Source organism: Trachurus trachurus (assembly GCF_905171665.1).
Source record: "Trachurus trachurus genome assembly, chromosome: 21".
Taxonomy (NCBI): domain Eukaryota; kingdom Metazoa; phylum Chordata; class Actinopteri; order Carangiformes; family Carangidae; genus Trachurus; species Trachurus trachurus.
The window spans coordinates 20,989,526-21,046,353 of record NC_139899.1 but is presented as its reverse complement, the minus strand read 5'-3'; the positions used below and the strand labels follow the sequence as shown (position 1 = coordinate 21,046,353).

The 56,828-nt window shown below is 43.1% G+C and overlaps 2 protein-coding genes across 5 annotated transcripts; one reads left to right on the top strand and one right to left on the bottom strand.

Annotated features, from left to right (window-relative positions):
* Positions 1 to 8,551: 8,551 nt before the first annotated feature.
* klf12b (Kruppel like factor 12b) lies at positions 8,552 to 49,991 on the top strand. 4 transcript variants are annotated; one of them, XR_014596327.1, is made up of 7 exons: positions 8,552 to 8,708; positions 23,971 to 24,053; positions 30,849 to 31,410; positions 34,998 to 35,133; positions 41,563 to 41,720; positions 45,523 to 46,353; positions 46,516 to 49,991. XR_014596327.1 is itself a non-coding variant. In XM_083997302.1 (6 exons), exons 1-6 carry the CDS (start codon positions 8,615 to 8,617, stop codon positions 45,702 to 45,704), a joined length of 1,215 nt encoding a protein of 404 aa, XP_083853428.1. In that variant the 5' UTR covers positions 8,552 to 8,614; the 3' UTR covers positions 45,705 to 49,991. The 4 variants fall into 4 exon arrangements, 3 of the variants coding, with proteins under 3 accessions (XP_083853428.1, XP_083853429.1, XP_083853430.1); XM_083997302.1 differs by having other exon boundaries at positions 45,523 to 49,991; XM_083997303.1 differs by lacking the exon at positions 8,552 to 8,708 and adding an exon at positions 8,742 to 9,041 and having other exon boundaries at positions 45,523 to 49,991.
* Positions 49,992 to 51,468: 1,477 nt separating this feature from the next.
* On the bottom strand, positions 51,469 to 56,496 carry klf5b (Kruppel like factor 5b). The gene is made up of 4 exons (XM_083996344.1): positions 56,091 to 56,496; positions 54,021 to 54,933; positions 53,854 to 53,913; positions 51,469 to 53,525 (listed from the first exon to the last, which is right to left on the bottom strand). Exons 1-4 carry the CDS (start codon positions 56,265 to 56,267, stop codon positions 53,347 to 53,349), a joined length of 1,329 nt encoding a protein of 442 aa, XP_083852470.1. The 5' UTR covers positions 56,268 to 56,496; the 3' UTR covers positions 51,469 to 53,346.
* Positions 56,497 to 56,828: the final 332 nt, after the last annotated feature.

Genomic DNA, 56,828 nt, shown 5'->3' with positions numbered 1-56,828 from the left:
GAAGAGTCCAACCACCCCCCCACCCCCTTAACACACACATACACATACACACATACACACACACACACGCTCTACTCCTCACCCTCTCACTCCTACCCCCACCCAACCCCACCCCCCTGGCAGGAGGCTGACCTTGGCAGGGCCTGACAGAGAGCTGGCCTGGAGGGGGATCCACGGAGCTCCACGCCAGCCCACTGAGCCAACCCACTCAGTCTGTGCAGGTGTACTGACGCCTGGACAAACACATGCACACACACACACACACACACACACACATGCACATACACACACGCTTGCATGCATATCCACTAGACCAGAGGAGGCCCCTTGAGCAAGCAGATGTCCTAACGCTCCGTTTTTCTCAGTTACCTTTTCTCCTGGATTTCTCATGGTTATTCTTTTTTTTTGTATTTTTGACCATTTTCCTTTGCTAGCTCTAATTTTCAAATTCTTCCTTCTTTTTACTATTTGATTTGATTTGATTTGATCTGACTATATTTTTGGTCTTTATTGCACTAGTAGACCCCTCTTCACTGTTACTCCCTGGATATAACGTGCATGAGATCCAATCTAACATCACCATATAACCATCACCAGTGTAGTATATTGATGTGTTAATGGAAAAGAGTGACCACCTCAGACACATCTTCACTTGTATTTAAAAATACTTTATTACAAGAAAGAACAGTGTAAAAAAACAAAACAAAAAACACTGAATCTGGGAGAATCTCTGGTGCCAAATAAGTTACGTTAGTTGCATTAGCATTTTCTCAACCAGCTGTTGGACCCATCCAATACAGTGATGTAAGACAAACTGTAGTCTTCAGGTTTCTGAGGAGCTGTTTTGAAGCTCGGAGTGGGCTGCTCCACCATCGCTATCTTGGCAGTGCCTCTCTGACTCTGCCTGCTTAACTCCTGGCTAAGACTAGGAGGGGTATGCATATTATAGCCAAGACTTTGGTACTTGCAACTTTATGAGTACACCATCCTGTTAACATCATTAGCACCCAAGGCCAATTCATGTGTTGGGTTATTAGCTTGTTCAAGTGCTAAGCTAACAAGTTGGATGGTGAGTACAGACAGTGATACCTGCTAATATATAAAAAAGTGTTGGTAGAAATTCACTCAACTCAACGAAACAGGAGCATAGACTTCCTTGTGGCACTGACTAGTCAGCTAGTAGACCGTGAGGCACCCACTTGACACTCAAAGTGGCCACAACATCAATTATGCATGACTTGAAGCTTCAATAAAATTTTTACAGTGTGTAGTATAAATATTGACCTCCCAGTAAAGCTGGGTGTTTTAACAGTCTATGGTCTATGGGGAGTCTACAGTCTCAAATATTGTTTACTCAAACTATAAGAGTGTAACTTTACTTACCTCTTCTATCTACATGATAGCAGTCAATCATGTTCACTCTCACGTATATGATTTCAGTGGTTTGGCTGATGTCCAGGATACTCACTAGAGCCCAACAACAGAAGTGTGATTTCAGTTCACTGTCAATCTTAACAAATCATTCTTAATAGTTTCATGAACCAACCACTATTTCAGATAATCTACTGTGGCATGTTTGAAGGTGCATGTGGATATAGATCTATAAATGCATATAAGATTAGAATGAATAATTTACTCCCTATAGCTCTCCTCATAGTGATCTTTATTACAACATCCATACAGCAGAATATTGTATGACTTGAGAAATTCTTGTGGGAACTAGGATACATCTGACGTGGAGGTCCCAGTGGAGGTATAAACCTAAGATAAACCCTAAGATGAACCACATACTGATGTGGTAGAGTGCACACTGTTCAGTTTTACACACTGCAACCACCTCCTTGTCCAGTGTCTCAGCATGGCATCTTTTACTAAGGAAATTTACCAGTCTGGTGAAACAAGTCATCAAAATAACATTTGAATGACTCCAAAGTCACTGGTGTTGCATCATGGAAGAAGTGGTCCGTCTGAAACAGCTGCAGCACCAAATAAAACACAGCAGAGCACTAGTCCTACCTCTGTTTCTTATTCACTAGGTAGATGTGATGACACCAAGTTATGAATTTATAAGGCAAGCAAATAAAGGTATGTTAGAAATACCTTTCTAACATACCTTCAACGATGTGGTCTTTTTACAGACATTTAAATATTTTTTATCCAACAAACGAATTAAAGTATAGTTATATGAAATGATTAAGACATTATCTGAAGCCAAAAAAAAGTAATTCCCTAGTAAATTTGATTTGTTAAATTGCCCATGGGCTCAGAAATATATTTTGCTTATAGTAACCTGCTAGGATGAGTTTGACACAAAATGTTTTACCATTCATTATCTGAAGAAGGAAAGAAGACACTTTACATCTTAAGTTTTAAATCCATGATGGCTTGTTGCAACATTACAACTCATTTAGAAGCCAGTCAAAGACAGAATAGGCAACTTTCACACGTGTTATGTTTAAAGTGAAATGAACTTTTGCCTTCATAGGTTCTAAGTAGTTTGTGGTGCCTTAATAGAATGATTTACTTTTTTTTTCTTTCTTTTTTTAAATCTTTAAAGATGATGACATGAAAAGAAACACTGACACGTGGCAATCATATGGGATGAATATCCCTGACTGTTGCATGTGTTTTTGAGTGAGTTTTTTTTTTTAATGTTCCTGTGCTGTGCTGCAAGTGAAGAGTGACAGTAAACATGTTACTTCCTGTTTGGATAAGGCAGCAACAAACACGAAACTTTGCTTTGAAATGAAATTACAGAAGAACTGTGAATAGGATCGTTTATAGATGTGAGCTGCCAAGTTTTACTTGGCTTTTGTCAAAGTTCAGTGAACAATGAGATACAGATTTTAGCAAAATTAAGTAAATATGCTGCAGGAATGTTTTCAGAGAGTCACAACATGCATCGTGCCCAATGTTTTGTTGAAACTGTCAAAGATATTTGCGCATGACAGGCAGACAGTTCGACGAAGAGGCTGAGGCCAATCCATCCATTGTACTTCATTTTGGAGGACAGAAAACCCTGACTTGTGAAGCTGAGCACAAGCATTTCTCATTTCATGTATGCAGCCCCATTGTGTTGGGCATTCACAGAGAGAATAGAGTGCGATAAAGAGAAGCTCCAGAGGTGAGCACTTTATCGCCTACAAACTAGGGCTGTCTGAGAGTATGAATATATATATTCTTGTCCATCCTGTTTTCAAGGTTTCAAGTTGATTCTCCGCTCTTGGGTTTTCTTCACAGCCACTTTCCTCTCTCTATTTTATTCTTTTAGTCCACCCTGTCAGTTTGATCACCCTTTTATTATCGTTTTATTCAAAGCCCCATGAAATATGTGAGAGTGAGCCAAAAATTATCTTCCACATCGTGTTGCCTCTTTAAAGAGGAATGGGAAATATGCTGATCGCAAGGTTGATGGTTCAATTCCCACCTCCTCTCCATGTTTTATAGGGAGGCCCTGAAGTTGCATCACTTTGGATAAAAGCACATGAGTTAATGGAAAACAAGGATATAAGACGTGTTTTTTTAATTTATTGAATAGCCCATTTATAGTAACTCAGCAACTGCCTACAATAACAGAACATGCACCATTTCTTTAATGTTTTTTTCTCCCCCTGTTTTCACGCTCTCCCTCCCTCCCTCCCTTCCCTCCTTACTGTGCAGTAACAGGTTGTGTTTAGCTTTTCTGCTCCCTACTTCCTCGTCTGGCATGTCTGTTCTCTCAGTCCAGAGTCTAAAGTTCAGCCAGAGACAACAGGAGGGGACCATCACATCGCTCACTCGTAGCATTTCACAACAACACACACACGCACACACTCACCCACAGGTTTTTCATTTTTGCTAAGTCAAATACAGGCTCCTTCAGCACAGTAAGAACGCTCGCCCCCTCAGTGTAGACATTTTGTAGTGTGTGACTAAATGATGAATGGTGTTACAATAATTTGATGAGATTGGGTCAGATGATGCAAGGCAGAAGTGTGTAATGATAATGCTCTTCTTGATGTCTTACAGCTTATTATGCCGCACCACAAATGATCCCCCTAGACACCCACGCCGTCTTTGAACTGCTCCCACCCCAGGGTGATGCATTAGCAACCTGTCTGGAGTCGGCGTAGCCGTAGGAGAGGTGCTTGTGTCTCAGGTGTTTAATAAGCCCTACTGGGGGCAACGGGATGAGGCTGGGAGCCCCGAGTCGAGCACCCGACCCACTTCAGATACCTCCCTTCACACGCCCGATACCATCCCTTCTGTGACCCCCCCCCCCCCCCCCCCCCTCCCTCTCCGCCCCCATGTCCCTCGGACCATCTCCCATCATGCTCTCTCATTCGTCCTCCTCTTCAAACTCTCCTCGACAGATATCTCTGTAGCCCCCCCCCCCCTTCCCTTTTTCCATCAGCACTCCTCCCTCTCCCACCTCCCTGAAAGCGCTTGTTTGCGCTCCACTCTGCCTGCCTTCCTTCAACGCATGCCAGGACTCCTCGGGCACCAGTTACACAGTGAGGATTTCATTTGAAAGAGCTCCTCAGGACGTCATTACAAGGATCATCACCGGGCCTCACGGCTGATGTTACATTAGTGTTCCATCACACACACAGAGCCTTCAAAGCGCCTATTAACTAGCCGGCCCACTCATCACGCAAATCACAATTTTTCCTGTCAGATTGGTAATATCACATTAATCTGTAATTGACCATTCTCATGTATTACACTCAAGAGCAAAGGATGAATAACTATACATGAAGTGTGCCTGTGATTTTCGTGGTAATTGTGCAGCACTGTGCAGATTCTGATACAACAGGTGATGGGATGGCAGATACGACGTCAAATGATGCTGAGAGGAGACTGACAGTGGAGGAAGTGGGAGAGTGTTTTGCAACCAAATCATGCTGCAATGTTTTGAAATGCCCCGGACTTGTTCTCACACAGCTTCAATTGCACGGCGACCCCTTCTCTCTTAGTCAATAACGTGTCACATTGTTGAGTATTTAAAGTGCATGCATCTTTCTTTCTTTGTGTCTAAGGTTTTATATATATATAGACTGAACAAAAATATAATATATTTTTTTATTTTTCATGAGCTGAACTCAAAGATCTAAAATGTTTTCTATGAACACAAAAGAACTATTTCTCTCAAATATTGTTCACAAATCTGTCTAAATCTGTCTTAGTGAGCACTTCTCCTTTGCCGAGATAATCCATCCACCTCACAGGTGTGGCGATAGCATATCAAGATGCTGATTAGACAGCATGATTATTGCACAGGTGTGCATTAGGCTGGCCACAATAAAAGGCCACCCTAAAATATGCAGTTTTAACATACAGCACAATGCCACAGACGTTGCAAGTTTTGAGGGAGCGTGCAGTTGGCATGCTGACTGCAGGAATGTCCACCAGAGCTGTTGCCCGTGAACTGAGTGTTCATTTATCTACCTTAAACCGTCACCAGAGGCGCTTCAGATAATTTTTTTGCAGTACATCCAACCGGCCTCATAACCGCAAACCACGTGTAACCACACCAGCTCATTTTGGATGCACAGAGATCCTGAGACCCATTGTTGTGCCATTCATCCACGACCCTCACCTCATGTTGCAGCATGATAATGCACGGCCCATACATGCTGCAAGGATCGGTACACAATTCTTGGAAGCTGAAAACATCCCAGTTCTTGCATGGCCATAGCATACTCACCGGACATGTCACCCATTGAGCATGTTTGGGATGCTCTGGATCGGCGTATACAGCAGCGTGTTCCAGTTCCTATATCCAGTAACTTCGCACAGCCATTGAAGAGGAGTGGACCAACACTCCACAGGCCACGATCAACAACCTGATCAACTCGCGAAGGAGATGTGTTGCACTGCGTGAGGCAAATGGTGGTCACACCAGATACTGACTGGTTTTCTGAGCACCCCCCAATACAGTCAAACTGCACATTTTAGAGTGACCTTTTATTGTGGCCAGCCTAATGCACACCTGTGCAATATTCATCCTGTCGAATCAGCAGCTTGATATGCCATTGCCACACCTGTGAGGTGAAGGGATTATCTCGGCAAAGAAGAAGTGCTCACTAAGACAGATTTAGACAGATTTGTGAACAATATTTGAGAGAAATAGTTCTTTTGTGTTCATAGAAAACGTTTTAGATCTTTGAGTTCAGCTCATGAAAAATGGGAGCAAAAACAAAAGTGTTGCATTTATATTTTTATTCAGTGTATATATATTTAAATATATTTGTGTTTTTATGCTTCACATCTTTGCTCTCATTTTAAGTGTGGCCTTGTTTTGAAAGCATTTGTCTGTGTTGACCATTGAGATACTCCAACTACACTCACATAAAAAAAAAAAAAATGCAGTGAGCATTCAGCTGGATGTTAAACAGCACTTCAGTTTTGGTCCAGCTCAGTTGTGTGTGTTGGTTTCAAACCCTAAGAACTGCTCTTGTCATAATTTTGTTTGGTTGGTGGCTGTGCTTGTTGTAGATGATCTTGTGAACCAAAAGAAAAACAAAACAAAACCTGAAAACAGCCCAGAGGTTTGATGGACATTGTATAACAAGATTTTTTTTAAAAACAGGAGTGTAACTGATCTGAAACTCTTGGTAATCCCAGTATAGGCTGTTGTATAGTTACAAATATATATACAGTAATTTAATATCAATATAATTATGTCTAAAATCATTAGCTGTCATAAAGAAAAACACCATTACAACTTTGTTAACCTGCTGATGATGAGATATGTATTTTGTCATTGTGTACCATTAAAATTTTCATCACAGCCAAATCACCTTCCATCCTTCATCCTTCCATTCATCCATTCACTCAACTAGCCCCTCTTCCCATTGGACACTGAGAGTCCCTCCTATCTCCACAGCCAGAAAATACTTCTTAATTCACCCGTATTCAATCACCCACCTCCACCTTTCTATCCAGCATATGCAGCAATATTAATCTAGTCTCTCTTTCCCTCCATCCCTTTTGTTCCATCCTTTCGTCTCCACCCAACCATTTCATCCTCCATTCACTGCAAACACAAGACGTACAGTACTATCTGGCGCGAACCAGAATGAATATTAAGTGTGTAGCAGTTGGATCAGCCTGACACTACTACTGTAAATAGTCTTCTATTCCTCTTTCTCTCTAACTCTCTCCCTCTCCCTCTCTCCACCATCCCTGGCTCTTTCCAGCGCCACGATGAAGCCTGCGCCATGTAAAGTGGTATGAGCTCCATCAGCCATGCAGATGAGTCCTGCTTCCTTTACCTTAATTAGAGCTCCCAAAGGACCGACTGTGGGCGCTCAGCAGCATCAGCATCAGCATCAGCATCAGCCTCTCATACCACAGAGATACCTTTCATCAAGCCCGAGAACACCAGGAGGAAAAACTGACATGGGTACAAGTGGCTCAGGCACTATACAGAGGAAAATTTAAAAGCAGTCCTTATGTGGAAATGTTCCAGCATGTTATTCAAGGCTAGTCACTCAAACAGCAGGCAGAAATGACATTTCATTGTAGGAGCAGAGACTGAAAATCCTACCGAATAGCAGCTCTCTGTTGTCTTCACAAACTTCACAAAATGTGTTGGAAATTTAGGGACTCAGCCACTTAGAGCTCAAATGACTTCTTAATTAATTAATCAACAGAAAATGAATTCGTGACCATTTGGATACTGTATTAATCTTTTTTTTTCCAGCAGCAAAATCTCCAGTTGTCACTGCTTTCAGCTTCTCCAACGTGGATATTTTCTGTTTTTCCCTTAGACTTCCACCTGAATAACTCAACCAGACAAGTCAACACAAGCCATCTGAATACATAAAGTAAACCATGATATAGGCTACTTTTTGATTTGATTTTTGATTTTGATTGAATTTCTGTCATTGTATTTAAGCTATCAATCAATGAACAGCAAAATAATAATAATAATAATAAAAAAAAAGATTAAATAAAACAAACACTCTGGTTTCCTTTCCTAAAATACAGGTCTATTTACAGTAGCCTACAGTAATCTGCTAGGTTTGTTTACATCTTTCATTATTACAGGTGTGGATAAATAATAATAATAAAATAATAAATAATAATTATTTGTCTTGCACAATTTACCCAGCTTAGCTATGAAAACCTGCTGTTGTAACTGTGCAATATGACACCTTTAACCGGGTAAATTATTTTTTCACTACTTTGTAGATTAATTGACTATCATAAGATCTCTTTGATTTTCTTACCTGCTCATCAATTAATCAACTTGTTTTAGCTTCCGGTGACAATAAATGATATGTTTCAGTTCAAATATTTTAAACAGTTTGAAATAATATTTACAGTAACTTCCAAACGGAAACATTTGACACGTGTGAAGATTTAGCCATCGGTCTATTAATCCTCTGTAAATATAAACAAATAGCCCACCACGCTATAAATCAAACTGAGTTGAAATGATTAACCCCCACCCCCCCTCTCCGTGTACACCTTCCTCTCCGGCCCCTTTAAACGGGGAGGTGCTCCGGTGCTCTCCCCCAGACCGGGGCTCTCCGCTGTTCTCCGGGAGGGGTAGAGTCGGAGTTCGGGCTGGCTGAGAGCGGACGCGTCGGAAACCTCCCCGGAGGGGCCCCGTGTAATTCGATGCATGCTGTTAAAGCTTAGAGTATATTGTCTTCCCTTTGCTTATGAAGCCTCCACCCACCGGCCCACCCTACATTTAGCGGATCATGTGACTCGGGGTAAGTCATTTGCAAGTACAACAGTTCTCTGTGCGCTCCCATTCATTTCCTGAGAACTGCCTAAGCTGAGCAGCTGAGAGGCAGAAGGGGAGGGAGCTGCTCACTTACATACACTCACTCACTCACTCATACACACACACACATACACACATACACACACGCACACACACACACACACACACTTATCACACACACATACACACACACACATACATACAGCAGAGTAAGAGGAGAGAGAAGAGGAGAGGAGAGGGAGAGGAGGAGAGGAGACAGAGAGGACTGTAGAAAGGAAAACAGTGTCCCAGTCTCCACGGCTCTGCAGCTTCTGACAAGGTCTGTGCATTTTTCTCGTCCTGTTCCTCTGCTGCTGCTGCTGTGTGCTTCATTTGTCACGTTGCTGGGCTTTGTGCTTGTGTTCAGTGCGTCTCGTTCAGCTGTCATTGCTCTGTCAAAGCAGATGACAACTCAGATCACCTATGGCATTGTGTCTGGTGTGTGTCAGTGGGGGAAAATGAGGGACCCAGCGTGGTGCTGACTGGACATGGAACACTTATTCCCCCCCTACACACACGTCAATTCATAAGCTGTCATGGCAAGAGAGAGAGAAAGAGAGGGAGAGAGGGGAAAAAAGTGATTATCTACTGAATGACTGTGGGCACAGGCAGCATCCTTTACTTTACACTGCCAGCACCGGTTGTGAAATCTCTTATGTGTCACTTATTTACTTGTAAAAGCAACTTCAAAACATCTCAGCTGAGCGCGGTGCGGCGGGGTTGTTGGGAGAATAATACTGACTGGATGTGTTGGTGGGGAATATGAGAGTGTGAGAGTGAGACAAGCACCACACCAAACTCTTCTCAGCACTTCTCCATGGGAAAAAAAAAGTTTGCTGCTTGTCAGAGTTTTGTGACCGACTTGTGTTTGCGTTCGTGTGTATGTGCACTTTGCATTGTGGTGTGTGTGTGTGTGTGTGTGTATGTGTGAGAAAGGCTTGTTTGCCTACCGTATAGCCTACTGTTGCAGCTTAGAGACAGAGAGAGAAGGCTGTTAGCAACGGGTTAAACATTAGGAGGCTCGGGTAGCGGAGGAAGGACACTGGGGGGGAGGTGTGTGTCTGTGTGTGTGTGTGTGTGGGAGTGTTGCAGGGGTGGTGTCTTGGATGTCATCGGCAGTGCTCTCACTTCCAGGGTAATAGTCATTGGTATTGATGGGTGGCTGTCAGAGAGGCAGAGAGCCACCAGGCTGGAGAGAGTGGCCGGGGGCTGGCCCTTGGCTGTTATTTTCAATTACAGGGGACCGGGGCAGAGCTGACAGCAAAGGCATTTGTACATCCAGCAAGGGGGAGGAGGAGGAGGAGGAGGAGGGTGTGTGTGTATGTGTGTGTGGAGGTGGGGGTGGGTTGGGGTGGGGGGGAGTGGTGGCAAGAGAAGAGGGGAGGGAGAGTGCAAGAGAGAGCAGGAGAGAGGGAGGGAGGGAGTGAGAAAGGTGGGAGGGGGGATGAGACTCTGGCCTCTGCTTCTGGGTTTGATGTGGAAACTGAGCACTGACCTCTGTGACTTTACCCCCGCGTTGTCGAGAGGCCCTGCTTTGCCTTTAACTGTGTAACAGCCGTAGGGTATGTGTGAGTGTATGTTTAAGTAGGGGTGCCATCAACACAAAAAAAAGAAGAAAAAAAAGAAAAGATGAGGGCGGGTGGGGGGGTGGAGGGATACGAGACCCCCTGCAGCTCACGGATGTTCAGCGAGTGAGATTAGTGCCCGTTTAAACTCTCACTTAAATCCATTTACAAAGGAGGCCTTCTGCATGTGCGTGAATAAGCAAGCTGATATTACCACACATGTAGAGTCGACTCTACAGCACGCTGCAATTCAACAGTGGTGAAGAAGAAGAAGAAGAAGAAGAAGAAGAATCGCACTGGAGCGCTGAAGCAGGCAACATAAAAATATTTTCTGGCACTGACAAACAAATCAGTGACGGTTGCTCTAAGGCGAAGGTGATAATAATATCATCATTCTGCAGGGTGTTTTTGCGATAATGAAACTATTCATGACGGTGGGATAAAATGCTGGAGAATACTTGAATGCTAATTGCTGCGACATTCGTTTGGTACATGTACTGACAAGTCTTTAACGCTGAACCTTTAAAGCCGCACTGACTGAGACCGTAATAGAAAAAGTCAGAGATAAACTGAATAGGCTGCTGCGCTAGTCGCCGTAGCTGCTAGTTTTGTACCGTAACGGCTTGAACAGGCAACAGATTGAATGTACGCACTGAGCATTGTGGCATTTTCAATGACGATGTGTTCGCTTACAGGCGTACAAAATCAAGTACATTTGAACGCTGAAGCATTTGACAGTATTCATTGCTTTTCCCCATGTAGCTGAATGTCTCGTATGTAAATATCGTTTCACCAACATATGACCTGACAGCAAAAAAACAGTTTGGTTCGGTTTGTAAGGTTTGGGTTGAAATTTCTTGTCAGTTAAGGTTAAGGGAATCTCTTTTATATTTACAATAACACCCACCAGGTTGAGGCCATTGAGCAGTCATGGTGATGGTCGTTGGTTCTCAATGGCTTGTTAAAGTCTTGGGACTTGTTGACCCATGCATCCACTCTGACTTCCTCCCTCTTGTTTTTTGGCTCTATGATAACATCACAATACATTAACCCTCGCTCCGATTGGACAAAAGCCCTAATTGCTGCAAACATATGTTGTTTCCAGCTATTTGAAATGGCCGATACCGTCGTTTTTCTTGGATCGACGTGCGCCGATGTAAATTGGCTGCTTAATTGTCAAGACTGCATATGAGCTGTTGTTCTCCTTGGCTCACTTTGTGCTCTACCAGGTGTTCCAAAATGGTTTGTTGTGTGTCTTTTGTAGTGTTATGATGTAACATTTGCAATATTAATTTCTCATCACATTAAAAGCCATGCTGGTAATTATCATGAACAGTATCTAGTGGCGTTATCTGCACTTGTTTTCCAGTCTACAACGGCCTCAAACTGCTGCTGCCACTGTGATTCTGTCAATGGCTCAACACCCCCACCCCCAAGACATGGTCCAAGGGCTTATGATAGAGATCAGTGCAGGTGGGGGGACTCAATTAAAAAGCCAATCACCCACGGATAGACTTTATCTGTCCATCAACACCGCTCTGCCCAGCACATTTAATTGCTCGGCAGGATTCCCCCACTAAAGGCATCATCTGTCTGCCACAGATCACAACACACAAATTGGGCGCGTGTTGACAGATTGAATCTTTCAGGACGAAGTGCAGCAACGCTCTTGGATGTGCTTTCCAACAACACGCAGGCTGACTGTCTTATTCAGGGAGATGTGAAATTCCCTGTATTACCCCCTAATCAGTTGGGTTAACTGCTGCCATATTGACTGACTGCTGTATCATTGATCCAGGTAGGTGTTATGGAGTGTATCGTCATTGATTGCAGATAGACTGCAGTGCATGATGTGGTGTGGAGTCGTTTGGGTCTCTGACTGTAAGCCAAAGCAATTTAAATGGGGGGAATGCTCAGCTCAAGATGCATCGTGGGATATCTTATACCCATTGGTTACAGAGGTGCTGTCGCATTTTCCGGTGCTGTCAAACCCGGACCTTTTAGCCACAGGAGAACTGCTGTATGCAAAGACCCTGAACCTTACACACAGGTTCTTACAATAGATTAGTGTGTCAAGGTCATGCGGGTGTAATGTGTGAAACGGACAGCAGCCAAATGGATGAGTTTGCATGTTGATAGATGTGCCTGGCATAAGGCGAACTAAAAAGAGGTCACGGATCGAGAGGGTTAAACATCCAAAACATCTGCAGATACTTCATCTGCTGCTGTTTCTTTCTCAGTAGTAAGAGACATGTGCTGGTGGTTATGTCGAAGTTGCAGCACGTGAAAAAATAAAAGACTAATATTTGTAGGTGATAGCTGCAAACTGAACTCCCCGTGCTGTTGTTTCATCATCATGTCAGAGGATGACAAAATGTTCTTTTCCCTTTGCGTTTTCTCTTGTGGATTCAACCTTTGACCCCAGTGTCCAGCCCGCGTTTGTTTACCAAAATTGAGTTAAAGGGTGTACACAGAGTGCTAGAGCATGTGTGTTTTGTGACTGTGTGTATGACAGAGAGAGAGAGAGAGAGAGGGAGAGAGAGAGAGCGCATGGAAAGTATTGTGCAAAAGCAGTAACTCTGAGGTTGATAATCTAAATACTGAACACAAATAGAAAGGACTACAGGATAACATGGATGATTACAACTTGTCAAACACTAGTGTGAGTATTTTGAATTGTTGCTGCATTCCTCTGTTGAATACTTAAAAAGAGCCACTCAAGAGAAACCAAGCTTATCTTTTGATAGGCCGAGAGGGGTGGAGGAGGGGGGGCCGGCATCAAACAACAAACAGATGTAAGGGGAGGTAGATTTTTAGATGATGTTGTCTGGCCAGTGCATTGCTCCAAGTTTTCTCCTCGTAATGACACCATCATCTCTAGAGCTGCACACTCACCGCTTACTGGAAATGACTCATATGTGCAGAGCTTGCCCCCAGACTCTGATTTAAAGTTGCTTGACATGTTTCCATGGCTAGGATGGAAAGGTATGTCAATCGGTCTCTCTGCGGTGACGTTTCCTCTTTCAACACAGTGTCTTGTTTTGCTTCGGCCAAATATGGCGGGTTAACAGAAGGAGGGGAGAAAAGGAAGGAAGCCAAGAAAAGAGGATGGAAGAGCATTCAAAGTCAGCATTTTCAGATTGTTTTGGACCATTTCTGAGCTTGTTTTCTACGGGACGAGTTTCCCTTTTAACAGAATCTTTTTTGGTTTGCTGCATCTCTTCTGGCCTAGGCGCAGATGGTTTCAGCAGACCTGCGCAAGGATGCTGCACGGATCACTGTGAACTTCGTTTCCAGTTGTACTCTAGGTCAACTGTTGGGAGAGGAAATTATGCAAACAACATGTGGAATCCATTTGGGGGGGTTTGTGGGGGTGCCTGTGGCATTCCACAGGCTCTTTGGCTTTAACACGACCGAATGTCGGTTCGTGCAATGCGCCATGGCTCCTCTCGATTAGCTGCTTCAACCAGGTATCACCGCGGCACAGCATCAGTCAGAGGGGAGGAAAAAAAAGAGGAAAAATAATCGAAGTGAAGGCATGAGTAGATGAGTAATAGAGGTAAACACAGCTGCTGGCTTTTATTGAGTGGTGTTGGAGAGCTGGAATGGGTCAAACCAAGGGGAAAAACTCAGCGAGCGAAAATAACTGTGCATACATTTGATGTAATAAGTGTCAGTGTGTAGGAATGTTTTGGTTGGTCCATTGTTGTCTGTTTCCATATGTGCTGCGTGTCGGGGTGGATTCGGTTGTGTCAGCACAAAGTGAGGTTAGATAGGGTAGGCTTCTTCGTGATGCTGCATCAAGAGGACTCCGCAAGACTATTAAACACCAAGGCAAATGCATGTGCGCTCGTATGCGCCTGCACGCATGCAGTTTTGTTTGAATCACAAGAGACGGCGAGTGAGAAGAAAGGGTAGAAGGAGAGAGCTGGAGAAAAAAAGAGTGTGTGTTTAAGTGTTTGAGTTGTTTTATTTCTACGTGAGTTGTTTACAGCAGATACTGGAGATGAGTCAGTGTATTGGTGCCTGTGCATGCTTGCATTGTGTGCAATTATTGTAAAACATCTAGGTCGATCCTTAAGAGTGCATGTGAGTGCACATGTGCTGTGATGCATTCAGTAGACAAGCTATTGTGAGTAGTATGTACACAGTGCATATGCTGGGGGCAGGGTGGGGGATCGCTCACACACACAAACACTAACACCCACACACACACACATTGAGACATATATGTTAGAACACAAGCACACACTCACTCACACACATACCCTATCAGAGCCTAGGGGGATAAAAGGCAGTAGCCTACTCAAAGAATCCCCCCCATTAGAGCAGTAGTGTACTGTCATCCCTTGGGGAGGGGAGGAGGAAGAAGAGAGGGAGAGTATGTGGGTGGCTGGCGGTGATGGTGGGGGTGGTGGTGGTGGTGGGAAGGAGGATGCAGGTTATTGTGAGGATGCTAATCTAATGCATCCCACCTCTCTATAAGGGCAGCCGATGAGAGCAAGGCTTCACTCTGACCCTCAGTTTCAGTAAGCAGAGAGCAGCTATAACCTCTGCATGAGAGCGGCAGCGACTGAATGCTGTGATTCACTTGCTTATACCTTCACATACACTATAGTCTCACAGGCTTTTATTCTAAACACACTGGCTGTAATATTTGATATTTCTCTGTTTTTTTTTCTCTCTTCTTCTTCCCTTATTTTTGTTCCTCTCACTGAAGCTGTTAAAACATTCTGATAAAATATTCACCGAGGTTCCAGTGTTTTATTTACTGTGAATTCAGTGCAGGACTGTGCCCACGATGCACCTCTGTCAGTTTGAGATAATTATTAAGTGCTGCAGCGCGGTCACCTCAGCCCAGGACCTGTGCACCGAGAGTAAATAAGAGACGAGAGCAGAGTCACTTAGTGCATTTTTTATTGATCCGCTGGAGCTAACCTCTTTCTCTTTATCTCCCTGGCTCTCATGCACAGCTTACAGTACGGACCCACAGTGTGCAAACCGCGCCGTAAACCTGCAAAGAATATCGCAGTGTCTTCCTAAGAGGCTGTGCCAATTGCTCCATGTGTTTGTCCAAGTTTGCTCAGCTCCACCCCCCCACCCCCACTCCCATCCCACCACCACCACTACCACCACCACCACAACACACACCCCCTCCTTTGGTACAAGTGAGGTTTTTGTGTCAGAGGCTATTTTAGATGCACAGCCACTGACCCTACTGCATTTGCTGAGGTGAGTGCGCGTGTGTGTGCGTGTGTGAAGGGTGTTCTGGAGAGGTCACCCGATTATGTTGAAACAAGACGACATCACAGTGCGTTGGGGCGCTGCAGGAGCAGTTTTGTGGCGTCTGTTTGTGGGTTTTTTTTCTTTTTCTTCAGAGCGGAACTGGATCCAGCCCCTCGTGGAGAATATTTAACTTATTATTTCTCGTGATTACATCAAAATGATTTTCAATTGGGATATAAACTGCTTAGAATGGTGTCACAAATTGCTTTGACTTCTGAGTCAAAGCTCACTTGAGTAATGCCACCTCACTTTAGAGCTGTCACGGTCACAGCTTGTTTAGCTGTTTCTCTGCTGCATTTGAGGCACATGATGCAAGAGGATGTCAGACTCTTCTGTTTACCTCTCTCCGGAGCGCTGTGGAGGAGTCTGCCTCTGTGTGTGTGTGTGTATGTGTATGTGTATAACTGTGCATGTTTTATGTGCATGCATGTTCGTGTGTGTGCACACTGTAGGTGTGTGTGGGAGGCTGTTTGTGTTGAATGGGCATCTATATTCTTCTTTCATGAGCGGAGCTGCAATATTGAGAGACAGAATTTTGTCTGTGTTTGTGTGTGTATGTGTGTGTGTGTGTGTGTGTGTCGGAGATAAATTTGGTTCATTGTGGGTGCAGGCAAAGGTCACAAGGTTTGTACTGTGTGTGTATGTGTGTGTGTGTGTGTGTGTGTGTGTGTGTGTGTGTGTGTGGTAGCCAGATTGTAGAGCAGAGCAGGGGCTCAGGAAGTCGTCTTTATAAGAAGTGCATTTGACACACAGACAGAGACACAGACAAACCAGACGGCGACCGACTCTTCTTTTCGCTTTGAGTGTTTCCTCTTAGAATAAATAGCTTCTTCATTTCCCACAGTTTCACAAGACCATAGACGTCTGAGGTGGTATCGGCGGAGGTGGGGATCTTCCTCAAAGTAAAAGTCACAGTAAAAAAAAAAAGAAGAAAAAAGAAAATTGAAAAGATTTCCTCCCCTTTGTCATATTGAGAGCTGATATTTAAAAAAAAAATGTTTATAGGTACTGAGTTTTCTTCCCAACATTTGACGCCGTAAAGAGACACTAGAGACGCATCTGATTGTAGTGTTGTGACTGGAACAGCTTTTATTGGACAACTGAATGTGCTTGGGCAGATTTAATGTGTGTGATCGTGATGATGGCTGTGTGTAAGATTAAAAAGGAAAAGAGTATGTCTGGCTGTGTCTCTGCTGACTTTTATGAAGAACTGTTTATGTAAACATATTGTTGTAGTTCTGGTGCTGTATGTAGTGTCCACTCAGCAAACAAATTATTTTCATGTGTTTGTGTGTGTGTGTGTGCGCGCGTGTATGTGTGTTGGGGAAGGCAGTGGGGCTTCGAGCTGCATCCGGCAACCTCATCCCCCTCATCCCGACAGGATTACTGACATAGGATCCCCCTGCCCCTGGCAGAAATAGCAAGGACCCAAGGGCAATCCACCAGAATATGGGAACTTCCGTGGACCTTGCTTGTTGAGTGTGAGTGTGTGTGGTTTCTGTTTATGTGAGTGTGTACGTGTTGTCTGTGTATTTACATGGGTATCAACTTTATAAATGGAGGTGGTTTCCTCACATGCAGGTGCTGAACTCCCCGGAGTTTATTGCTCTCTCTCTCACACACAAATTATCAACTAACTATTCCTATGTGTTCTGTATACTAGACTGTATATGGTGTATACAAAGGGACATGTTTGTGTTTAATCTATACAGGAACTTGCATAATGAGAAGTGCCCGAGTAAACAACAATGACACACCACATTGTTACGGAGCTGAATCCGATTCCCACCTACTACTGTATATTAAAGCTCACACAAGGCACTGCTTTTACAAAATATACAATTTAAAACACTGAATACAAAGCTGTGTTATATAAGCGATATGGAAAGTGACCCGCATCGTGTCTGTTTTTCATCACTGGGTCTGGGTTTCACCACACTGGAGCTTGATTTGTATTCTGAAGTACCGATCAATCAAATCAATACTCACCCTTTGCCACCTCCATTCAGTCTGTGCAAATGGTTTTCCGTGTCCATCTCTGGAGCTGTCTCGGCCTATTCTCCTCAGCGCCTTCGGTTCCATAAATGCCTAGTTTTTCCCTATATGTGGCATTTTATTGACAAGCATTTTGTCGATAATAACCTCCCTCACGAAACCTAGCGCTAAGTGCGGTCATGCGAGGCTCTCATTAAGTCGTGACTCAGTCTGTGAGCGTCAGCACCATATTTTGTCGCTGGTGACAGGTTCTTAAAATAAAATGATCCTTTATTATGAGTGTATCGGGCTTCAGACCTCTGTGACGTCAAGAGACACGATCATTAGGTGGGTTTTTGAACCGCCAGCTACTTGACTTGCTGCAGTGGGCAGAGGACGGTCTCTCATGGCTGCCGCATCAAATTCACCAACAGGTGACGCTCGGATAGAAGCAGACAGATGCAGTGTGACGTTCAGTTTAAATTGATGGGACCTGATAACCCCCCCGCCCCCCACCCAAGTTTGTCTGTACGTCCCAGAGATGAAAACATCCAACACATGAGAAGTGTATTCTGTCTAAGAATAGCTGTGAAGAACGCTGTGTTGTCCCTCTGCACAACTGATTTATTCCCAGAGGAAAAGGACAGGGCGTTTTAAGTGCATCAGTTGAGTGCATCTCTAAGGGGATTTTAACCCTAAAGGGGAAACTTTTTTTTCTCCAAATACACAAACTGGTTAGATGCTATTGTACTTGTTAGGGGGTGGGGTGGGGTGGGGGGGTCGGTTAGAGAAGTCCATGCTCCTATGAGCAGTGAGGTAGCAGCTCTCTGCTCTCTTGAGCCCCGTTCAAAAATGTCCCAGAAGCATCCGAAAGACTTCGCTCGCTGCTCCTGCCAAGGAAAATACGGCTTATGAAATGGAAATTCTGAGACCATTCACAGAGAGCCAGGAATGATTTGAAAAAAAAGAGAGAAAGACTATGTCCATCTCAGTACACCCAGGAGTCCAGTCCCAGGGAAAACATGCATCTCCACCTTTCACATATAAGACACACACAGAACAAACAGCAGCAGCACTGTTTACCTGCCTGTGTGCTGGTCGGACTCAGAGAGTCGTTAAAGGATATCTCCACCAATTTTATATACAAAGCTCTGTTACTGTAAGTTGTGCTGTTGCGTGTCTTCTGACCTCTACAGGTTGTAATTTGTCACGTCTGACACACGACATGCTGATGATGCAATAAAATACCTTATGACAAGAGAGTACTGGTTGCATTATGGGAAATGGAGGATCCAGTTTTGTTTGAGTGTGAGTTTGAAGTCAAAATATCCCATCTTCTGTTCTACAACTTTATGATAGTTTAAGTTTTTGTCTGTACAGAGGAAGAAAAACCCACAGTGAGGAGGCTTAAGTCGGCCATTTTTTTTTTTTTCAAGTTTAATGTCTGATCCTCTTAAAGAGTAACTCCTCGTCAGATCCTGCGTGGACAAGATGAAGGCAAACATCAGAGAGGGCCAACTGTGAAATTTAAAAAAGGGGGTTTGATGTTTGAAGGCTGCTTATAGCTACACACTGTGTAAAACTTTATCGATTTTGAAGATGAGGACCCCCCCTGTGATTAGACAAGCCAAAAGATTTCTAAGTTAAGTAGCTTTTAAAGGAACCAGTTCACCTATTCCTACTCACTAAGTGATTTTTTCATTTTCAGGAAACAGGCTTCATACGTTGGTTTACCAGCTTAATAAGACACATAACAAAATTAGATACGTCTTGTCGTGTGTTTTGTCTCAGCGTTCACCTCTGTGGGTTGAAGGGTTTTCCGTCGGTTGAACCTTTGACCACACCAGGCGCTGTTATTTGGCTGGGTGCAGTTACTCTTTAAGTAGTAACTCTGCAGGGAAGCATTTGAATGGCTCTCTAGACCGGAGTGAAGCCAGCACGATGAGGTCACAAACAGACACAGCTTAACATGAAGCAGACTGAGAGTGAGATTGAAATCAGCTGTGATTCAATTGTGGCACTATTGTGTCTGCGCTGCAAGCAAACAAGATAAATATGTTTTCTAAAAAAAAAAAAAAAAAGTACTCGATCTTTATTTTCCTGGGTCTTGAGAAGCGTCATTCACCCTCTTCCCCTTTTTTCTAGTGTTTTCTTTGTCACCTGTCTAATGAGCATGCTCGCAGCGTCCTCGGCTTTCACTAGTTTTCTAAAAGTTTCTGCGCTGAGTGCCTCAAAAGAGAGGAAGTGGAGGAGTTTGCTCCGTGAGCTAGTAGTTGTCGGCTTGTTATCAGGCCAGTGTGTCACGTTGGGGTGTCCAGGGGCACAGCAGAGGGAAGTGAGCTGTGGCAAAGAGGCCAGCGGCGCACAATGCAGGCGAAAACACAGGAAACGCTCATCTCACATCACCTACAGTGCTGTCCTTTTCACGCATTTGCACTCGTAGCGCTGGTTAGCCATTTGTTTTTGATTTTTTACAACGTCGAAAATGTTTTTTTTCCTCGCAGTTTCCCCTCTCTTGCTCCCTCCCACCCCCCACCCCCCCTTTCTTTCTCGCTTCTCTTTGGTAGAGGACCGGGGTGGGAGGGGGCTGCTGGCATTCTTGCACCGTGCTTTGCGCTCGACCGGGCCTTGGCTCGGGTCCATATCCCCTCTCTACCCTCTCTCGCTTCTCTGACTACTGCCCCTCCTCCTCCTCCCCAGCTAAACACCCCACCCCACCCCACCCCACCCCGCCCCAACCCCCACCCAACCTCTTTAACTCCCCTCGGTTGCTTCCCCAACTGCGGCTCCTGCCAGCAGCTCTGTGCTCTTCAGCGAGCCCCCCCACCCCCCCCACCCCCTCCTCACTCACTCACTCGCTTCTCTTACTATCACCTTCCATAATCCTTCCTCATGTGTCGGCCATAATTCATTGCCCCCCCCCTCACCCTCCCCACCCCCTCACTCCCCCAGCCCTTTCCATCTCTCTTCCATCCCAGACTGTGGCAGCAGGTCCAGCCTCTGTGACACAGATGCACCCAGTTGCTCTGGGCGCTCAACATGGGAACAAAGCATTGGCGGGGCCCGTCTGTTGTAGTGCATTTTCAGGGTGCGTGGTGTTTCTGTGTGTGTGTGTGTGTGTGTGTGTCTCTGCAAGTATGAGAGATGGAGAGAGTGTGTCAGAGAGAGTGTGAGAGAGAGAGAGATGAGAGGACGGCGAGTAGAGTACACACAGCCAGATACTAAAAGTGCTTTCATGAGTTTGTTTAAGCTTAAACTTTCGCCTTAATAAAAACGTGTTTGGTTTGTGTTTGATGGAACATCCAGCGATGGCATTAAGCAGGATCTGTCTTCACGCTTGCGTGCGAGGGGAGAACATGAACTAACGGTGATTTACACCACCCACTCAACCAACACACACCTTTGAGCTTTTGTCCAATAAAAGTGCTTCCTGTTAAAAGCTCCGCAATTAACAATGAATAATTATTTAAAGAGAATCCATCTTCATTTAATCCACATTCGTGTTGCATGCGTGTGTCTGCGTCTGTGTGTGTGTGTGTGTCTGCGTCTGTGTGTGTGTGTGTGTGTGTGTGTGTGTGTGTGTGTGTGTGTGTGTGTGTGTGAGAAAACAGCCGCTCATGTGTGTACGAGTGGGTGATGTCATCAGCATATGAGGTCAGCATCTGTACTCAGAAGGTCAGAGGTTGTCAGGGGAAGTTCGTCACCTCTAATTGATCCAGTGAGTCTGTTCAGGGTCGGTTTGACTGAGCTTTAGCCTTTCACTCCGTCTAGCTGCTATCGCCTCAGTCAGCACGGAGCCGATAGCCATCGGCGAGCTGGGAGATAGTGGACCTGAGGTCATCGATGCGAATATGTGGTGGGAGTTTCATTTCGTACTTGCATTAACAGGGACACAAATGAGCATAAACAGAGAAGCAAAGAGAGCTGCAGACACTGAAATTTTTTTGCTGCCAGAACTGGCCTCAATCTTCACCTGCTCCCTTTACCTCTTTTTTTTTTTTTTTTTTTAGTGGGGGGGTTACAGGAGGGCGGGTGGGAGGGAGAAATGAGATGCCTCAACACTCCACTGCCCTCCTCTCCATCCAACTCCCCCACACACCTGGGATGGCCATTTCATTTCAGAGTGCAGCAAATGGAAAGGTGATCTTAATCTACCCTGTTTCCCTCTAATCCCCCTCCCTCTCTCCATCTCCCACACACAGAGCCTCATACCGCTGATGGACAGCACACTGCTGGTTGCCTCAGCCTGCCTCCAGCACACCAAATTTAGTGATAGGAGAAGAAGAAGTGGATACACATTGGTTTATTACCTTGAACAAATTCTCTTCATTTTGAACTCATCTTTGTTCTTGTTTCTAATCTTTCCGGCTCGTGATCCTCAAGTTCTCAACGGCAGACATGATCCCTTTTTTTTTTTTTTTTCATGGGAGCCGAGGCAGCTGACCGTCAGCTTCAGTCAAAGTATTTCGACACAAACTCCTCGATACACGGCGCCCCTCTGTTAGCTCATTACTCAGCGTTAGGTCTCCCTCATCGCTGTTAGCCCTTTGGTCGTTACAGTCACAAGTAGAGGTGCCTTGCCATTGATTTCCTATGAATAGCTCGCTGCAGGCCAGTTCATTAGGAACACCACTGGATTAGCTGGACTCTAGGCACATGGGGAAAAGGTTGTTGCTTGTGCAATTCTGGCTGTGGCATGCCAGTACAAAATCTCAAAGGTGTTTCAACTGTTATTTTCCAGTGAGAAGAGTTCAGAACGAGGGGAATAGATAAGTTTGATTGATGTTTTTTTTTTTTTCGAGGCTCAAAAAAAGAAGCTCCTTCTGAAAAGAAAGATTTTATCTTATTCTGATTTTTTTTTTCTTCTCTCAGTGGAAGTGAAAATGCCTCCACCTGAATGATGGTCATCTGGAGTAAAACAAACCTCACTTTCAGCCTCTTCTGTGCACTCGTCTCTCTTCTTCTCCTCAACACATGGCTTGAGGCTGGACTGAGGCTGCAGCTCCACCCGCTCCAGCCGTTTCTATGGCAACGCTATCTGGGCCTACCAAGACCTGAAGCCGAAGGACATCCTGGACAACAATACAATAGCAGCACAGCCAGGGTACCTGAGGGACTTAGACCTGAGAGGCGAGATCTGGGGGGGGCGGCGGTGGTGGGGGTTGCAGACTGAGTAAATCCTCCTTCTTTTTCTACCTCCCTCGCACACAAACACAGTCAGGATTAGCTTTTCCCTGAGTATCCAAGAGGTAGAGGAACAATACTTGGCATTTATTGATTCTGTTGTGGCAATTTGAATCAAATCACTGAGAAAAACAGTTTTTTTGGTAACTATGTTTTGAGAGGATTTTCCACTGTGAACCGTACAAAAACTTGATTCTTGGACAAGGACGGATGTTGTGTGAGATCTTCGGTACTTTGATGCAGTGACATGGTCAGGAAACCAGCAGTCTAGAGAGAATATATGTCATTCATGATTGTCCAAGCTGTTTTTTTTCTGTTTGTTTGTGGTGGTCACGATGCTGCGGCAAGGTCCAGCTGCTGGTGCCAACGGTGGAGAGTAACGGAGATGTTTAGAGTCTTATTTGCCGTGCTTGCATTCCTCCATGTACTGCTGCTAAAATAATAAGAGGAAGGGTTACCTCAGGTCGGCCCCAGCTGAGGGATACGGAACATGCATTGTTGTCATTGGCTCCATCTGAGTATCCCTCTTAAAGCCACAGCACGGAGCTGGGGAGCCGGGCACTGCTGCCCACTTCACAGAGGAGCTGTGCTCAGAGACAGCACGGGGAATATACTTGAATATGGAGATGTGCTTAGAAGTGTGTGTATGTGTGTCATAACGTGGTGTTAATGTTACATATATCATGCGTAATCGTCTGTAAAATGTCAAATATTTCTCTCAATTATTGTATTTATTTTTTTATTTCCATATCACTGGTTTGAGATGAAACTGTGCGTCTGTGCTGTTGCCTTTCGCTGTTGAGTAACTGCATATCAAAGCAAGTGTTTGTATTCCATTGAAAGCCTTAAGAGGATTTTATTCGGTGTTATGAAGTGTTATTAGCCCCACAGCAGCCCACCAGGCAATTGAAAATCTTTATTATGGAGAAGAGGGAGTCATGCTGTGCAACGACTACTAGAGTTTGTACAGTTTGCGCTCATCTCTTGTCCTGCAGCTTCTGATGGGTTTTTTTTTGTTAAAAAACATTAATTTGTGTCTATTTAAAAATGTGTTTATTTCTCTGTGTTTTTTTTTGTGCAAAAACACAACATTGTGAAGATGTCCATGTGTGTGAATATAGCTGTGCAGAGTGTGGGACCTTGCTTAGTCATGCTAAAAAACACCCCGTCTTACACCTCCTCTGTGTGTCCCCTTCACAGGCAGCCTCAGAAACAGGATGTTAATGCTTGACGGAATGCCTGCAGTCCGAGTCAAAGCTGAGCCCCTGGAATCGGAACAAGGGGTAAGAGAGCAGTTGTTTTCCAGACAATTCCCTTTTTTCCTCCTCTTGCTTTCCTTCCCTTCTTTCTTTCCTCCTCCCGGTGAAAAAAGAGGGGTGGGGGGTGGTGGTGGGAGGTGGTGGTGGTGGTGGTGGTGGTGGTAGGGGGGGGGGCTGATAATCACTCCCAGGCTCGAGCAAGTGAGTGAGCAAAAGAGAGAGCAAGTGAGTGAGCGTGGGGGCTAAGAGGAGTGGTCGGAGAGCATGGTAGTGAAGCAGGAAGAGGAGAAGAAGTCGAATAGAAGAAGAGGGAAAGGAAAGGAAAGGAAAGGAGGAGAGCCACAGCTGGAGCAGGAATGCATTGGGGGAGTTTCGGGGAGGTGACTGGGGCCAGCAGCGGAGAGTCTGTGCTGGCTGGGGGTGATTGTGCAGATGTAGTCACTGCTCCAGGGAGGAGGGAGGGAAGGGGGGAGTGGGGGGAGTGTGGGGGGATCACATGGGAACCTCAAAATCTTATCTATCTCTGTCTGTTCCTGCTCCTTTATGTCTCTCAATTTCCCTTCATCCTCCCTTGCCCTTCTTTCTCACAAACACACACGATCCATCTCTCATCAGGATACTTCATATGCCAACACACACACACACACACACACACACACACACAGACACACACAAAAACACAACACGACACGGTATACTCCGTCTCTATAAACACTATCACTGTCATTATTTTTTGGGTTTATTGTTCAATTAAACAGTGTGTACTGACCATGTTGGGTATAATTACCTCATGCAGGATTTTCATGGCCCACATACAGTATTGGCGCTCTTCTGGTCCGACATACCTAGAAATAAAGTGGTCTTGTTATGGTGAAGCTGTTGCTAGGTTACCGGGGCTTTGTGTTGCTGCCACAGCTGTGTGTGCAGTGGGTGCAGGCCACTTAATATTTGTAATCATGCTGAATTAGTGTTCTGTTATTATTGATTTCCATTCATAACATATCAATAATGTCTTGTCTCGTAATATATCACCAAGAGCACTTGGTTGGAGAGGAGCAAAGTAGTTTCTGTTGAGACAAACCTGAGAGCATTAGGGCCCGTGATGGATGAGAAAATTACAGCGCTCTGATAACCCATCAGGTTATCTCAGGTCTTGTAGAGAATTGTTTGGCTGTGGAGGTGCTCTGTGTTGATAAGAGCCAACTCTGTCTCTCCATATCTTAGGACTTGACAGGGAGGCAGCAGGTGGTTACTTTCTGGGTGTCCTGTTCTCATCTGTGGCTCCAGGGTTTTGAGCGTTTGCACTCTTGCACTGCTTCCTAATACCTGGGGTTTTGAAGTCATTCTCCATACGTGCAGTGATGTCAGTCACAGACAGGATGTGAGCGCTGCAGCCCACACAGCTTTGAAGTGCACCGAGATCCAAATCTTGCCCTAACAGACCGAGCTTCCCTTTAGATGGCAGATGCAGACAGACAGTTTAGGCTGCTGCAGAAATGTGGTCTTCATTTGGGTGGCGGGGGGCCAAGGGCTTGCTGGAAATGGTCTGCCTCGTTAGACAATTCGCCCGCAAGGGCCTGGAAAATCTGCCCTGCTAACCAGTATCCCCTAATAAAGACAATGGCATGAGGACAGAGGCAGGCAAGGCAGGCAGGCGGGTCGAGCATATCTTTATATGTGTGTCACTGTGTGTGAGCATGTGTAGGTTTGAGTGCATATGTGTGTTTGTATCTGTCAAAATGAAAGTGGGGGTGGCTTCAGTTTTCCATTTGTGCGGGTTGAGATCTGTTTGACAAACTAACCCCAAGATGCAAATGGGTTTCTGTTTTGACTTTTGTGTAACATCCTTCTCTGTTGTTTTGACCTTCCCACACAAGTGTTCCCTTACTTTTTTTTTTTTTTTTTTTTTTTTAACACATTGGCACAGAGGATTGATCAGTTTGAAAAAAGTTCCTAGTAACAGGCTATCTGTATCCGTAACTGTCATGATCATGGTGCTACCATGAAAGTGAGTGCAACACTTGTGAATAAAGACATGCATTCTTTGCAGCACATTCTGCACATTCTTTTTTTATACAGATGAAACGTGGAAAATGTTTCCTCACATTACCTCTCAAATAGTTGGATGTCTCAGTGCAGGACATGCAATGGGGTCAGAGACACCTGGAGCGGAGTAAGATGAATTTTTGTTTTGAACCATGTTATTACAGGTCAGATATAAAATGTATTCCCACTTTTTGATTGTAGCTTAAACACGACTGCTCTCTTGGGTAAGACTGGCGGCTAAAGCTAACTTGATTTAGCTGTTAAGCAGACATTATAGGACTGGTTTGCTAACTGAGAAGTCCTCCTGTGCTGTTTAATCAAGTCACAGATACACATTTTAGTAGTTTATCGCATGAGTAACGGTGCGTTACTACAGGATGTGTTGACATCTTCTGCTTCACTAACTATCAAAAAACTTTGTTCAAAGTAGCTATTTTCAGAAAAGAAATGATGAATGCTGGTAACTTTTTCACTATGTCCTTCCCTCCAAAGAGCCGCTAGAGGACATACAGTATCATGCATTTTGTTACACTGATCACACCATAACGGCAGAGGTCAGGTGCAGTACAAAAGCTAACAATGACTGTCCTTTGTAGCCATTAGCCTCAGTATAATCACATGGCACATGTAACATTTCCTCAAGAGGCTTTTATCAAAAGCAGCTCCCAGTAATGAATAAATCACAGATTTTCAAAATGTCTACTAATCTGTACATTGGTATTTTACTACTTACCAAATGCAGAATATAGCTGATGCAGATGTTGACGCAAATGCCAACACACTCACAGAGGAAGCCAAGATTTCCCAAAGACTGATATCAGCCTCTATGGATCTAGCGGCTTCAAAGCCTTCAGGCAGCATAGCTCCAGGCAGTCTGTGACACTCACATCCTATACGCACTAGCATGTAAACACAGGGAGATCACATGCAAAGGCAGCTGGAGGATTGCTCGAGGCTCTGTCAAGAAAGGCTACATCAGCAGTTGATGCAAGAGAAGCGCAGAGGACATTTGATATGTCAAACATGCTTTGACAGTTCAGTAATATTTCTTTGAAATGTTCTTAAGGTAGCCATTAAGTGACCAGGGGCAAAATTAGTTGAGAGCCTATAGTCCAATCAACCAACCAATCTTTAGGTTAAATTGAAAATCTTCAAACAAGAGGGTCGGCGGTGATTCACCCCGAGGCTGCATTTCGTCGTCAGTAGAGAAAGTATTTTAACAGCATTTTTTAGTTATCAGTCTCATATACGTACGTCTGATGGACCAGATAAGGGTCTTTGTTTTAATCAATCCAGCTGTGTACACAGGCTGGGTGATTATGGTAACAACTCAGGTTTCTCGTGCTTGATGCACTAAGTCTATTTTCATCAGTTTTACGTGCGTTCAGACAGTGATTGTGTGTGATTGCGTGCCATGCACTCCACTACTGAGCCTGAGCGCATGCTGTGTAGGTACAGATGGAGCGGCGAAGTTGCTGTGCTGACCTGCTGTTCACACTGCGCCTCCTGTGTAGACCTGGTGTTAGCTTTACAAGTGGAGAGCCTCAAAAACGCAGCATTGCGTTGGTTCAAGCACCAGCAATAAAGTAGAGCCAGTGTCAGCTGATTGGTATCAGCTGGTTTATTCATGCCGTAGCATCAGTGGCTTATTGGTTAGCGGTCTGGCCACCAGCTGACCCTCATATTCATACAGGTACAAATAGGGATGGGAATTGATACGATTTTTTTTTACACAAATGCCATCATTGTTTCTGTTAATTCGGATGATTGTTTATCAATTCGTGCAACGATTCCTGATTTTGGAAAAAAAACTGACAACCCAGTGCAGTTCACTCCATCTGTCAGTCTAAAACTACGTAGACCTTCACAGGACAGAATGAGGTATAAAAATGTAATAACCTATTCACTGGATTGAATACTTTGTATTGAACCACAAGAGAAGTGAACATAACATCAACATAAATAAGATGTTCATAAAATAGCATGCAGTTAGCCTTGGCTATACAATGTAAACATGAGGCTGTGGCTGTAGCTGTATTATTACTTAGTCGGTAATCAGCTCCATCACACCCATTGAAGTGGCCACCGCCAGATTTCCTTTATAAATTTTCAAATGTAAAATACTGTTTACAGTGGCTGAAAAATGATTTAGTTTTATTATTTTGCAGAGAATGACCTGCTGATCAGCAACCAAGAGATTAGATAGTTATTGTATTTTCTTTTCTTTTTTAAATTAATTTAATCATAGATTGTTCTGGACTGGTCTTGTGCACATACTTGCTGTAATGTGTCGATGCGCAACACGAATAACCTGCATTTTATAAACATGCCAGTTGGTATTTTTTTTGACGTCACAGACATAAAGTCAAAGAACACAGACAGACCGAAGGACACCAACTCAGATAAGGACAGAGACAGATACACTATGAGTTAGCACTTATGGTCAGCCCACTGTTGCTGACATGATCAAACCTTCCACGGAAAAGGAAAGAACAAGTTTACCTGATTGCTGTTCTCACACATCTCTCTTGTGGTGTTTGTTCCTTATCTTTTCGTGACCACAGAACTGCTCTGCAGAGGAGGCGGGGTCCTTGTGTAATTTACAGATCCCTACGTAATCTCACTGCATCAATAAAAGAAATTGATAAGCTCGGGGGCATTCGAGTCTGATGGTTCCAGATAATTTGGACCTGGCTCTCAATTTTCACTTCCTGCGTACAAAGGCAGCCTTTATAACCTGACAACTCCCACTAAAGTCTAGTTAAATCGATCAACCATAACTGGTTTTAAAGTTGCATCTGATTGGTGTTCCTAACAACCGTGTATGTGGTAGATACACCGTGTGTGTTTATTAAGGTGGATTAGTTCACCCAGCAGAACCGTTATCACTGCTCTGATTCTTGGAGAGCCCCCTTAAAAAGGCAGTGTCTTTTCCGCCAAATATAACTGTATAACTATTTGCTATAAATGGTCAATTCCTTGAGGGAAGTGTCTCTGACTGAACTGTTCTACTATGAGTTTCCATGAAGGAGGTGTGATGATTTCTACATCACAGGACAACCTTAGGGATCATCTTACCCAGTCCTCACAAAGACTGCGGTAAAGTGTATTACAGATGTGTTAAGGCTGCTTTTATTCTCGTTAGATAGAAAAAAAAAACATGCATAAAAACAATTAAGAAAACAAATAGTACATAAATTCCTGTAGAGACTCTACTGCGAGTGTTTGGTGGGTGGTATTATGAAGCGGACCGTAATGTGCTGTGATCCCTGACCTGACACAACTGACCCAGAGCTGAACCCCACTGAGGTTCAGAGGTCATCAGAGGGCATTTTTCATGGGGTAGGGTTTGTTTTCCAACTGAGGAGGAGTTACACAGTGAGAAGCACTTTTTGATTCATGGGGTCGTAACATTTCCTGTAGGCTGAAAACGAGTATACAAGTCTGGAGTAAAAATAGCAGGCTACTACATAAAAGAACGCACACACTCAAGCACACACAGAGAGACACACACACACACGCACATACACACCACTCAGAAAAATTGGTAATACACCACAGATCCACTCTCAGCCAGCATTACATAAGGGGAAAGAAATGTGAGTCTGAAAAACAAAAGTGAGGACGAAAATCCACAGTACAGAACATTTTTCATTTCTGCTGCTGCAGCCGAGTTTTTCCTTTAACTTTAATGAGCTTTTCCTGTATGATTAGTAAGAATCCTGGAAGTGCTCACTTGCTGATGGCCTTAACTGTGAGTCAGCCTGTGAAAGACTCCACTGGGAGGATCAACACCACTTGCCACACACTCCGGCACCCCTCCCACATCAAACATAGTGGCTCTAGATCCGCCGCATCACATGTAATGTGCTTGATTTTTAACCATTTAAAACAAAAGACTGGGGTATCAAAGTGTGTTCAAAGTTTGGGGGAGTCAGGAGGAACAAATAGTAGCAGGGGTGAGTGTCGTTTCTCTTGCTTTGTATGTTCTCCATTATCTTTTCCAAGTAAACAGGTTCCTGAAACTCTCGCAGACAGATGGAGCGGTTGTGTTACAGTCTGCTTGGTGTTAAGTGAAAGATATGTTGAGGGATACTCGGAGCCACCAGCGTTGGCCTTAGGAGGCCCATCGCTGAGAGACGGAGAGAGAGAGAGAGAGAGACGGTCAGGAAATTGAGCCCATATGATGTTTTTCCACCGTCACAAAGGAGATTTAGGAGAGATACAAGAGGAGCCAAGAGAGCTGCGTTTCTGTGGGAGTGATGGAAAACAGGAGGAAAAGAGAGAGAGAGCAACCCACGCCAAGAAAAAGAGAGACGAGAGGGAGAGAGAGTGAAAGGAGGCGAGAGTGAGAGACACTATCTTTACTCCTGTATTTCATCTGCGAATGACATCATGCTAACCATGGGGACTACACGGGAGAAGCTGAATGCTTGAATGAACATGAGGAAATTAACTGGTCCCTTCTCTATAAATGTCACTGCATAGAAGTTTCTGACATCACTCTATCATCTGTACCGTTGTGTCAGAAGCTGTTTGTTTCATACAAGAACAATTATCCTTGACCTTTATGTATCAATGAATCACTGTTTGGTTAATGAGACAGTTCGTTTTATTGCAGAACATTAGTGGAAAATAAGCAAATTGTGTATCTTATCTCTTTCTTCCCAGTTGTGAGTGGCAGGTTTGTGTTTTTGTAAGAGATCCAAATGATAAAAATGAATCAGCTGAAGGAAAATCTAACATCATTGTTTTTTTCTTTTCCTCCCACAGTCGCCTAAAGTGCGCCCTTATTCTGCGATGGACGGCGTCCCCTTTTTCCTGAGTAGAGTTAAACCCGAACCTCCAGAAGACCTGCTCGCTCACGACCTGCACTTCCACACGCAGACCGAGCCCGTCGACCTGTCAATCAACAAGCCCCGCCCCTCCTCTTCATCCACCATCCTCACCACCACCATGACCTCATCGTCATCCCCCCTCAGATCCGCCTTCTCCCCGTCATCCCTATCGTCGTCCTCCTCCTCCTCTTCCTCCTCCTCCTCCTCTCCATCAGTTATCACCTCAGCCTCATCGGTGCTCACGCCAGGCCCTCTGGTCGCCCCCGGCGCCGGGGTGAGAGGTCAGCCGTATTTGCACATCCTGCACTCTGTGCCGCCGCCTCCTTCCAGCCCTCTGAGCCTGCCGGGAGCGGGGAAGCTGGCCAGCCATGTTCACCGCATCCCGGTTGTGGTACAGTCACTGCCCCTCATGTACACCACTGCCGTTCGATCACCCTCCAGCCTCAACAACGCCATCATGCTACCTCTGCTGGATGAGGTCAAAAGCCATGGCAAAGGTGAGACCACGCTCTCCATATTCATACATCTGGCTTTGGTTCTTTGGGATTACTATTAAAGCTCATTCACAGTTAGAAACACTGTAATCCCACACTAATTATTGAACGCCGTTAAGTTGGTATAAATGATGATGCATTATAATGCAGACTTTGTCCTACTGCTTCATGAATACATTCATTTTTACTTTGCATCAAAACCAGACTGATGTGTCTCTGAAGAAACTCTACCCTCCAGGTTAAATGGACACTGTCTCAATCTCAAAAGGAACATCAATTAAAAATCAAATGTCCCATATAAATTATTCACCTAAATCGAACAGTTAAATATTTTTAATCATCAGCTGTCGGCTATGACACTACTATTGAGTAATATTCTTGTGTTTAGGGTGATGAAACACCCAGAGACTTTCAGAAAGTAGAATAAAATAAAATGAGCCCATAATAAGGGCTGATACAGTCAGGTCCAGGGTGTCGTTTGGTGATGTAGATGTGTGGTGTAGGACGAGATATCCCATTGACAAGCTGTGTATAGTGGGATATTTGTCTGGCCAGATGTCCTGTGCTGAGACAGCCCCTGAGGCAACAACGTTTCCTCCTTCAGAGAGAAGATGAGCTTTACAGGCTCCCCTCTTTTTACTCAAAGAGATGTTTTGAAAAGCCTCTGATACAGGTAACCAGTTGTTACCTTTCCCTCTATACGTAGAGACTTGAAAAACATCTGGGGCAGTGTAAGTATTAGACCTCTCCAGCCCCAACCTAGACAGTGTTATTCGTTTTTCTCACTGGGTGTGGTTTTATTGCCAACCACAGCGAGTGAGCCTACAGTAGGTGTTTCTCTGAGCTGCACACAGGGCAACTGTTGGTCGTAAAAAGAGGTTGCTCCTCGTCAACTCCCTGCTGGATGGACAAACACACTTTGACTTTTGAGTTACACCCGTGCATGTACTGTACATGTACAAGCGAGCAAACAAACATATGTGTAATTAGAGCATGTGCTCAGACAGACACTTGGCTGACTGGGTGGGGTGGTCCTCAGAGATGGGCGTTTTAAGTGCTGGATGTCTGCTCCAGAGGAGAGGAGAGGAAAGAAGGAAGGACAGGAAAAACAAGACTTGCATAAGAGGGTGTGGATGGATATTGAAGACGGGTGGCACTTCCACAAACACATGCACGCACATATGCGCAGGCCAACATTAGCTGTGCCCAGCTCTGAAGGCTCCGAACACAAAGGAAATGGGGTGAATGAGAATAAAATGTTGGGTGTGGTTGACGGTCACTTTTACTGAGACGGCAAACAGAACATGTGGCTGTTGCTGTAGCTTGATGAGAATATGAACATGAATCTCACACAATTACAGTCAAATCAGAAATAATATTATCATATTCATATATATGATAATATATTTACAGATGAGGTTAATGTGGAAATGAATTATCAGTTTAATTGAAAAAGAAATCTGATTTGACTGAGATTAAAGTCAGAATTATATGGAATAAAAAATGGCCGTCCTCTCCTGTATAAACTGAATTTTGGACGTAAGCAAAACATTTTTATGGTCCTCTAAAGTTTTACCTGTCAGGTGTCACTATTGCCTGATGGCTGAACAAATAAGTTGTTGATACACTGAAGCCAGTTCTGCCCATGTGAAGTCTGATGTGATCATTTAAGCTCTCAACATAGATACAGTACAAGAACACTGGCATGGACACTTACACACACACACACGCGCGCGCACACACACAGGTTGGCCATCCTCTTTAAGAGAGGGCGGGTACCCTTCCTTTCACTGCTGTCTCCCTGTCTCCGGCAGGAGGTTGCCATGGAAACAGGGCTTGACTGGAAACAACAGGAGAGAAAGAAAGAAATCCGGTGCTCTGCCCACCTCTCCACCACTCCTCCTTTGTGTCCCTCGCTCAAAATACCCCTTTCCAACACACAATGCATTTCTGACTAATTACAGGTTTTCCATAGGGTAGGCGAGCTGGTGACCACTCTGCATGTCGTAGTCTGCTACAACAGTAAGAAACCTTTAAAAGCAAAAAGCTCCAACAGAGTCGCAGCATTATCCCCCACATCCCCCCCCCCCCACACACACACCCCTCTCCCCAAGCCCCTCAAAGTAATAACACCATGTCTGCCGCTAACTCTAGACCCTTATTATGGGACATTATGGCCACAGTCTCGGCTGAGAGGGCAGAGGAGGTGAAGTCCTGATAGCTTATAAAAGCATCAGGATTACAGTAGACCGGGGTGTTGCAGTGCTCGGTGGAAAATACTGTTTGCCTTTATATATTCAGCGTTTGTGATGATTACATCTTCAGGAAGAAGACTTGTTATTAAAATATCTTATCCATGCTGGTTCCCTGTTGTAGATTCATTGTGTCGTCCTTTCTATTGAATTTTTATATTATTTAATCAGTGTTTAATCTCACACTGCAGATTTCCAGGAACTTTTCTTTGGCAAGAAGTCAGCAGCAGGTCTTTGTTTTTTCTTTTCTTGCTTTTTTTTTATATCTCTTGAGTTATTGAGGATGTGCAGAGCTGTGTCTATGGAGACGGAGAGGACACAGTGGCTGCAGGCTCTGGCAATGTTTCCAATGAGCCGTCCAGGGGAGAAGTTGTCACAACTAGTGGAACAGATGTAACTTTGTCATGTAGAGACAGGAGACCCCTGCGCTCACTGGCTCAGAGGGTCACGGATTAATAGCGTACTGGCCAGTCAAACATTCAGCAAAGACAGCTTGCTAATTATCAGGATGTTCTGTGAGAAGGATGCAGCGGTGAATGGATGGGTTTCGACTTTTGTGTCCTCTCCCGGTCTTTTATGTAGAAAGTTTGTCATTATCATGAATACGATTCTCTGTCAGTTGTGCATGTAAGGGGGGGGGGGGGCTGAGAACGCGGTGCTTCGCCGAGCTGCACTCATGCATGCATGTGTGCTTTTAACTTGGACATATTCACGAGACACACACACACACTAACAGATACACAAATGTTACCACACACTGCTCAGAGACAACAAAAACGCCCAAACAATGCTCCACCCAGCTCCTTATCTCCATGAAGGCCGATAAAGAAAGAATAAGTGTGTGTGTGTGTGTGTGTGTGTGTGTGTGTGTGTGTGTGTGTGTGTGTATGCATGGTTATGTATGTGGGAGCGTGTGTGTGTGCGCGAGCCATTGAATGTGTGTCTATCTGCTGTATTTGTTTGCTGTAACTGGGTCTACGGTCATGGTTGGGTACTCTGTCCTCAACTTCAGAATTGTGTGAGATTGAACAACCACTGACTGACAACACCAACACTCAGACAACCGCCATGATACACACATAGAAACACACACACACACACACATTGCTATATATACACACGCAGCAGAAATTCTGCACATGAAGTTCTTTCAGATATAAAAGATAAAAGCTACTTTGTCAGACGGTTCCTTTAGAAATGATGGATGAAATGACAGCAATTACCTCATTACAATTAGAAACACTTTCCAACACACACAATGTGATATGCCTTATAAGTTTCCAGGGCCGGCTCCAGTATCATGTGTCTGACTCCTGTGTCTGTGTCCCGTCCTCGCAGCACACATAGACCCCAATGGCCTGTCGCCAAGGCAGATCAAAAGTGACAGCGATGACGACGACCTGCCAAACGTGACCTTGGACAGTGTTAATGAGACGGGCTCCACTGCGCTGTCTATAGCCCGTGCTGTACAAGAGTGAGTATCATGATCTTTACACATGTGTGTGTGTGTGTGTGTGTGAGTGGGGGGGGTCGTCATGATGCCTTTGTCCCCCTCTAATGACCCTTAGAGCTAAAAAAAAAAAAAAACATCCTAATCTTATATTGTTATTTCTGTTCAGTCTTGTCACATGAAGGTGTTTGGGTGTTTGGGAAGTGTAAGCTTTGATCCTTACATGTCTTGCTGTTGATATGGAGGCTCAACTGTTTCTAAGGATTACTAAAATTAACTTTCCGTCACAATGTTACTTTCCTTAAAATGCTTTATATAACTTTATAAAATCATTTGTATTTGTCATATTAACAGTGGAATCACTTTAAGAGATGTGAACAGTTATAGTTATATCTAGTTATAGTGATAGTATGAAGTTTGAATATAAAATATTCTAACATTTAAGAACATATGCTGATGTGTATTAGGAGCTTTTATTTTGAAGGTGCAGTCCTCTTCGATGCACCTGTCTCCACTCCAGGCTGCCAACTGTAACTTCTCCCTATAGCCATTACTCTTTGTCATACATAGTGAGATTCACAGTCATAAATTATGTGTCGAAAAAAAAAGTATTTATAGAAAGAAACAAATCAATTTACAGACTGAGGAGCTGTAACTTTATGCTGAGAACGCATAAAGTGACTGCACAAATTGACCGTGGTCTAAAATGTTTTTCTCCACACTCTGGATGAGAGCTGTGTTTACATACAGTATGGGCCTATAGTGTAAGATCCAGCATTGTGAATCTATGGTATCTGTGCTTTTCTGGTCGCTCTCCCACATTTGGATACATCGTGTGTAGGTGTGAATCTATATGACTGCATATGGCTCAGACATACTTTATGCCCTGCTCGGCCTACAGACATCACAACTCCTGTTGTGCCAGTCCATCTGTGTTGAATGAAGAGGCTTCCCTCCCCAGTGAATGACAGCTTACACTATTCTGATCAGACGCAGGAAATCAGATGCAGAGAAACATTTGGTCCTTCCCCTCCCTCCCCCTCTCCCCGCCCCCCTGCCTCGCCACCCATATAAACCCAGAACAGTCATAACTAGCAGCCTGGCCAGACTCAAGTTAATACCCAAAGGACTTTTATTTAGACTAACTGTAAGGAAAGTATTTCAGGACTCTGTGAGAATCTTGCTAATGATGTAGCAACATTAACACGGCCTAGACAGACGATAGGCCCACCCCCAGCTGACTGTGTTTTGGTGGTAACTCTCCAGCCTTACGCTACTGACACTGTGTACAGCACCTTTTTTTTTCGTTTTTTCGCCTGTGCTCAGCTGCAAGTGTGTGAACCTCTGCAGTAATGCAGAGATTGTGGTGACAACATGCAACACATTGTGGTAAGAACTAGACTAGTGGCGTGGCTTGTTCTTGTTGTACAGGCAGAGGTTGCCACGTTTTGAAGGAAGACACACACACACACACACACACACACGCACACACACACACACACACACACACACACACACACACACACACACACACACACTTAGAGACGCTCAGTGGAAGACTCAGGTTTCGGTGCAGGTTATTGAGAGGGACAGGCGTGCCCCTGAGTGCCACACGTGGGCACCGGGTGGTCAGAGGAGAACAGAGGTTGGCAGGACCCAACCTTTCACTGCCCAAGCTTTCACTATGGAGATAAATCACCAGCCAGGCTTAGCAATGCCCTGCCAGGGCCTGCCCACACATTCACTCCTCTGTGTGCAAAGTGCAGACTGTGCTGTGTGGAAACTGTGCTCCTGTGACTGTGTGTGTGTGTGTGTGTGTGTGAAAAAGTATGCATTCACGTCCGTAAGTATTAATCCTCCGGTGTATGTGTGTTTGTTCTGTATGCATGCACGTGTTTCTGCACAGTGGACAGAACAGCTGGTTCCAGAAGGAGGTCAGCCATTGTCAACAGGAACACAGACTTGCATGTTTGTCTGTGAAAAACAAAGAGGTCTGTAGTCTTCTTGAGTTACATGCTGGAAGTATGTGCATTCTGTATTGACACAACACATGCGCTCCGTGGACATCTGCACTGCAACAGAAGCCGGGAGAGTGCTTCTTTGAAACATGTCACTCTATTGTGTCGCTATATTTCCTTTCCTTTAAAAAAAAAAAATTAAACACGTACACTGTGAACACTGTGGAAAGAGCTGCTTTATGTAATTTAGTAGCCGTATTTACACAAGCAGCCATGCAGGCAGCATCAGGGAGGAGAAGTGTAAGGGCGGAGGACAGGAGTGCCTGCAGCCTCCAATCCAGGTATCCATATATAAAGAAATGAGTGAAAGGAGAAAGTGAGATAGAGGGAGAGAGAGCGTGTGTGTGTATACTGTATGTGGTTATGTGTGTGTATGTGTGTGTCATGTGCTTCTTGGGCAGCCTCCTCCATATTCATGCGTTTCCCTGGGGACCAGTGGATAGGCTATTGTGGGAGTGTGCAAACGAAAGAGAGGAAGACAGTTAGAGGGAGATAGGAAAGGGAAGGAAAGTGTAGGTGTGTGTGTGTGTGTGAAGAGGGAGGGGGCGAAGGGGGCAGGGGCTTGTGTTGGAAGGGTTGTCTCTGTTGAAGTCTGGCTTGTCCCCAAGGACCTGGGGGCACCGGAGCAAAGCAGGTGGAGGGAGGGTGAGAGGGCTGAGGTGAGGGGGTAGTATCCTCGGACAGGTACAGGAATGCCCGGTGGGCAGACTTCCAGTGCACACACAATCATACACACAATCATACACACACACACTTACTCACACTCACATATTCCCTTTCCTGTTTTCTTGATAATTCCACTATTACAGTATGTCTGCTCAAGAAGCATGTAGAGCTGTTGCTGCGCTGTAACTGACCCCATTTCCTATGAGAACTTACAAAAACATGCATTGTGTTTGCATTGTGGGAAACCCCCGTTACAGGTGACACACACACACACACACGCACACACACACACACTCTCAGACTCCCTCTCCCTCTCTCCCTCTCTCTCCGTACTGTATGTGCGGAGAGCGGCGGATGAAGAGGGGCAAACAAAAGGGGAAACGAAGGAACCAAAACAGAGGTCAGCTCTGTTTGAATCCGCTCTCAGCTGTACTTCCTATTTCTCTGGGCTGCTCTGGGAGACACAGGCAGACACATTCACACAGCCCTGATGCTGCGCTGACACAGGGTTCAAAGCAGTGTGACTGCGCCTCTGGGCTCACATGAGAAAAATACAAGGAATTAATTCTCACACAGCGGCTACGATAAAGATATGTTGTTTATCTGAACGAATATAGTTTTTTTTTTTTTTTTTTGCTGACTTTGCCAAACTTTGTGTCCCGTTACTTGATAAAAAAAAACTTTCAGCTAAGTCCTCAATAATATGTTCTGCCGTGTTGTAATTCTACATACTTTATATGTCTTTGAGTTGAACATAAATATTGTCCGCTGTGTATTTATACATAACCTGCTGATATAAATAGCAGCTTACACTTTCAGGAGCAAAGCGCTAAGCTAAATAGATCAGTGGTGGTGAGAGACATGGAAAGCCCTCCCTATGCAGCTGCAACATGAAAACTCAGAAGATGCTTAATAGATGAGGTGTGTGTGTGTGTGAGTGTATGTGTGTGTATGTCTGTGTGTCTGTGTTTAACATGAGAGCAGCAACGTGGAAACAATTGGAATTGCTGCTAGCCTTTAGGGCTACAAGGGGTAATGAATTCAATTAATTGATACATCGTTAAGCTTTAATGTTACTAAATGCCAGTCACAGTTTCCTTGAACCTGAATTAATTTCTTCACATGTCAGATTTTACCCACCAAACAATCACAAAAGCTAAGGATTTTCACCTTCCTCCTGATATAAAGCAGTTGCTGAAACTACCAAATGTTTGGCCTGTGACATAATCAATTATCAAAACAGTCTGGGAAACATTTTCCTCTCATTATTTCAGCTCTGCTTGTATTACTGTACTACGAGCTTGAAGTAGCTCGCACCACATTTTATTTATTTCGTTGCTGTATTCCTTTTTTCATTTTGGTCTGCTTTATTCTTTAATGTGTTGCGTGACAAATTTCCTCACAGGGATCGTTAAGGTGTCATTTAAGTGGATTTTGTAGTCTATAATTGTTTACCTTTGTTGCACCGGTGAGCACCTCTGTGTGATGTCTGTGGTCTAGTAGGAACTGGAGACAAACCAAGTGTACGCGAATAAGCACAATAAATGAAAGCAGAAATCCGTCAGCGGGCTCTCGAGGTGGTGACGGCAGAATTATTGACAGTGGGAGAAAAGCAGCTGCATTAAATGAGTAATGAGATGTCGTTTGGTCTTTGTTTTAGAAGCTGTTGTACGCAGACCTCCCTAAATTATATCATAATCATGGAGTCACTTCATGGATGAAGTCAGAATGTAAACATCCGCCTCATCTGCTCAGTGGCTGAGCTCAGAGTGTTTCCACTGTAAATCCTGCCACTCTTCCTTACTTTCCTGGATGCAACACACACACACACACACACACACACACACACTGATCCACAATACCTCAAATTATAGATGGTCGTCTACATTTCTCCGTGAGATGGCCCGGTTAATCTCCCAATCAATCATTTGCAATCAAGACTCTCACAGGCCGCCTTCAGATTCATGAATACACATCTTTGTATTTATGCTCCGTTTTGACATCACGTTGCGGTGCGATATTTTTTTGAACTTGGAGACACAGCGGAGAGAGAGAGAGAGAGAGAAATGAGAGGGGAGTTAGAGTTCACTTCATATCTGACCCGTGTGCTCATTTCCTGCACAGCTTCAGATTGGCTGGAAGCCAAGAGCAACAGGTGATCTGTATGTACACTGTATGTGTGTTTCTTTTTGTAATTCTGTGTATTTGTGTAGCCTGTGTGTGTGTGTGTATCTTGATTGCACGCATATATATACACACACAACAGTTTGATAAATCATGCTAGGGTGAAAGACAGAGAGACAGGAAGTGGCCTCTGCTTGGACACTAGAGATCCTGTCTGACAGACTTTGCTCTTCTTTCAAATCCCTCTAACACAAGTGAAGCTTCTTTCTTTCCTTCCCCTTTCCCCCCTTCACACTCTCACCTTTTTTTTTCTTTCTTTTTTTTTTAAACCTCAGTACCCACTACAGAGACTCTGAGACCTGAAAGAAGAGCATTTGTGCTCCTTCACTGCTGAGAGAGCCCTGTTAAATATATCCCACAGATATTACTCCTCCCCTCTAGTAAACAGAGATGTTCTTGTTTTCGGTCTCTACTGTATCTTTCTCCTCCTTGCCAGTTTGCTGTGTGTGTGTGTGTGTGCGTGTGTGTAGCAGTCATGTGTTTATCGCTGTGTGAAGGTGTCTCACACAGTTGACGATCACTAGTGAGACCATCTACCGCCACCCCAACTTCTCTGTGTATCCTTCCTGGATGTAAATGTGTGTTTATTTACAGACATATACATTCTCAGAAGTTATGCTACATGTACACAACTGTAGATTCACCACAGATATGATACTACTCACTACTCACACAACATACTCACACTCACCAACAAGTCAGACATGCACAAAAGCAAGCACGCACACAGGGCTTAACTGTTAGCACTGACAAATTATATAATCAACGTTGATATTGATTACTTATCAGAGAGGAAATACCATGACAAAATATACTGATGGTAGAAATAACTCAGGAGTCATTAACCTCACTGAAAAACATTGAGAGAAAGAAAAAAAACACCTTTGATTGATGAAAGTCTGGGAGCAATATGAATACCAGCCTTCTTACCTCATCTCCTCCCTCGGTCATGCTGCAGCAGTGTTACACTGCCACCTGCTGGCAGAGCCATGGTTCTGCAACCTGGTAATAGTATATATCAGCCTTGGAGGAAACTAAAACCTAACAGTCGACTGTGTTTGCATGTAGTATGTACTGTGGACAGGACATGAACAAATAATAGAATATTTGCATCTTTTCTTTTTGCAAACGTCAAACACAAACGCTGATTTGTTCCCCAACTAATGAGCTTAAAAAACATAACAATCATTAGCATTGTAATGTAGGCTATATCACAGTTGTATTTTATGCTTTGTTTTTTCCTTTATTTTGTTGCATAATTTTTAAGATGCTACCTTACAGGATATGTAATGGAAATCAATCAGGGATGCTTCATACTCTATTGAACTGCTGTAAACTGTAATGTTAACAATGGTACTGTCATCTCAACTTCACTCAGAGACTGTGTTTTTTTTTCCAGTGACAATATCCATTCATCAACACTATACTAATTATGTATCTCTGTTTTTAAACATGTCTGTTTTTGAGTATTTGCCTGTTTGTCTCTTTTTCTCTTTAGAATTAGTGTGAAGTGTAGATCCTGGATATATTGTTGTGGGGCAAAGTTTTGCTCACAGTCTAATGTATTCCTCTCCTCTTGTTGCAGTTCCATGTCCCCGTTCAGTATTGACAGCATACGGCGCCCCCGGAGGTCAGAGTCGCCAGATTCCAAAAAGAGAAGAATCCACAGATGTGACTTCGAGGGCTGCAATAAGGTGTACACCAAAAGCTCCCATTTAAAAGCACACAGAAGGACGCATACAGGTCAGTGAGACGCTACTGTGACTGTCACTTTCCTGTGCCCTGCCAGCATCTTTTAACAGTTCTACAATAAATGAGCAATGCCAGTCGCATCCAGCTGTCTATTAACTCCAATACAAGATTATGAGCTGATTTCTTGAGGAAAAAGTGCCATCCTATTTTTTTATGCGTGAAAATTTCCACAATTTTTACTCTAGAAATACCAAAAAGACATGTATGTATTTAGTAAGGCCTTGCTGTTCTGACCATGTCAAATTTTGGGCATACTAGGAACAGCTTTTTCTTAAACTGAATGAGTTTGAAGTTCAAAATCACTGTACTGTATCTACCTCTGGGGGGCAGGCTTTCACACAGATGTTTCAGGCAGACAGACTGGTAGCATGCCTGATGACAGACAGGCAGCCATCCTGTTCTCCAGTCGTTATCTGCTGACACGATCGGATGACTTGAGAGAGGACATCTATACTGTCCTGTACCTGAGCGGTGTAGTGTGAAGGGTTATGTGATGTGAAACAGACCTGCTCCACCACCCTGAGCAGGTCAGGTCTGTTCCAAATCACAGGTGGATATCTATGGCAAATACCCACAGTAAAATATGGTCATTTATTTTAATATTTATTTATAAATATTATTTTTTTTATAATATTTGTTTATTTCCACCTTTCTGCTTCTGGATGTGGAAATAAACATTACAATCTGAAAGGACATAATAAACTCACTTCCCATGTGTCCTAGGGACGCTACTCTGCACCTCTGACACTCACTCTCTCTCTCTCACACACACACACACGTTTCTGACTGATTGACTGTGGTGTCAATCAAACATTTGGCAGGTTTTGTTTTTTTCAGTTAGTCATTAGTGACAGTGATTAAAGTCCAACAACAGCACATGCACACACACAGGTTGACAGCTCCATAATGTCTGTGTTGAGAGAGAGATGATCATGTCTGTTTGATTATCTCCGTCTTTACAATGTGAGACTCTTGACCTTAAAGAGGAACTAAGCAGGATTTCTCCCTGTGGCTATGCTACATTTTTACCTTAAAGCAGAAGTAAGCGATCCGGTCGTTTTGGCTAATGCTGCATTCCAGGCAGGCTTTTGAAACCGTAAATTACAGCTTCAAGTCACAACTTACGACTTTGTAGCGTTCCAGGCAACCCACTCGTGTTTTACCGACCTGTTTTACCGGTGAAAGTCACTATAACGGCCACTCGTAACTTCCGACCCGTGAACTCGTACCAGATTGAACTGGTACGACTTCACAGGTCGGAAAAACACGAGTTATGGGCTGCCTTGAACGCACCATAACAGTCCTCGTCCCTACGTCACCACATTCACGGCGTCCCTTGGCTGCACACACAGCCCTGCATGCCGTTCTCTCTCCTCATTGGATAAAAACTGTAGGATACGATAAATGTTTTCTCCTCGGCTCAGAGCAGAGCAGAGTGACTGACAGACCCGTGTTTCGGTCCAAACACTCTATGTAAGTGATTGCTGTCGGAAGATATAACTATTTAAGACTTATATTAACACAAATATATCACTTACTTCTGCTTTAATTAAAAAGTTCCGGAGTACTTGTGATAGTTAACTAGGCTACATGACTTGTGACTTGTTATGAGTGAGAACGGAGGCTCTTTGCCTTTCACCTGGCGTCTCACGGCTGAAAACCAACCTTGAAACATCAGTGTAGTTAGTACTTGGCCGCCGCCCCCGGTGTCCCAGCTCTCGTCTCCGCACACCGCGGCACAAACACGCTCCATAACCCGCAATACTTGTTTATGACAGTTAAGACTACACAAATATACACGTCGTAACATCGTATATGTTGTATAACATTATCCACCGCTCCATGGATTGATTTTCCGCCGGCTTCGTTAAAAACAAGTGCACATGGAGAAGAGGAGGGTTAGAAAAACAGCAGAAAAGCCACCAGACTTGCATAGTTCCTCTTTAAGTTTGAGGGTTTGATTCCCATGTTGACAGAGACCTTGGAGCTATAATGGAGCGACAGATTGAAGCCTTGGTTCTTTGCTCTCTGCTGCTTGATCTGTTCTTCTGTAGTTTATATCAGTCAGCTTCTTAATGATTTTAAACCCTTTAAACTTTTCAACCATTTGAGGACTTTCAAATATTTACACATTTTTCATACATATTTTCTTACATTTTTACACCAATCTTCAACAATTCAGGTCCTTTTCAACCATTTCATGTCTGCTTACAAGTTCTACTTTTATTCTTCAGCTATTGCATCATCTACATCAGTATTGCTCCAACAATGTTTTTTGCTTCTTTTTTTTTGTACTTATTTTTAACAATTCAGGCATTTTTCAGCCATGTCATTAATATAACCTCCTTTTTGCATGTTCTACTTTAAATCTTCAAATATTGCTATTGCTTGACAGTTCCCAGTGTACGGTATTTAAGCAAACTTCCCCTTTTCAAACTCTTCAACAGTTACACTTGAACATGCAGGATTTTTAACATTTTCCCTGACTTTAACATTTCTCCCACATTTAGCTTTTTAAAACCATTTATGTATCTTCTCTCAACTTAAGAGTTCTGTTTTTCTGTAGCTTCAGCCTTTTCAGCATAGGCAATGGTGTTCAGCCTGCAGCATTCATACGCATCTTCGGGAAATACATTCTCTATCGTCATTACTGTCTGCCTCAAACATACAATGCATCAAATGCATAATACTAGGGTTGTATAGTATATATAATATCCAGATGTCCCTTGAGGCTTTCTGTAACCTACGGACTTACGAGACTGTGGTTGCCCTAAGGCCTTCCTCATAGCTCATTGTCTGCCTAAGCAAAAAATGTATGCTGGTATTTATAGAGCCCTTTTACTATTTGTTTATGCCCAATTTTTAAACAACTATACATAACCAAATATTTAAAGAGGAAGCTAACATCACAGAGGAAACTATAGAGGTAGAACTATACTTTGCTTAAACACTGTATATGTAAACCTTTTCAACATAACATGACTTTTAACATCAACCAGAACCTAGGTAATTGTCTCAGAGCTAATTGACACTATACTTTCCGTTGTATCTTACAGGAAATTATATTTACGATAATAACGATGCTCCAACATTACAGATGACATAGGGCCGTCTGCGTCACTAAAAGTGCAACAGACTTTCAGTTCAGGCTAAATTATAGTTGTTCAACACACTGACAACACACTGACACACATCACATAACTTTGCAATGCTTTTTTCAAATCCATCCATCCATCCATGAAGCTAGGGTAAGGGTTATGAAGGTTTTGAGTTGGCCAACTACTGATGTTTACTAACCAGTTTAGAGGAAAGACCAGTGCATCAAGTTCAACAACAAACATTATTACTTTACTCATCAAGAACTGTGTCCAGTGATGGAAAGCAACACCAATGCTAACTTTTGTAACTTTTGTCTCTATCTTTCTTTCCTTCTAGTGAATTTTGCATATTGACCCCTAGCCCTGGCCCATCTTAATAAGTCTTGCGAGAGGATGTTATAACCCCTTTTATTACAAAGACAACAATGATTCAAGCCTTTGTCAAATGACAGTTACACACACACACACATTTGACAACAAGCTCTGTTATGGTGATAGGAATCATCTTGATGCTGTAGTCATGAAGGGTTTGACATGATGTGGTAATATAGATTGTCCTTTAAATAGGTTAAATTATACATTGTATATGCAAGAATTTCAAATTTGCCAACATAACTTTGTCTTTGCCTCCTGTGACCATGTGATCTACAAGCTGCTGAACGCGCTGTGTTTTCTTTCCTCTGTATCCTCTCCAGGGGAAAAGCCATACAAATGCACCTGGGACGGCTGCACGTGGAAGTTTGCCCGCTCTGACGAGCTGACGAGGCATTACAGAAAACACACGGGGGTCAAGCCCTTCAAGTGTGCAGACTGTGACCGCAGCTTCTCCAGATCTGACCACTTGGCTCTGCACCGACGGAGACATATGCTGGTGTGAATCAGACGGAGAGAGAGAGAGAGAAAAGGAGGAAGAGAACGAAAGAAAAATGGAACGGAACAAACACACACTTCTACACACACAGGCAGCCTGGGGAGCAGGATCTCCCTATGAATGTTTTTCAGCTGGCCTGGACACACACTCACGTACACACACAAAGACGCACACACAGATACACACACACAGACACACTCTCATCCGTCATAAGGAAAGAAGATGTAGAGGTGCACAGAGCTTGTGGAGCACAAAACAGGGTCACTTCTGGATCCTCTTTGGGTTGGAAGGAATAGACGGCAGGATCTTTTATTGTCATTGTTTGGAGTTTAATAGGGAACTGTCTTTTACAGCACTGTTCATAAATGTTTCACTTTTGATTTTTAAAATGAACTCGCACTCTTCATTTGGACAAAAGAAAAAATATATATAATGCAATCGCAGCTGTCTCATTTTTTTTTTTTTGGTATCTTTCTTTTCATTATTGTTCAAAAATGGCTGCTTTTCCAGCATTCATAATGTGAAAGATCCCGTTGGAATGAAATTGATTTTTTTCTGTGTGAGCAGAAAAAGGAAGTTGGGCCTGGACTGGATCACAGGAAACGATTTGGGCCTAGTTGAAGTTACAGGCAGTATTGATTCGCCGTGCCTCCCTGTGAGTCTGAATTATGACCAGCAGAGGACGCCATTTCATCACGGATGGTTTCCTCTGCCTGCTGGAGACTGCTGTGTTGTCAGAGGCATCCCATATTTAAAAAAAAAAAAAGAAAAATCTAAAAGAGGACTGGACTTTCACCTTTTTTGTTTTTCTCCATAGCCAGCAAACAATAACAACAGCATGACTGAAAAAAATAGCCACAACCTGAATGGATCAACCTCATCCACACCTCCACTGTTCATTGCCTCATTTCAAACGAGGGGAAAAATGGACGTGCATATCATCCCACCAGCAAAGAAACACACCATCCATGAGTTACTCACAGGGCCGGATTACCCCAAATAACATCAGTGCTATTCTTTATGTTGAGCCTCTTGAAATCTTTGGTTGATTTTGTGCTGTGATTAGCAATCAGTAAAGTGCAATCTTAAAGGATAAATATACTTTCAGTATGACAACGTTCGTTTTGTTTATTGAATCTTGCTTTTTCTTTTTTCTTTTTTAATGCCTGCTTATTGCCTATGTTTGACTCAGAAAAATACAACCCCTCATGTACAGTGAACTTTGAAACAATCAGAGGAGATTTTCAGTATGTGAAGAAAAAAAAAATAATAGAGGCACCTTACAGACTCATACTTTCATTCTGTCCTGATCTATCTGTTTTTATTATTATTCAGCTCTGTTTTCTCAGCTGGGTTTTGACAGTGAAAGGAATTTGTGTTGGTGGTTTTTTGCACAGCAGCACTTGACCATAAAGCTGACATTGACACCGGCTGCAGTGTTACAGGGATAGCGTGGTACCTGATGTACAATAACGTAGAGCAATACATTATGAACAAAGCGATGAGAAGGAACGTCCACCTCCTCTTTGTTCTGTTTGCTGATGTCAATATCCGAGGAGAAGTCTCTAGCTCGGCCGTCTCCTCTCTCTCAGTACCATGACTCCCCCCCCGTGTGTTACCGACCTGGTTTGTAGCTCCAGCACAAGACTCGAATCTGATGTGTCTCTGTTAGTTACTATAAAGTCATATAATTTTTGTTTTATTTTCATTTCTTTTTTGTTCGTCTCAAATACAGAAAGTCACTTGAAATGTTTTCACCTCAGACCAGATATATGTTAAAATTATTATCTGATGTACCTGAGATTTGGTTACATGAAATGCTGATAAACGGAGGAATCACACATGCATGCATCACATAAGACATATATATAAAAAATACATACACATGCACATACATAAATACATTATTTATGTGCAGTACGATTACATTTTAAATGCAGTTTCTGGCAGATATATCTCTTAGAGAGCGCCACTTAACCTTAATCAAGAAGCTTAATTAAAAAAAATAATTCATACTCGTAATAGCAGACTTTTTTTTGCAGGTGTTTCCAAGCGAAGGAGCTGCAGACATAAACTGAGAGCATCAGGCCAACCCATATTATTTGATAGTGCTGCTAAATGTATTTATTGGACCGAAGCCAGTAAAAAGAAATGGTAACCTTTTTGATAATAGCACCTTGAAAACCATACACTTACACTCATACAACACACTCTCATGCATGCACACACACACATGCTCACACACAAACCTGCATGCTTGAATTGAACCTCCTCACTTTCAGCAAAGTACTGTAGCCAAATCCAGGAAGTCATTTCCACACAATGTATGTGACAACCCCACCCCCCTTTTTAATGTAATGGAGAATGGTAATGTTATGGTATCATTATTTATGTATATTATTTGTGCACAGCGTCATTATGCCCAGTTTGTATTAACATTTTGGCAAAAGCATATCAGCACCTTCTTTGTTTATTAGTATGATTTTTTTTTCTCAGATTATTTTATTTCAGATGTCGATTTATAAACAAATAATCATCATCGTATTTTATCATCCATATAATGTATAAGATCATTTTATGATTGAGGGGCACTTCGTCATTGCATATAACTCTTTTTCTTCTGTAAAAAGGAACTTTTGAAATGTTGTAATATATGTGATAGTGAAGATAAAACTTATTACAAAGTTCTACAGCCTGTATATACATTGGAAAAATAGGGCTTTTGATTAGTAGATGCAGGAAATACATTTATACATGTAAAGTCTTTTTCAGAGACTGTAATTTATCTAATTTGATATACAGTGAAATGGGGCTAATGGTATTCATCATGTAAATTATCATATGTGGTGTTCTATAACAGTTTTCTTTTTTTTTCTCTTTTTTTGGGTTTGTGGTTTACTAAGTTCATGATCAAATCATTTTTATTCCTAAGGCTGAACCAGTGTTTGCTATAATCAACAAATTATTTATATACAGCACATTGACCACATTAAGGTACTCGATTCCCTGGGTGGCTATTTTGTTATATCTGGACAAAACAAAATCGATTCAAGCACATATCAACAGCACATGTACTCTCCTATCCAGTATATGACGTTGCATGCCTTAATACAACCGCTTTTCAGATAAAAATTCAATTAGACTTGAAGGTGGTGGTCTCCACAGGACAGGGTGAATTGTATTTCCCTCCAGCGTCTCTTTCCTCGTTTTAAAAGCATAATTTTGTAACGGTAACCAGGGTCAAAGTTATGCAATAATAATGAATAGTGCCTCATATCACACACCTGTAATATCAACTGCTCTGTGCAGAGTTTCGATTTCAGCATGTGTGCTCAAATTAATAAATTTCAAATGAGAAATCGTGTTTTTTTTTTTTTTTTTTTTTTTTTGGGAGGAGGAAGAAAAAAAAGCACAGACAACATTATGCAAGTCAGACCTCTAATGTTTCGCTTTCTTTTTCGCACTGAGCCTTATGCCATTGTGTCAAATGCAGCATCCTCCCATCACATTACACTTTCACGGGCTGTTCACAGCCATACTGCATTATTACTTTGCTTGCAATAAGTCACTTCCTCTTAGGGGAACAAAACTGAGTTACAAAGGCCTCTTGATGTTTCAGCTTCAGCACATTAAATCAACATAGTGATTCCATGGAAGATAATGTGGAATCTCATTCATAGGAAAAAATAAAACATCCTGTGGCTGGGATCCCAGAGTGATGCCTTTTGTTTATGAATACTGATCTTACACTTTGTATCAGTTCAATATCTATTTTACTTTCTGTGTAACATCTGCTTTTGATTTCCTGGTTTTTGAAAATTTTTAAGTAGTGAAACCAATGCCTATGTTTCGAGTTTGCTGATATTACGTACAGTAATTGTTGTTCCTGTATTTATGTAAAGTGAGTGTAGTGTAAATATATTCAGATCTTTCCATTCTTGCCGTTAAAAGAAAAACTAAACAAAAACTAAAAAAAAAAACCAAACAAAAAAAAATTGTGATATTGCTCAGCATCGCTTCAAAAGGGAAATTCTGCTCATGGAATTCCACATCTGTAAAAGAAAATTTTTAATCCTGATATTTTTCAAAACTTCAACAACAGGTGTCCTTTCTCTTTTTGTTTTCTGTTACGCTTTTCTTTTCTCCAAGAGTTGTTTAAGTATCCAGTCAGTGTTTTTTGCCTTTTTCTCTGTATTTTCATATGGATGGAGCTGTGAAATTAAAATAAGTTCAAACATATACATGTATATTAATATGAATGGAGGCATGAAGGTTAATAAAGTTGCATTTTGTATGTAACACACTGCTATGGAACTAGTTACTATCTATGACTGAGACGGCTGGTATGTGGTTTCGATGTCGGTGAGACATCTGAGCACTGTACTCACATTCACTGGCATTCAGAAACCTAATCTTGGTATTAGGGAAGCCATTTTAAATGGTAGCTGACATACTGTACGTAGAGTACATCTGATTACTACAGGAAGAAGAAGAAAAATTTGGTATAACCACATACTTTTTTTTTTTTTTTTTTAAGTATGTAGTAAAAATATTTGGTTTGGTTTCAACCATGTTCAAACATCCAAAAAAAAGCATCATGTATCTCGGTGCAACCTACATTGTTTGTCGTTATTATCTGCTGTGAACATAGTGGAGAGTTTTAACATAGCATGTAGTGAATAGACTTTCTGAGAACAGGTTGCGCTAGAAAGAAAACGCCCAGTACATCCTGTACGGTGCTCTATTATAAATGGATCTCGATGAATGTTTCTGTCTGCCAGTAAAGGATTCCAATGATTACAATAACAAGGTTTCAATTCCCACTCCGCTAAGCATTTCGGTGTGCACATATATCACATGAGTGATTTATCGCCCACAACAGCCTATGTTGTGCAAGCTACTGTACAAGTCAAGTACAGTGCAGTGAGAAGAAGCTTAAAAGCAAATAGGAGTATAACAATCCACACTGGGAACTTCCTCTGAACCAGGACAAGCTCAGACACCTCCTCAGGTTTGTTACAGTTGCTCTTGACGCTTTTGTGTCAGCACTTATGATTGTGAGTCACATCGAGGACAAATTCCAAGAATAAAAAGACCAAAGAAGTCATCTTGTTTTATTGACACTGAATTGTTGGTCCAATAATAAGTATACAGCTACATGAAAGGCGTGGTCCTGAATAATCACAGAATACCAGCGCCAAAGCAAGTGTAGCTGCCTTTCCTGGAGAGAAACGTTGTGGAAAACAATTTGAACAAGATGATCCAATATGATCCTGTGGAATGTGACAGATAAATACAAATTGATGGAGCAATTTAGAATTTTATTTTGAAAATATTACACATGAATATTTGTTTCCTACTTGTTTGATCAGTTGTTTGTCATTTAAAAATTAGTATTGCTAATAGCAAAATTACTTTGAATTCACTTTTTCATACAACTTTTAGGATGTGAATGAGCTCTGACATTTGAAAATTTTGACTTCTACCAATTAATAATAGTGAGAAAAAAAATCTATGCAATTTTTATAGGGAATATTTGTAAAGCAAAATTTTCAATAATACCAATATGACCTAGGTTTACCTTTAGCAATACAATATTGAATAAGGATAAGTCTAGTAAAATACTGGAAAGGGGTGAGAACCCCAGCAAAAATGTGTAAAGTTTAACTGGGAAAAAAATACCACACAGATATTCAGAAATATTCAACGTAATTAATAAGATTCAACACAAAACCTTTATTTGCATTATTCACATGGCTTCTTAGCACTTTCTTTTTATTATTATTATTATTATCAATTTAGGTTACATCTTCATGTTATGAAGCTAAGACACAAAATATCCAAACACTTCTCATGTGTACCAACCATGTCAAAATATTTGTGTGTGTATATACTGTATATATTTTTTTTCTAAGTATTGCAATAATTTAACGGCACATACTCCACTGAGAGTTGCCACCTTGGCTGGAGAAAGTAACGACAGCGTCGGACCATGACAAAATTCCATAATTTATCCGCTGAGAAATAAAAAATAAACAGTCTCTGCAATTTAAAACAAAATTTCAAATCTTTATACACCCAAAAACAATCAATGGATCCTCAAACAGCAGACATAAAATATATACATCTTAACAAATTATAGAAACTTAAAAAAAAATCTTATTTTGCTCACGAAGGCTCAAATTATGAATAAATTTGGTCATAAATAGATATTGATGTATCGTGAAAATGAGGAGGGGCAGCCAACATACAGCATCATTTTGGCAGAGTGAAGTACCTGATAAAAGAAGATTATCCCAAAGGGGCAGCTTTGTTTTTCATTCATCCAAAAAAAGGGAAAAAAGCAGTTAAAGGCACTTTGAAAAGGTGTTTGAATACATGGATAGTAGTCAAAGAAACCAGAAGCCTTCACAGACGCTCAGTCTGGCAGATGCTCAGTCAAAGTTTAAAAGAAAAAAATCTCAAACTCAGAGACGCCACTTTACTTTGAAACCAAAGACAAGTCGGCGAGTGACATGACGTTGTAATCCTGTTGCGAGCAAAACAAAATATCTAATGTTGGGAGACACCAATAACAACCAAAACAAAATGGAGATGAACGAACACCAGCCTGTCAAACGATAGAAAGTAACTCTGATCTACTGCTGAAATCTGCATGTCGTCAAAACTGAACGTCTCAAGTGGCTGAAGTTAAAATAAGCTGAACACTTTCTGTAATGTTCACGTTCATGTGTGTGTATACAACAGAACATTGACAACGCAGTCCAAATGAATATGATGAATATCCGATAACCATTATCTCCCTTTCATTTCAGATAAACACAGATTTGTGTTTTGCTCTGAGTGACGTTACCCTCAGTGACAAAGTATTTGCTAAGTCTGGCAGTGTTAAAGTCCTGCACTCGCCACATGCCTTCACCAGCTTGCAGACGGGAACTCTGTTCCAGTGTTCACCTCACGTCTTCCTGCTGTGTCTTTTATGAAATCCACAAACTTGTTTTCAGTATAACTTTAACAAACCTATGTGTTACTTTTTATATCACACAGCCTCCGGCCAATACTACACATCCTTTGATCTCCCCTATCCGAAACAATACACGATCCACCGCAGCACTTTATAGCATGGCAGTTTGCTGTTGGAGTTGAGTAAATAAATGCCCATTATGACACAGATAGAATCTGTACAATGACAAAATTGAGATGAAAGATTGATATTTCCTGAAAAGTTGTTAAGATCTAATGAAAATAAAGGCTTTTGGGTTAGGGTTAGGGTTAGGGTTAAGGTTTAGGGTAAAGGTTAGGGTTAGGGTTAGGGTTGGGTTTATTTAATCCCACAGACAAGGGATTAAACAGAATTTCATTGTTACATTTGGCTGATGATTTCTGACCAATATCTCAAGAAAATGGGCACACACGTGTAAATAAAATAAGGCAACAGTAACATTAATTCTTTTCACAATAAAAGAAACAATGACATGTGGGCCAGCACTGCTAAGAATTATCTCCACTGGGAGCTGAGCAGAAACATCCACCCGTTTTACATTTGTCTGTTTGCTGATATGTAAGTGCCAGTTCTTTGTCCATGTTTAGTGAAAAATAAGAAAAAAAAAAGATTGGATTGGGCTTGGTTTTGCAGGAGCGCGGGTCTCTAGCGCTGGTGTCTCTTCATGTGAAGTGCAAGGTGGTCGGAGCGGGAGAAGCAGCGGTTACACACTCCACACTGGAAAGGCTTTGCCCCCGTGTGTTTCCTGAAATGGCGAGTCAGCTCATCAGAACGAGCGAAGCGCCACTCACATCCCTCCCAGGAGCACTGGTAAGGCTTCTCTCCTTCAGGGAGAGACACACAGCATGCGTTGAGATACATTCCCCTTAAGAAAGAATATTTACTTCATATTTCAAAAGACTAATGAAGGAGTTTTGATGATAAAAAAAAAAAACCCTGATATGCCTCAACTCAGAGCCATAAATCATAGCGTGTCCTGTCTGTCTCCCTGCCCCCTTTATGAGAGCTGCAGGGTTTATGTGAGTTGACAGCAGAGAGATGTGGGCCAGGTCTGTCAGCAGACAGAATGCATCTGCATGCCAAGTACATTTTTCTGCCTGGCAACATCGCCACTTTCACCCCAAAATAAGAATGCAACTGCAAACATTTTACCTGTATGGGTTCGTAGATGGGCTTTTAAATGAGAGGATTTGGTGTACACTTTCTTGCATCCTAAAAAGAAAAGAAAAGAAAAGGAGAGCTCATTAAAACTTTTCATGCCATATTTTCAAAAGGAGCGTTTTTTTATTTTTTTATTTTAGAAACAACAGACGACTCACCTGGGACGTCACAGTGGTGAATCCGCCGTCTCTCCAGATCAGGATTATTCCTGCGATTGTATCTGAGCGGAGCCGACTGGGCCAACACCGGGGACAGCGGACCAACACCCGGCGTCGTCGGAACAGGTGTCAGGCTCGAATGCTGGCCTGGTCCAGCACCTGGACTCTGGACAAATCCAACGCTGGAATTTTGGTCTGGACTTTGGGTTGGAGCTAAACTGGAAGTCTGTCCTGGATCGTTGGGGTTATGGGTGTGAAAAGTTAACTTAGAGGCGATGCTGGCTTCGTAGGAGGGAGGTGGCGACAGATTGTGGAGTAGCTCCTTCCCCCTGTCTGGACTTGAGGGTTCAGAGTTTGGCGGTGAAGGTGGCAAATAGGTTGGTCTCTGCTGATGGCCTACGTGATGATTAAACTGAAAACATTCACCGCTTGTGTGTTTAGTAGGATTCTGCACGGGGCCCACGTGGACGTTCCCATTTGGAAGACTTAAGGGGACCATGGGGATGGAGTTCAGCTGTGACCCGTGAACAAGCTGGTCCAAATCAGAGTTCAAAAGCTGAAACAAGGGGACATCCTGGAAATCTGGCACTTCCTGTTTTATGTAGAAGTTGCCGCTTGCTGTGTCAGCTGCGCTAAAAACACCTGAGAGCACCGGCGGCACCCCGTTGCCCTGACAGGCAGGGTGCATCAGGGAGTGTGATGGCTCCGTTTTAATCTGCCTCACAGTCCTGCAGAGCCCCGGGTGCAGGTACGTGACGTCAGGAAGGAGCAGGCTCATGTTGACGCTGTAAGGGGCGGCGAAGTCCTCGGTGAAGGGTGGCTCAAGCATCAGAGCGCCTTCCCTGCACAACATTTTGGAATTTACTATGTCCTGTGGGTGCTGAGACAGGTAACTGTCCATCTCTGACTTCCCCTGGAAAACACAAGCAAAAGAAATTGTCAGGTCAGCGGTACTAGAAAAACACAAGTGTTCAATGATGGATTCTTATTAAGGCTTCTTGAAAAAAATCTTGTTTTGAGATACTTTTCCCTCTTAACCCTTGATGTTGTGAATTAAGCAAGATTTGCATTCAAAATCAGCAAAGGGCATTGAACGCCTCACTGGTTCCATTTACTTCCAGGTACAGTAAAACCATGACCAGATCCCTCTCATCATGTCCCAATGATGTTGAAGACTCATGAGATTTCAGCATCAGAATAACATTTATTACACCTAGAAGGAACTGGACTTGGACTGAAGAAACAGAAGTTTAACCCTGACCCTAACCCAGTTAAAGGGTTACTGATATCTATCTATCTATCTATCTATCTATCTATCTATCTATCTATCTATCTATCTATCTATCTATCTATCTATCTATACCAGGTACATAATGTATAGAGAGAGTGCAGTATGCATGTTGTATAAGGTGCAATGTTCAAGTATTATACAAAACAAGCTCCCGTTCATATATTTGTGGATGCATTTGGGGCCTGCCCTTGGTGTCTACACACTGCCACATCAAAGACGCCCCTAGCCCCCCCTATCCTCCACACACACACCCCTCCTTTTACAAGCAGCCCCCCTCAACTCCCCCCACCTCCCCCCCTTTCCTGAAACGCAGCAGCCTGAGCTGTTTGGAAATACATGGCTGAAATTAGAACATCCAGTTGCTCTGCAGCGCGATACGCATCTCTTCCTCGCAAGTTTTCTTTTCGGGAGCATGTGGCCGCGTGAACGTTTCACATCCCGGCCGAGCCACCGCTCCCCGATCCAGCCCCCAGCCAGCCAGTCAGTGAATGTCAGCATCAACACAGACATTTAAAAAAAAAAAAAAAAAGCTCACAATTTCAGTCACGGGATGGAGAGGTTGCGGGCAGTGGCGGTAAATATCACAACGAGTTAAGACACAGGCCCTGTTCGTCAATGTTAGGCTGAAATCTATGAATGGAAACAGCCTGTTTTTATTTTTTGCTTTGATCAGCAACATGCGACCTTTCTACGTCAAACCAGCAGGCACCAGTAAACACTGTGATGCTCCGAGGCAGATGCAGAAAAGAAATGAAAGAAATAATAATAATCCCCCATACCAAATTGTAATCATGATAAGACGAAGTTCCCGGGATGACATCCCTCGTGTTACAGGGCACTTGTCCGTGATCTTCACCTCTCAGACCGTCGGCTGCCAGTGGTGCGGTGGTTTTCTGGAGAAACTGCGCGTCCTGCCCCGGAGCAACCCAAACATTATTCCTTACGGCAGCGGCCATAAAAGCAGAGGTAACTGTCTTAACTATCCGAAATCTTTCACCAATAAATGAAGCATAGGTATTATTATTATTATTATTTTGTTTTTGTTTCCAGACAATCTGCACAGGCAAAGCAGCGGCTGTCAAACGCTCATTCTCCCCTCTATTTTGCGCTGGCTTGTCAAATTACGCAACTGCGTGGTATCAGCGCGTCTGCAGGGCGGGGCTGAACATGTACAAAATAATAAACAGGACAACCCGAGCGATCGGGATACACCTAGTGTAATGAAATGAATACTGTGGTTTGTGCGATGAGGTGAAAATGGCCGAGGAATAAATTGGAAATAACAGCAAACACGTGGGGGTTAAAGAGGTAAATGGAGGAGGAGGAAGAGGAAGAGGAGGAGGATGAACGTGTGTCAGGTGTTAGGACTCCATAAATGAGCGGTTTATTCGCACACTCCAAAATAAAGTGAGTCAACGGGGTCATGTCAAACAGGCTGCGTGTGTGTGCTTTTCACTGTGGTGTGACTTCAACCTGGTCACAAACCTCTGTAAAGTTTTGAAAGCCTTAAAAGGAAT

Coding starts and splice junctions, on each gene's coding strand:
- klf12b (XM_083997302.1), top strand. CDS start 8,615: ATGCTGTTAAAGCTTAGAGTATATTGTCTTCCCTTTGCTTATGAAGCC. Junction 8,709..23,970: donor AGCGGATCATGTGACTCGGG/GTAAGTCATTTG, acceptor TCCCCTTCACAG/GCAGCCTCAGAAACAGGATG. Junction 31,411..34,997: donor GGTCAAAAGCCATGGCAAAG/GTGAGACCACGC, acceptor CCGTCCTCGCAG/CACACATAGACCCCAATGGC.
- klf5b (XM_083996344.1), bottom strand. CDS start 56,267: ATGGCCGCTGCCGTAAGGAATAATGTTTGGGTTGCTCCGGGGCAGGAC. Junction 53,914..54,020: donor TCACCACTGTGACGTCCCAG/GTGAGTCGTCTG, acceptor TTTTCTTTTTAG/GATGCAAGAAAGTGTACACC. Junction 53,526..53,853: donor CCATCTACGAACCCATACAG/GTAAAATGTTTG, acceptor CTCTCCCTGAAG/GAGAGAAGCCTTACCAGTGC.